At 38.2% G+C, this 64,828-nt stretch overlaps 2 protein-coding genes across 3 annotated transcripts; one reads left to right on the top strand and one right to left on the bottom strand.

Annotated features, from left to right (window-relative positions):
- Window positions 1-13,717: 13,717 nt before the first annotated feature.
- LOC111869126 (calpain-5) lies at window positions 13,718-48,363 on the bottom strand. Of its 2 annotated transcripts, none has more exons than XM_023860358.2 (14): window positions 48,207-48,363; window positions 45,515-45,706; window positions 43,503-43,634; window positions 42,827-43,032; window positions 41,662-41,854; window positions 33,056-33,177; window positions 31,596-31,673; window positions 30,573-30,713; window positions 26,896-27,094; window positions 23,886-24,008; window positions 22,705-22,910; window positions 21,561-21,676; window positions 20,167-20,303; window positions 13,718-15,486 (listed from the first exon to the last, which is right to left on the bottom strand). In XM_023860358.2, exons 2-14 carry the CDS (start codon window positions 45,686-45,688, stop codon window positions 15,316-15,318), a joined length of 1,998 nt encoding a protein of 665 aa, XP_023716126.1. In that variant the 5' UTR covers window positions 45,689-45,706; window positions 48,207-48,363; the 3' UTR covers window positions 13,718-15,315. The 2 variants fall into 2 exon arrangements, with proteins under 2 accessions (XP_023716126.1, XP_023716135.1); XM_023860367.2 differs by having other exon boundaries at window positions 30,573-30,710.
- Window positions 34,888-41,650, top strand: LOC111869136. Its single transcript, XM_023860380.2, has 3 exons — window positions 34,888-35,682; window positions 35,862-36,058; window positions 36,809-41,650. Exons 1-3 carry the CDS (start codon window positions 35,327-35,329, stop codon window positions 37,852-37,854), a joined length of 1,599 nt encoding a protein of 532 aa, XP_023716148.1. The 5' UTR covers window positions 34,888-35,326; the 3' UTR covers window positions 37,855-41,650.
- Window positions 48,364-64,828: the final 16,465 nt, after the last annotated feature.

Below are 64,828 nucleotides of genomic sequence, written 5' to 3'. Positions count from 1 at the left end.
CTTAGGCACATAATGTTTCTTTGCCATCTTCAATATGTGAGCATCAGACTGGACACTTCGTCCACACACGTGATCGCCTGGATATGCCACAGATATAACGAGGACACATAACAAGTCTGCACATACTAAAAATGAATAAAGCGAAATTTTCATACTAACTCCCATTCGCAAAACGAGATTCCAGGCGAGCATATACGAAGAAAACTCTTCCTATGAAGCCCAGTTCACTTGCTGCTGCTTTCAAGCGGGAAATGAACACATTGATTAAATAGTTCCATTACATAATAGTGTAGTGCTCTAATTCATATAACATTCAGTTCGTGAATTATATTTCTCGTGGGACGTCCATTTATAAGAGTTTAACTCTATCTAACAAAGCCAACTTAGTACGTGCTTGTCACCCCTTTCACCCGCATACGGAAAGGGATCCATCCTCATATACTGAGTAACCGCATATAGAATTTAGTGCGGTTTTTTTCTCTTCCCCCCCCCCTCCCCATAAATATAGATGGTGCCCCCCATCTGAGTACATTTCAGATCATTAAACCCAGCATGCTTCCGATGTTGACGGGGAATAGAAAACGGAATGGAAATTCGAAGAGTCCAAATTCCCGTAGCCTGTCTTCTAAAAAAGAAATTCTGCGAATAACTAGTCAAAGTCACATTGCGACTGACGGTCAGTCTGTCTGTCTGTCTTGGTGTCGGCCCAGCTATGGCTCATGACCAGATTTTTTTTTTTCCTTATATGAAATTTATGTCCTGTCCATTTGGGGCTCCCTCTCTGACGAGAGGTCGGGTCTGTCATTTGTCAGTCATAGTCTGTATTAGTAAAGCTGTTGTGAGTATATGCATGTATTTACAAATTTAATATTAAGGGAATAACTACTAGTAATTTCCTGCTTTCCTTGATACGACGTGGACTGCATAGAGAACGACGCGTCCAGGAGTTTTTATATTCTTGCGTTATGTATTCGTTGCCATGGCAAAGTTTTCATCGAGCCGTTGCCTAGCAACAAGACGGGATACACATATATGGACTCAGGTGCCATGAAACACTTGACAAGTGCCATAAAGATTGGTTAAGACAGACCCAGACAGCATGGAGATCGCATAAGCCTACTTCCATCTTTTCAAATTAAGGGAAGTAGGCTAAAAAGAAAACTTTCCTTACCCATGGCCGAAATTTCAGAATTACTGAGTTAAAGAATTAGGAACACGTCGATGGAAATGTTAAATGAAAATCACCGCAGAAGAAAAAGAATTACTGGAAGGATTACGGAAACTGTGCAGGCTGTGAATTTAACTCTTTGACAACAGAAGCCAAAGATTCAACATCGCTAACACCAAAGTTCGTTATGGAGTCCATCTTAAATCAGTTCCAGTCATCTCGCATCTTCTCACCCCTTCGTCTAATATTCGTCGTATGATTTTCTACCATCTCCTTCCCTGCCTTCCAGAAGACTGCTTTCTGCTTCTGTTTTCTTTTTTTTTTCATTTTCATCTTCCCCTGGCCTTCACGTATAGGTCTAATTCATTTTATATTCTACTCTTGACTCATTCTCGTGCTTCGAACTTGCCATCAACCATCAAAATTGTCTATGCATCTACTGTTTCCCCATCTGAACCACATATTCAGAAAAGTGTATTTATAATAATCTCTTTCATTACCTAGGTAGTCTGTCCTATAATACGGCATCTAGACAGCTATTCTAGGATTCAAACAAGACGGCGAGTGGTTGTTCATGTAGCATGCCTAAATGGGTTTGGAGGCGCTTCCAACAGCGTGGCTATTCGCATCTACTTGGTAACGTGTTGTAGGGACTGTCACGTGATGAGAGTTATACCAATCAGCGCCTGACGAAGTATTTCGGTATTCATACTCTTATTTCGCTGCGTCTACAACGTGTTATGGCTTTTATAAAAATCTGGATCTGTTTCAGATTCTTGTTTCGTTTTAAGTGATATTTAAGGGCGCATTTTTAGAAATGGAAAAACCAAGAACCGGGAGATGTCATGGAGTTAGTTTCCGGGCATTTAATCGCTTCGAGCGAGAGGCGGAATGAAGGGGCTTAAGACATGGTGCTCCTAAGTAGGGACATCAGGGATGAGGGCTATTGTTGATGTGGTTTCGGACGTCGGATGTTTGAAGTTGAATCGAAAATCCCTGTCTGTGAAACATTACTATTTAATTTGACGGAAAGACGTAAATTACAAGGTTCTGAGGAGGCTGCAGTAAGCCCAGATTAGCAACTTAGGCCTATATTTTAAGTAAACAAAAAAAGAAAGTAAAGCTATCCCTGTAACAGGCCTTGAAGACCCATAGGGTTGTGAGACGTTGAGGGTCCCACATTATCTAGACAATCGGCTCAAAGATGGCGGTAAGGTTGTCAGCCTTATGCGCCGGCCACGCTTTACTCCGCAGGGAAATTATTTAATTAATTCGTGGTATTCATTTCTGTCAGAAGCTGAGTCGACCCCAAGGCCTTAATGCGGCTGGAAGGATTAGGTCAATTGAAAAAAAATTAATGACCTCATCGGGACTTGAACTCGCGACCTTCCGGCTTGTAGCATACTGCCTCAACCAACTACGTTACCGCGTGCTCCCAGGCCTATATTCTAAGCCTACTGAATTTTATTCGGAAAACCTGAGAAGAGGTCTACCTAGACGATCGGTGAGAAGGGAGAACAATAAACTGGATTGTGAAGTTTTGACGACCGGAGGCGGACAGCATGCCCATTCGCTCAGCATCATGTTCAATGTCGAACTTATAACCCTCAGATTCTGCTATCACATTGTTACGCCTGGCTGGTTATAAGATCTCGAAATATCTCAAACTAATATCTCTCTAACATTTACCAAACGTCACGTTTGAATCTTGGGAATATACAGTATTAATAGAGCTATAAAGTAGTTCGTAGTTATGAAATACTCTTTTTCCTATTAATTTTCTCCGTTGGGTCCAACGTTTTCAAGAAATAAGCGCCATTGTCGACAAAACGCTTCAATATATCGTGGCCCCCCAAAAATAAAGCTTTACGTAGGTTGTATCTATACTGGGTACAGCTTTCCAGCAGTACAGATAATCTGCAGTAAATGAACACAAACGCTCTTGAGACATGTGAAACAATTTTAAAAAAAATTGCGTCCTCCAGTGAAGTAGGCCATACGCCTCACCGCTTTTGTTTATTTAATACTAAAGAGAAAATAAATTTTAATTTCGTCTGTGTCTCGTAGTTCACGAGATGACGCTATTGAAATTGCTTGTGAAGCACACTGTTGCCCATTTTGCCCGATGAGTAAAAATAAACACTCTTTCCGTTTCACTCTGCTTGCCCGACTTATATTTGAGGCACAATTATTTCGTAAACATTCACGAGCATCCTGTGCCTATTACGGGATATTAAACTACTTAGTTTTGCTTGGCACACGCTGGTAAATGCATTTTTTTTTCGCAATCTTTCGTCCCGACTTGCGACTTAGAAGATATGAAGTGCAGAATATCCTAAGAATTGCCAAGATATTCTAATACATGTAAATTTAATGGTATTTTCGACTCTCATGGGCTCTAATGAATGGTCCTTTATGTATGTATAAATAAGCGTTAAATTGAATGATACTGTACGCGCATGTTATGTTGGGCTGGACAGAAGCTCACTCGACGTACCGTCACAAATAAAACTGACAAAGAAGAATGTCGTCTTCTGGGATGTGGCTCCGTGTAGATTTCATGTGAACCGACGTTTCAGAGGGACATATAGCCTCCATCTTCAGGGTAGAGAAATCCGCGAGGGAGAAACCAGCGTGAGCAGGTGGCTGCAGTCTGCGCAGACTTTTCTTTTCTGCGCAGATTTTTCTACCCTGAAGATGGAAGCGATATGATCCTCTGAAACATCAGTTCACGCAAAATCTACACGGCGCCAAATCCCAGAAGACGGAATTCTTCGTAGGCACTGCCGTGAAAACCTCAAATATTACAAAACTGACTTTTTCTGGGCGTTCTCTTGTGAGAAAACACGCACCTCACAATCAGAAAGAAACCATACAGAAAATTATGTTTTATCATATCCCATTCAGTTGCTGAAAACTATCGGGGAAAATGGTCTAGTTTTCCCTTCAGTTTTGTTATACAATCTGCAATATTCTTTACTTCTTTTGGACTTCATCCACCGTCTGGTATTTTATGTACCAGACATTTTACAGACAAAAGACCACGACGTTTCGGAGACTGGATTTGTCTCCGTCTTCAGGTGGGTAGAGCAACAATAAACCTACTCAGTTGGACCCGTTACAAAAACTAGTCTTAATAACTAAACAAACCCCGGTATGTAGGGGGGGGGGAAACTATGAACAACCGACAACCGGTTCCACCACTGGGAGATAAGAATAAAATCACAGTAAAAGACATGACAGAAAATTTGTGCCAGGCATGCAAATGTCAACGATGTAAAAAACAGAAGTATAGATTAAATTCCAGGAATACAGTTAAAAACGAAAGTAAAACTTGGACAATGCATGCTTAATCTGTGTGAATAAAGAATCGTGCCACCAGGGCGACTTCTGGGAATCAGGCTAATCCCCGGAGCAAAACTTGCAGAAGTAGTGGAAGCCACTAATATTCATAAAAACTTACATTTTTTATTTGTTAACCTCTTCATTGATGAGGGAAATCCATATGGGAGAAATATCCAAACTCCGTTGGCTGATCGGATTGGATGAACATGCCATATGAGCTGATTCTTTGTACTTTCTGTATCTGCTGTTGCTTTCAATCTCCAAGATCCTAGCTTCATCCCAGCTTACCCTGTGACCTTCTTCATATGCATGCTGAGCCAACCTGGATTTCTCTAGAAGACCCTGCTTGAGATTGTGCCTGTGTTCACGGATTCGCACAGCCAGCGGTCTGCCTGTTTCACCAATGTAGCTTCTGCCACATTGACAGGGAATGCTATAGACGCACTGTGCCGTCTGTTGAGGATCCCTTTTTGGTCTCGTTCTCACGAGCGAAGATCGTAAATTGTGTCTAGCTTTGAAGACGGTCCTAATATTATACTGGTTCCCTATGCGCTTGAACTTCTCAGAGATGCCCTTGACATACGGGATATAAACCGTGCAAAGAAGCTTTTCCTCTTTTTTTTCTTTTGACGACTGCTACTCTTGGACCTGATAACCGAGTCAATAAAGCCTTCAACCAATCCGATCAGCCAACGGGTTTGGATATTTCTCCCATAAGGATTCCCCTCATCAATGAAGAGGTTAACAAATAAAAAATGTAAGTTTTTATGAATATTAGTGGCTTCCATTACTTCTGCAAGTTTTGCTCCGGGGATTAGTCTGATTCCCGGAAGTCGCCCTGGTGGCACGATTCTTTATTCACACAGATTAGGCATGCATTGTCCAAGTTTTTACTTTCGTTTTTAACTGAATTCATGGAATTGAATCTATACTTCTGTTTTTTTTACACTGTTGACATGTGCATACCTGGCACAAATTTTCTATCATGTCTTTTACTGTGATTTTATTCTTATCTCCCAGTGACGGAACCGGTTGTCGGTTGTTCATAGGTTGTTTTCTACAAACCAAGGTTTGTGTAGTTATTAAGACTAGTTCTTTGTAACGGACCCAACTGAGTAGGTTTATTCTTCTCTATCCACCTGAAGCCGGAGACAGATCCAGTCTCCGAAACGTCGTGGTCTTTTGTCTTTTACATACCAGACGATGGATGAGGTCCAAAAGAAGTACAGTACTCGTATACACCGTCAGAATCCTTTCAAGTCTATCTGCAATACTCTTGTTTCGTATCTTACAAACAGCCAACTGCTCCAATTTCGATACACGGGACTTCACTTTAATGTTTATAAAATGCTTCAACTTGCTTCAAACTTCGCTTCTTTGACCTGAAACTTAGTACTATTCCTATTTAGTGCCCTGGGAACCGTCTGAAAAAAGAAAACTCCAGTGTCTCTTTTAAATCGATCTGCACTTTGACATCATAGGTTATCTTCATGGTCTTAGAAATCGTTTGGTAAATGCTTCTAATCGCTGTAGGATTTGAGGTTCTGACAGTGGTGGTTATCTTCTGCAATGTAACGCCGTGTAGTCAGTTGAAAGTCAACCCACGCTTACCACCTGCTTTCACGCTGTTTTTTTTTCCTAGATTTATTCTTAAATATTAGAGATGGAGACAATGTTCCTCCGAAACATCGGTTAAATTTCAACAGGCTACACGGTCTTATATTACAGAAGAAAGTATCCTCCAGTTATCTGTTCAAAATTCGTTGTTTCCACCTATGATTTTTTGCATTTGTCCTTTTGTCATGAGAGGAGCCGGGATAGCGACTGGCTATGGGCTGGACGACCGAGGGGTCAGAGTTCGAGTCTCGATAGGATCAAGAATTTTTACTTCTCTAATCTTCCAGACTGGCGCTGGGGTCCACCCAACCTCCTACACAATGATTACCGGGGACTCTTTCCCGGTGGTAAAGCGGCCAGAGCGTGAAGCTGACCACTCATCTCAAACTAGTGCCAATGGATATATACACGTACATCCACTCCCTTATGCGTCTTCATGGCGTAGTGCTTAATTAGTTAAGCACAGGGACAGCTTTACCTTTACCTATTGTCATGGGAATAGCTTTGAAAATGCTGTAATTCTTCTTATAAATTCATTACACTGAACTGCGCTTTGGTATCATTTATGTTCAATATCTTGGAAACTGTCTCTTGAACGTTTCAGTTCCTGTTCGACTTTCGTTACATAGACCTGCACTTTCGTATTATTGTATTCTAGCCGCATCTCGACCTGAGCCGTGACCTGTAATTGTTGTCACGCAGTTACACTGTTCTAAAGGAAGACAGCAATGGCATTATTCAGAATAGCGCCTTGCAAATTTGAGACGAAGCATTCGAAAGTTACAGGGCGGTGTCCGTCATTAGCTCTTAATTTCCACCTCCCGAACTTCTTTTTATGCGCAGTGACAATCATGATTATGACTCCGATAAACTATGTTAATATAATAATAATATATAACAGTAAGAAGGCAGTTCACTACAGCCTGTCGAGGATACAATGCGTTCTCTGAAAGAATTATGGGTACCAATGTGATTAAAGTGAAAAAGGAAATTCCTTTCTGCGCCGTTCTTGGTATGGAATGCGGGACCTGAGGTGTCGAAATTCTCCTTTCGACTGCCGTATGCTCCACCTAAGAAATTTCTGTTGGGAGTCTACTCCAGAAGATGTCGGTTGGGTTTAATTTTGGCTTGGCTTGCTGCCTGCTTCATGCAAGATTCTTGCTTGGCTTACTCTTCGAACCTGAAGATCGAGGTTACTTCTTCCGAAACGTCAGTCGACTTTCAACGACTACAGTGTTACATTTCAGAAGATAGAAATATTTGAATAATTTTAGTTTGTAATGTATATTCAAAGCCAGTTTAGATATGTTTAAGGCTGAAATATTCAACCATATGCAGCAAAATAATGAAACTGGATACAAACCGAAGACAGTACTATCACAGTCAATAAGTTCGTGGAATGGCCGCAAAGCGTCGTTGCAGTGCACTACAGTGGACCACATTCCACGAACTTAACGACTCTACCTCGTAATAACTGGAGGATGGACGAAATTATACGGGAAGCGTCATAATTTGTGTGCTTTGTCAAATATTATTAGGGAAGCCAAATCAAAGATGTGAGGATGATACTGATGGTACATGAGGAACACTTGGGGAAGATGAGAAATATATACATATATAACATTTTAGTTGGAGAGCCTGGAGTAAAGAGACCAATTGGAAGACAAAAGTATCCATGATATAATAGTATTCACATTTATCTTAAAATTATGTATGTATGAATGTGAACTGGGTTCAAATGGCTCAGGACTGGTCTCAGTGGTGGGCCTTTGTGAAGACAGTAACATTTGGGCAATACAACGTAGACAGCATCATGACCAACTGAGTAACCATCAGCTTCTCAAGAATGGCATGTAGTTCTACATGTAAAGAGTAGTGATAGTTCACTTAAATGCATAATCTTGTCAAGATGTCATTTATAATTGTTTCCAAACAACATACAGTCACAGGTTGCAGCTACTCAGTGACATCAAAATGTCTATACAAGAAGAGCTTTCTCAAGAGCAAAATGACATTTCAGAAACAAGACGTATATATTTCTGCCTGCCAGGCTTGAACTGAGCAGCTTGAAACGTTACCTGATTTAACACTGCTTGTCCTCTCCCTCAAGCCATGTGGTTACAATATGTACCAGGAAAGGACTGTACTGAAATAACATGCTTCAAATTATGTGATGAGAAATAGGGTTCCATATGGATACCTTCTGAACAACAGAGAATTACTTGGATATCACTGATATACATGAAAGAATTTAAGATTTGCTCCTTCTCATGATGTCAGTGTAAGACAAGTGTAGCCAGTGCCTGAGGTGGAATGAAAATAGAACCGGGATGCCATCCCGCCGCATCCCACCCCACCTCAAGCCCTGGGTATTGTACATTGCATTTACTGCCAAAGAAGTAACAGGATGCTTTTAAGCCATTTAGAAAAGAACCGGGATGCCATCCCGCCGCATCCCGCCCCACCTCAAGCCCTGAATATAGCCAAATTAGTGATTACACCTTCAGCCCTCATGTGGAGCTTGCATGTATCATTTGCAGCCCATACAGTTTATTTAATGTCATCTTCACATGTTTTCATGTATTTTCTGTATTATTCTTATGTTGTTCGACTTTCAAGTAATCACAAATGGTCACAATCACTAAGCATACCAGTGATACAAGCAGAAATGTAATCCACATTTATATCATCAGGCCTATAAAAAAGGCATTTTTGTTTTCCTGCATCTTCACATTTCAAGTAAAAATGTGTCACTTATAGGAGTACACCAGTAACACTACATAATCAATTCAGGAACTATAATTGTTTATATTTGTGATAAACCGTGTACATATTCCAATATATGTATATATAATCACATTCATTACAAAACTTATTAAAAAAAAATAGGAGATAACATTTTCATTCTAAATTATAAAGGGACTACACTACACTTTACTGAGTCTATTATAACAAAGCCATTTAAATAGTGCTGGGAAGCCAGTCAAATTGTTTGGTCTAATAGAGATATGCATTAAAGCTTGTGTACTCTACCGAAGGACCCTAATATATTCCAAGACAAGAAGAAAACTTTACTCTCTTTGTGTCACTTTGTTACCTCTAAAACTCTTTTCCCAGAACATCCAACCACATTTAACAAGCTGATCAAGCTGTTGGTAATCAAATATTCCAGGGTATACTAAAATTAATAAATTGCACTGTACAAAATGCAATATAACACAGAATACTCATATTCACCAATGACACAACAGTTTGTGTTCTTTCTAAGGTTACTGAATTAAACTAAATGTTCTTTGGTATGCAAATTATTTGATGATAGGTGGTAAAGATGTAAAGTTTAATAATGTCTAAACTGTGTCATATATATATCACCCATGAAGCTGAGCCATTCTTGAGAAGCTGCCAATTGTGCAGCAATTGTCCCCAGGTGAGGACAGAAACAGATCCAGTTTCCGAAACGCAGTGTTTTTCTTAGTTATCTTAAAAACCAGGAGATGGATAAAGTCTGAAAACCCAATATCTTGACATCGGTTGTCCAGTGATTGAGGCTAGCTCTTTCTAAGGGACCCAACAGAATAGGTGTTTTCCCTCACGTGAGGACGGAAACAGATCCAGTATCCGAAACGTCGTGTTTTTCTTAGTTATCTTAAAAACCAGGATGATGGATGAAGTCCCAAAACCCAATATCTCTGTATATTACACAGTTTAGACATTATTAAACTCACTTATAATAATATATATATTAGATAAGTATTGTGTGCGTGTTTAACATTTAAAACCTATGGAAGAGTATGTTAATTTAAACCAACTGGAATCACATTCCAATGAGCAGATCACAAGTCTATAATTGGATTATTTCACCTGTCACTGTTATATAATGAATGGGCTCAAGTTCAAGTTCATAACAAAACGAGACACAATTAATTTTAATAAAAAGTAAAAATTAAGCACAGCTTTGCTTTTAAACAATATTGAAAAATACAAGTACATTTATATCACCCCGTTCTTCTGGGTTATGACACAGCACAGTTATGTGGTAAGTGGGTACCTACTAGGCCTTAACAATTAATTCTCAATGAATAATATTATATTTTTTCATATGTTGGTTGAAATATGAGAACCAACTCATTTCAGATGAAGTTACTCAGACAGGGTTTAAGGCTTGACCTAGACTGCTGCTTCTGCAAGTTAACAAACCAGAGGATGCCACAAACAAAAACTGGATGTAATACTTTCTTATGAGGCACTCTTCGTACAAACAATGCCTAGACAGAATGAGCACTGCATTAGCAATTGTGTGAAATTATAGAAGGAAGTGAGTTCTCACACTGGAAGCATATCCTTATTACTGGAAGGCAAGTTCACGGCCAAATTTCTTCACCGTTGGCTACTTTTAATCAGCAGTCTCCTTGTGGGAACTGATTCACACACATAATCTTGGGTCAAAAATGAATCCTCACTATTTCTCCCACAGTGAATGAACCAACCACCAATCCTGGCCTCTGTCCTGCAAAGACGAGACCTTTGTCCAATCAAAGAGTAGTTTATGCCAAATCAGAGAGATCACAGCTTAGCTGTAAACAGTGTCGTCGTGGGATTGCTGCTCACCTCTATAGCAGTCAACTTTTATATGGAATCTCTGCCTTATAACTGGCATCATGGACTGGTGTATAAAAAGTTGACAGACTTGTACAGATTACATGGATGATACATTTGTCATATGGAAACATGGAATGAAAGAGATACAGAATTTCCTTCAACATTTTAATAACATTCACCCATCATCAACTTCACTATGGAAGTAGAACAAAATAAGGCACTTTCTTAAGTGTCCTGGTGAGCAGCAGATCAGGCAATTAACCGGGATGTACTGTATTGAGGAAACGCACACAGATGGACGTAAACTTTCATGCCAGGTCTGAACAGCATTATATCATGGAAGCGGCTACACTAATCACTCACATTCGACAAACCAAGTCGATACACAATGATTGTCATATTGTAAAAATGAACCACCTGAAGAACTTTAGGCATAACAGATACAGCAATCATACTGTCGTGCATGCCCTTGTTGCAAAACAAAGGTCTCAAACACACAAGAAGTTGGCAAGCACAACAATGATACCATATCAGCAATGTGTCAAACAAAATGAGCAAGGTTCTTGCCAAATACAATTCACACTGCTTTGGAGACAAATATCTCAGATCTATAAAGGACAAGACAGGCCAAATGTTTCAGATACATGTTGCACTGAAAGTGCAGCAAGATGCATGTTGGAGAGACAGGCAGAGACCACAATGACCAGATGTAAGGGACACATGTGATATTATAGGCCTGGGCCAGCCAGAGAAGTCTATTGTGGCAAAGGACACATTTGACACAGGCCAAAATACTGACTTTAGCAACAACTCCACACTAGATAAAGAAACAGGACATGGACCACTTGATAAAAGTGGTATCAACAACAGACTTCAGACCAGAAACATATGATGGATGGAGTTTTTAGTCTCAGTTGGTCCTAATGCCCAGTAACTGACATGATCAAGCAATACAGAGAAGAACAAGCTCTGGACAAGACAAGAGAAGCAAAACACTTATGGCTCTGCCCTTTAGCTCCCTCCCACACCACTTTCTCATGCACTCAGTACTGATCACGAGCTATAAGTGATATATAGATGTGACAGCCTGGATTCACAGTCATATCAGATCCTGAGGAGGGGGACTGAGATGGCCTCTCAAACTTTAGTCACTTTTAACAAAATGACATGGCTGACAGCCCAAGAAGATTTTGCTAATTAAACTGTTGTTGGATCTGAGGCTCTCACAGTGTTGACTATGAAGTCTGATAGAAATTCAATGTTTCAGGGGAATGTTTGTGAACTTCTACAAGACTATTCAGCATCACACCCCACAGCATATGCCTGATGAAATATTCATCACAGTTAACACATATCCCTACTTCATCCCTTGCAGAAATGTCACAACTCTCTGTAAGTCTCTGTCTTTGACTGATCTGTTCACCTTAAAAATAGAAAACCTAGTGATATGAATTGTTCTGCAGAAGACATAACTTGACATATACCGTATTCAAACCCACAGCATTAATAGTGACTATGTCAGATTTTCACCCTATCACAAAACTTAAGTGTAAAATCTGTTAACAAGGAAGATCATTTAAAAGGGTTCTCTCCTGCATCCTCTGAAAAAATAATTATGCACTAAAGCAATTAAAATATTTTTATCTAGACTTAACTACAAAATGTTACCACACGTGGGAAATAAACAATCATACATTCACTAAAACAAGGTCTTTTACGTGACATTGTAACTCTTGATACCACATGTATAAGCTTAGTTGTGACATATAATGTGGTTTCTGGCCTTCTAAAAGAATGCAAAGTAAACATTTCCTAATATCCTAAACAATCACTTTTCCAAAAATATTGTTCTATAAGCATCTTACCTACCCTCCTCAAATGTTATAAAAGGTTATCATCTCCATTCAGCGTGACTGATAAATGTTTCTTTTTCTTTCCCTTTTTTAATCTAAGACCATCTGCAGAAGGACATTTCAAAACAAATGGAAACTACTATTACAATGTGATTGGTCAATATCAACACATACATACATACAATATCATTACAATGTCATGTCAACAATGAAAGATTAAAAAAAGATAGAAACAAATTATTAATCACACTGGATGGAGTTTATAACCTTTTATAATACTGCTAGTGAGACGGTTCAGGATGAACCAAATCAAACTCCTCAAATGTATCAACCATTTAAGTGTAATCAATACATCTTGAGATCTACAAACATCTATATACTATATTCAGGATTTCTATGAAGTAAGACATCAAAAACACTGGCCAGGACAGGATATCTCATTGGCTTTCTATTGGAAGATGGCTCAGGAAATACCTCTGAGTGAGGTCCATGCCATTATGATCATTACTCAGAATCAAATTTGGCAAGCTGTGAAACTTGTGAAAGCTGCCATGTGATTATGAACTACGCATGTTACATGCCTGACTCTGATCCTCATTTATATTTGCTTCTGCTCCTGGCATGTCCTAAACAGACTACAGGCTAGTGCACATGTGCCAGCTGTCCTATAGATCGAAGAAAAAAATAAATGCACAATGTTTGTAATCTATTCTACTCTACACAGTAACCACACTGCCTGATAACCAAAATGTAATTAAGAGACTAGATATACATAGAAAAATACAGTATTACTGAAAAGACAAATATCAGTATAGACTTAAATGTAATACCTGATAGTAAAGATCAGTTTCTGTCACAGGCAAAGTAACTGAAATAGGCAGTATCTTCAAGCCCTGATATGTGGAAATAAAGTAAAGGTATCCCTGTAACATGCCGTGGAGGCCCATAGGGTTGTGAGATGTTGAGGCTCTCACATTTTCTAGACAATCGGCTCACAGGTGGCGGTGAGGTTGTCAGCCTTATGCGTGGGCCGCCCTTTACCCCCAGGAATATTCCTGGTACATTTCTGTTAGAGGCTGAGTCGACCCCAAGGCCATAGTGCAGCTGGAAGAATTAGGTAAATTGAAAAAAAAAAATCCACCTCATTTGGATTCGATCCCATGACCTTCCAGCTTGTAGCATAGTGCCTCAACGAACTATGCTACTGAGTGCCCTGATATGTGGAAATAACATATATAAAATAAGATAACATAATATAAAACTCCCTTCGAGGAACAATAAACTCTATGTTCATCCATACCATATATTTACTGTATCTCATTCATATCAGCATTCATCATCCTATGTGGAACATAACCATACTCCTTTCGTACATCATGCAAGTATTTCCATATTGCAATACAAGCATAACTTGTCACTTTGTACATTCTACACTGTTAACCCTTTCATAACATATATCATCACTGCTCAGCACTCAACCTGAATAAAAAGATCACAGTTTCTTTATTGGTGTATTTAAAAGTTCTGTATCAACTGTGTACATTATGGAGCATCAAAGACAGGATAATTATAAATGATATGTAACTGTGCTTAATACTTTCCATGTAAAAACAGACAATCCCTATACATCATATAATTTCCACAGGTTTAAACTGTCAACAGCCAGCAGGAGAATGGCCCTGTCACAGTGACCACATTCAGAACAGAGCTGGGTAAGCTATATTGAGATACTTCATTTACAGTATGACAATATCCAACATAGAGATGTTACGTTATTTGAACATGATAATCAAATATCAACATACTCATGTACTGAAGTGGGAAATAGTCACTGTATAGATCAAGTTTTGTTATGGCCACAGTTCCTGAGTTTGCTCAAAGGCTGTACAGGAAGCATATGCCAAGCATACATGGGTTTTAAACGTAGGATCAGGATACTGAATATGCAACTGTAATATATTCATAACTAAATAGTTTGAGTTTCTACACACTTTATCTTTTCAGTCATAATGCAAATATTTGTGCTTTTGCTAATAGCTCCTAATGCATTATGTGAAATTATCTGTCACCAAATTTAGCCATGTGCAATTACTATAACATAACCTTTGGGAGTGTACAACCCTCTTTTTTTATAAAATACATTTATAATTATAAAAAATAGCGCCACTGATATGATTATAATTAATTAATTATCATTAATATTGGTTGTGGAGAAATGAAACCACTCATTGTCATTGCCTGAGTTGACCATGATGCTAGAAAGTACTGCCTAATATTCTTGTGCTTTCTGGAGTTTCAGATCTCTTGGAAGTGCAAATCATTATCATGGAAGCACAAAGAAAAACTATTCCTCGACTATTATGCTTGTGATACAAATGTGCAGAAAATGTACCTCATGGGCATGACTGACATTTGCTCTGTGCAATGCTGACACCATGGACCTTATGTATATGCATGTAATAGTCAAAGATGAGCCAGCAATGTGAACAGAATTTCAAAGGAAGAAACGTTCACTATTAACATTTGTAGAATTACTACAGAAACACTTAAACAATATTTTTTTTTTAATTTCTGGGATGTAGGACTTCATTATATTCATGTCTACCTGTTCTCTTCTATAATAAGTGTATTTCATAAGAATTTCTGTCACCTTTACTTCTTAGCCTACTTTCCTAAAGTAGGCTTATGTGATCTTCTATTATCACATTTATATATTTATATCTTATCCAACAATTACACTGTTAAGAAGTTATCATCAGTGAGTACATAAAGCTCCAGAGATCCTTCTGTGCAATCATCTAATGTCAAATTGATCCGGAGAAGTGTTGGTTCGTGGTTAAGTGGTGCAGGGATTCCAACCTGTCCAAGGAAGGTGTCTCTAAGCAATGTCTGATGACTGTAAACCTGTAGCAAAAGCAGGACTTAATGAATGGTGGATGCAACAATGAAAATAAACTTTTTACAAAATATCTGTCATAAATGTTTGAAGAATGCTAAAATCATGTGAAAATTATGTGCAATATTTTACATTTAAGTTCTTTGTTCTTGCTGGTTTATCATTACTCTAGTCAGCACTGTCTTCTGGAATGTCTGTGGGTCTCATGATAATGATGCCAAACATAAGAGCACAAGCAGTGTTTCAATAAAAAATATCTAATATGTTATAATGTAATATGTACATATTATCTGGCTAATAAAGAAGGGCACAAAATAACAACTTATTCATTACTTTCCCACCTTCCCATATAAAAGTGTGGTTACTTTAACTAGTACACAATTCAGTTCCATAAACATCTAAATTTATCAAAGAGTGAGAGTGTTGCCTTGATACCTGCTTATGTTTAATTTAACACTTTGCGGACCGGTGGCATATTTTTATGCCCAGCACTTTTAAACATGGCGGGCCGGTGGCATATTATTATGATTTTAGGACACATTATGTTGAAACACACTACACCTTGCACTAGTGCCAGGCAGACGCATGACTGGTGCGTGATAGACCTCTTGAATGTTTGCTTTGTAGTCAGTAACATGACCCCACTGTTTTCCTTTCCCACTCCAAAAGAAAATGCCTTTGTTCATCTTCCAGCTGCATGCACCAGGCGGGAAGTTACTAGTGCAAAATGGATCAAGGTCAGAAGAGGTTGAGGTCCAAGCGTTTTCTTGAAGAACAAGAAATATCTGACTTGTTTTCCGATGAGCTATCTGATGTCCCTTGTGAGTCTGCTAGTGACAGCGACTCACAATCTGATAGAGTGTGTGGCAGGGGCGAACAAAAAACTGTGGCCACAAACAGTGAAAGTGACAGTAGCTCCAACAAAAGTGTGGGTAGCAACATTGCGGGGACAGACACATGGGGAAAAGTAGACAAAATGCCTCCTTTGGGACAGTTTACTGGAAATCCAGGGGTGAAGCAAATTCCATCGGATCCAGCACAAGTGTCTGAAGTAGCAAACTGTTTTTTGGAGATAGTTTCTTTGATATGCTATGTCAGGAAACTAACAGATACTATCCCCAGCACCATGAACATTATGACAGAAGTTATAAGGTGTTGAAATGGGTAGATGTCACTTCAGCAGAAATGATAAAATTTTTTGCAATAATCTTTCTAATGGGCCACACAAGGAGGGATAATCTGAAAGAGTATTGGTCACCAGATCCATTTTTAGAAATTCCAATTTTCAGCAAACTAATGAGCCATAAGAGAAAAGTACGTATTTGTGGAACAATTAGGGTGAACAGAGGCCTTCCTCCAGATCTGAAGGAGGAATGTAAATCCCTGAAACATGGTGAAACTACATTCAGGAGGAAGGGGGGATATTCTTCTTCAGTCCTGGAGGGATACTCGTGTTGTGATTATGATTTCCACAATTCACAATTCGAGCATGGATGATGTTCAAAGGAGACATGGACAGGTAAAGAAGCCTGTTTGTATTTCCGAGTATAATATGTTCATGAAGGGAGTTGACAGAGCCAATCAGTACTTGGCCTATTATTCTCTTCATTGGAAAACAGTAAAGTGGACAAAGAAAGTTGCCTTGTGGCTTATAAATTGTGCCATTTTCAATTCATTTTTGGTTTCCAAAAATCTAAACCCTCATTCAAAATTGAAATACAAGGCATTTCTGCAGAATGTGGCACAGGCCAGACGGTGGCAGTAGACATAGACTTATTGCGACCGGGTCCATCAACTCCCACCCCACACAGGCCTCATGTGGACCCCCCTGGGCGACTCTCGGGTGATATGCGGAAACATACCCTCGTGAAAATTGTGAAGAGTGAACATGCCAAGGGGAAGCAGCCATCTAGGCGATGCTGTATTTGCGCAGTACACAACAAAAGGAGTATGACTGTCTATATGTGCAAGTTCTGTGTAATGCCACTTCACAAAGGGGAATGTTTCCCGAAATATCACACTCTCAAGCACTTCTAGGAGCATTGGTAAGTGTTCTCCAAAAATTTTAGTTCATAAAATTAATTAGGAGATTTTATATTAATTTTTAAAGTGAACAGTGCACAAGTTAGGGCAGTAGGTTTAAAAATGCCGGTCCCCAGGGTGATTTAAATATTTAAATCGCTGGTCCGCGAAGTGTTAACAAAACAATCATTCTTATGGCACTTTGCTAGCTAAACTCAAGCACTGCAGACTGCTAACATTACAGCCTCAAGTCAAGCACACACTTCAAATGACGTTGGGGATCCTATGACTATGTCCTCTACAGGAACATACTGATTAATGCAGTGAAAGTAACTAACCGTAACTTGCTGGAAAACTGCATGAATCTTAAGAAATTCTCAAAATTTGCAGTTTTAAAATAAAAATACCTATGATATAACATTTAATTTGATCTTCAAGTGTTCAAAAGACAAAGTATCACCAAGCTTGTAATCAGCACATATTTCCCAGGCCAATAAAGACATATATGTTGAAGGCACAAGTAAAAGACTACCTATGATATAACATTTAATTTGATCTTCAAGTGTTCAAAAGACAAAGTATCACCAAGCTTGTAATCAGCACATATTTCCCAGGCCAATAAAGACATATATGTTGAAGGCACAAGTAAAAGACAATGTTAATTTGTCTATCTGAATGCCAAGAACTTCTTCCTGGGGGTCTGAACGTTAGACTGTAAAGCAAATACTCTATCTGATAGTTAGACATCTAAGGGGTACAATTTAGACTGCTTCCAGAAGTGGTGTGGTAGCTAATATAAATGTTTAAGAGCAAAAGGGAACTACAGTTAACTGAAATACAAGTGTGGCTTATGATTCTTTTTATTGCTAGTGGGGTGGGACTAAGTCCCTTGTACTGAGGCCACTTCTGGCCTATTGTACCAGCCCCAGATGATAGGTGAGGGTGACTGTGGAGCAATTGGTGGAATGAAGATTGGCAGGGGAAACCGAAGTACTCAGAGAAAACCTGCCCCAACACCACTTTGACCACCACAAATCCCACTTGACCAGACCCGGGATCGAACCCAGGCCCCCACGGTGGGAAGCCAGTGACTAACCGCTTGAGCTATGGCGTGGTGACTTGTGATGAACACTTCATTATAGTGAAAACATCATCAGCACCAATAAGTTCATTAACATCACATACACTTAAAAATCTCACATAAAATAGGACTTCTTTCCAACATTTTCATAGTGATGAACGGTTCCTAACTAACAAAAACTTGTTCCATAACATTCTGCATCAACTGCATTCACAGTTTTGCCTCCCAAGCTGTTTACAGCAGCCATTCCATGATGAGAGCCTCTCTCTTTTTGAGGCGAAGCAAGGCTGTGTTTCAGAATTCAAGTACAAAATGTATGAATACAGAATTCATTTGACCCTGAGATATAAATGCTTAGTGTGTGTGTGTGTGTGTGTGTGTGTGTGTGTGTGTGTGTGCAGAGCCACCTTAAAGGGAACTAAAAATAAACCATTGGCCAACTCCTCGCTGTTACATGGTGACAGAGGAGGACAATGGTTATTAGGATCATATTTAGCACAACTGTATGGCCAAGGGGTCCAGTACTCATCAAGTTTTAGCTAATGAAACCTGTCCACAGTGTGACATCACATAAACTTCTCCTCAGTCCAACAGTTTGTGTCACTGTAAACTGTGCCATGAGGACAGCAAATGGGAATTGAAATGTTCCCATGATTCTTCTGTATGATGTCAAGTTAGAGTTTTAAATGGCAGGTGACCCTGCTTGTGTTTAGAACTGGATAGTGACATAATGTATTACTTACTTACTTACTCACTCATGGAGCTGAGCCCTTCTTGTGGAGCCACCAATTCTGCAGCTACTCAAGAATTTCCCAGCATTTTATGGAACCCGAAGGTTCATTACCATGTTCATAAGAGCCCTCCACTGGTCCCTATCCTGAGCCAGATCTATCCAATCCATACCATCCCATTATATCTCTCTAAGATCCATTCTAACATTGTCCACCCACCTATGCCTTGGTCTTCCCTGTGGTCTCTTTCCTTCTGGTTTTCCCACCAATATCCTATACGCATTCCTCGTTTCCCCCATTCATGCTACATGACATGCCCACCTCATCCTCCTTGGCTTGATCATTCTAATTATACTCGGAGAAGAGTACAAGTTATGAAGTTCCTCATTATGCTGTTTTCTCCAACCTCCTGTCATTTCTTCTCTCTTCAGTCCAAATATTTTCCTCAACACCCTGTTCTCAAACACTCTCAGTCTATGTTCCTCCCTTAATGTTAGAGACCAAGTTTCACACCCATACAGAACCACAGGCAAAATTATAGTTTTCTATATTCTAATTTTTATGTTTCTGGACAGCAGACAAGAAGACAAAAGGTTCTGGACTGAATGGTAGCAAGCATTACCAGAGTTCAATCTCCTCTTAATTTCCTCCTGAATCAGGTTTCAATCTGTTATCATTGTTCCCAAACACATACATATATTATAATTTTTGTCCACAATCAACGACAGCCTACTGACAACAAGGTTCAACATTTCCAGAGACCAATACTGCTATAAAAGAATAATTTTACCAACAGTGCCTCTCAAGCAGAAATAGGAGCAAATGTAAATAATAATACCATACTTGCAACTTACCTTAATTGTCAGTGGTTTGGAAGGTGAAGACCGGTAAAACACGAAGGATGAATTCCATAGAGGATTTTCAGTATTCCTCACAACTGGTGTCTTAGCTTTCTTACCTTCACAAGTAATGACGCAATATGGATTGCATCCTGAAAAGATTTAGATTCAGAAATCTGCTTACATCATAATAAAGACATAATGTGGTGTACCATATTTCCTCATATGGTTTCTCTCCCTTTCTAATCAATTCTTTCAACTACAGAAAAGGAAGCAGGGAAATACATGATGCATGATGCAGATGTAACAGAACGGTCTAATGAACAAAAAAACAAGCTGTGCAATAACACACCTGGAGAGAAATATATAGTTCTAAACAAGTGGATGACACCCCTTGTGAGGTGGAATAGAATTTCGTCAAAGTAATGAAAATTTTAATGGATTTTATTACATCATATTATATTAAGTGGACTACAGTGTGTGATTTTAGCACATATTAATGCAGTGTAGCATTTTTAATATATTGACATGTTGGGTATATGTCACACAAGACAAGTAACTTCAAGCCTTCTTTGATATAGCGAATTTATTGAACACTCGCTCTTACAATCACACAATTTACAATCTCAACATTACTGCCATTGGCAGTATCACAAATACTCGGGCAAAAGATAGACACCAACTGACTGGTTACTCTCTCTCTAGTAACTCACTCACTAGTAACTAGCTAAATACTCACTACACTGTAACTGGCTAATCACTCACTACTCACTAACTAGTGAATAGTATTCGCTGCTCCTTATTTAGCCTCGGCACAGACAGTTATGTGATAGGTACTCCTGTTGCCCGACGCCGTGTTTACAGGTTGCCTAGCAACACTGTCGAGAGTTGTTTACTGTTCTGTAGCAACCGCAGCATCCCTTGGTAACGTCACCGCGGGAGGGGGTGGGGTGTTGACTGGCCTGTTACCGTAGCAGTGACAACGCTCCGAAGGTGTTACATCACCGCTGGTGAGGGAGGGGGTGTCTGCATAGCCCAAATATGTCACAATATTAAGACACCTGAAGATGGCCATCTAGGGCCAAAACATGTTGTGTTACAAGTGTAAGTGGAGGAAAAGGAACAACTTGTTACATTATTGAAGGACTATGTTATTCACAGATGTCTTAATATGGCTTGCAACAGGATGCTTAAATACAGAACTACATCTCCAGCCAAGAGTGGTTCAAACAAATGTCTTTTGATAAATCTGGCAAAGGAAAATACAAATGCATAATAAATGTATCTTATCAATGCATGAACATTGATCCTGTTGCAGTGGATAAGGTCATAGGTAAAAATATTCTGGTTCCAACATATGAAACCCAGTGTCATTAGAATATATATACTACAGAGCTTCAAATACTTACCCCCAGTGTTTCTTTTCAGATTTTCTCCAGACTTAATGTTGATGACAGTGACCCAAAGAGCATTGTGCCCAATGCAAGCAAAGATATTCCTCCGAGGTTCATCACGTTTGACAACTCTACGAGGAAAAACAACAAGGAACATGAATAAGAACCATTGATGTCTGTCATTACAATTAGCCAATTTTTCTTATTTTATAAAGACAAACAGACTTCCGATATCACATATGTATATCCATAAGAACTTCTGATTTAATGGATGGATCTTTATGAAACTTGGTATGAATGTCATGCCATTAAAGGCTATTCCATATTTATACTTTCAATTTCCTACTGTCACCAAATCCAGATGGAAGCCATAAATGAGCAAAATTATAATTCTGCATATTCTAATTTTTATGGTTTTAGAGAGCAGACAAGAAGACAAAAGGTCCTGGACTGAATGGTACTAAGCATTACACAAATTCCATCTCTTCTTAAGATCCCCCTGAATCAAATTTCTATTTGTTACTGTCATGTTCACATATTTGAACTGTGCCACATTTTAAAGATCTATTAGCATGATTTTTATCAACGAATACATTACTTTTTTTTACATTACACTGCATTGCATTCCATGGATTCAAAGTTAGTCAAAATGGCTGTAGGATGTAGAATATGTCATATAAATACTAAACATATGTACAGTCCCAATGGAGTTCTCACACAAGAGAAACCAAGAATACATAGTGACTACACACAAGGCTATTTAAAGATACATAAGTTATTTTTTAGATAATATGTATTCATCAACAGAATAGAATGAATGTGTATTTAAGTATCGTTTCAGTGCTACTTTAAATCATGTCTTTTCGTTCATAAGACATTTGAGATCAGATGACAGGTTATTAAAAATTTTTNCCGAAGTTTGGCACATTCCTCCTGGGACACCCTGTATATATATATTCACAAGGAAAAGTTAGGATCTACAGTCTCTTAAATAGATCTCTACAGTAATTATGGCATTTGACACCCATCATGATTCTAACAATTTTCTTTTGCAATGTAAATACCTTTTTACTGGCAGATGAATTACCCCAGAAAATTATTCCATATTTCATTAAAGAGTGAAAGTAATGAAAATAATCTAAAGGAAGTTCTTTCTTGCCTTAAATTGATATCTGAGTCTGAAAACATGCGAACCATATGACCTCCAGTTTCTTCAGCTTTGTATGTTGAAGGGATGATGATGTACCGTCCTCTGCATAAATAACCACGATAATACAGTTCACGTCTGCGTATGTGGTCAACTGCAATGACTGTTGGCAGGTAATGCCACTGCTTATGTAACCGATACTTTCTGTTTTCCTCTACCTGACAAGAAAAAGTAATTACATTTTATATACGGTATATTCTTTACATGGAACTGTATAGAATGAGCATGCCTTGAAGGGTGTGTCTAACCAACTGTCCATGTTTCACTTCTGTAAACACCAAACAGATTTTATTGAATTTGGTAATGGTCGGATGATGGGTCTGCAGTGAAAGTTCTTGAAAGAATTTATGTTTAGTCCATTTCAGTCAAACACAATCCCCACTTTACACCCAGCTCAAATCAAACTTTTTGAGCTTCTTAGAAACAATTCATTGTATAAAGAATTTGTATACACCACAAAATACAGATCTCACTGAGATGTGAAAGTCTTATTCGGAACATTTAATAAAATATAAGGACTAAATAAGTTCTCATTCATGCACTGTAACATGTAGTGTGATTAGCTTTGCCCCAATACATTTGCATCTGTAATAAGTAAACCTCAAAATGAAAGAGATATGCATAATCACAAAGAAGGCACTTGGAAAATATGTAGACTCAATGGAGTATATATTTCAACTCTTTTTCTCTATGAGAAGGAAAATAGGCAATTTATCAACAAAATAATAATTTATTGCATATAAATATACTACCCATTGCAAAACCTAGTATATGATCTTATCGCCTCATTCATTAACATATAAATAGGACATTCCTGAACAAAGCATAACTTTCCTGATCTTAGACATTATATAGTGAAACAACTATTATATAAGCTTGTAATTTTAGAGTATTCATGCATACATAATTACTTACACTTAACACTAACATACCAACCAGTTATCATCTAGAAATATTAACTACTGATATCTATCAAACAAATAAATGAACGACTAGTTTTCATATCTCACATGGCACAAAAGTCACTTCCCTGCACTGAGCTGGCAAGTGCAAGAGCCTGCCCCCCCCATTAAAGTTATATGTGATCATGCAACAATGCAGAAACAAACAATTCAGTGTGTCCTGTATCTCACTTTTATGACTATGAAGCCTATGAGATGACGCTGCAGCCCAACTGTTCCAGGAGGCCCAACAGAAGAATCCTGCAACATCTGTATCACAATTTCTTCCTCCTTCTTCTTGATGTCAAACATGTACTGCAACATCACAAGACAGAACAAAGCAGCATCCTGAATAGGTCATATTTTTAAACAATATGAACACTGTAACAATAAGTAAGGACACAGTATATGTCAGTATCTCTTGTGGTGCTCAGCTCTGGTAAGTTGAAGACATTACATGATGAAGAAACTGAAAGTCACTCTGAGACTGTTTACTGCTTGTTTTAAAACATAGAATTTCTATGTCTGAAAACAAAGGGCTCAGAAAGATATCTGGGTCTAAGCAATATTAAGAAAATGTGAACTGAAAAGGAACAAGATAAATGTGTTAACTTATATATACTCCACTAGACACTTCACGCACACATATTTCAACAAACCTAACAAGTTCCTAAGGTATTCTAAATTCAGTCATAGTACTGCCCCCTTAACTGAAACATAGGTACCTTGCAACATTTGTAAATAACCAAATCTCTTATCCATTCTTTCTCTAATATTTGCCAAATGTTAAATATTTTATTAACTGTTACCCTATTCCATGCTGATGATACCCAGTAATTTCACTTTATGAATGATACTAGAAATATAAATAAAATTATGCACATACCAGACACAGGATATATTATTTTTAAAGTTAGTGCCACTGTTTTCCTTTTCTGTTTTAAAAATAATGGATTCTTTCCATTCTTACTCTTCCCTAATCAAAGCAAAGGCAATATGAATATGTAGGGCTCTCTTCCTGCCACTTCATACACCAGTACAAAATTCATGTATACCACAAACTTGTTAACAGGCACACATCTGCCAGTGTAGTGCGTGTTCAATCTTAAGGGGAAAGCTAAGCATGAGCATGAACACCAGGTTTATGTATCTCTGACTGCAGTGTCCTGCATCCCGCTTACAGCAATTTGACTGGAATTAAACTAAAATATGCAGTTCATGATATTTCAATTTTTCACTAACAATTTCAATTTAATTTAAGCTGGATACCCAAGAATCTTGTTCTGAGCCTGCAATTAGTAACTGAAAACATCCACTGGTGATGCTGGGTCACACGGTAAAATAATTAGTAAATAGTGAATCGGAACAGACATGAAAAATTGGTCTTAACCTAATTTGGGGTACTATCCCAGCACATTCCAGAATGGACTGAGGAAAAACACAAACACATGTGTTAGCAGCCAGTCTCTGGGGCTAAGAATTGAACCCAGGACCTGCTGCATAAAAACAGGAGTGCTATCCACTCAGTGTCTCCATGTTAAGTGGGTCCTTTGTCACCACAGCATGACACAACTCTGGACTATGGACAGAGAATACAGCCTCCAGATAAAGAGGGTAGCATTGAATATACTGAATAAGCAGTCATGGACAGCCTCAGGCCTGGCAGGCTCTTGTGGAAAGAGTACGGAACCTGCTTATACCATAACAGGTGGGAAATTTTGTGATTAGCTGAGGGACTGTTAGCTTCTCAAGGACTCTGCTCCATCATGCTACTTAGTAAAGGTACCTATGTTTTTTGTACAACTGTAAGGAACTTCCTCTTTGAAGAGTCTTATCGAACATCAAAGACATATTTCAGAGAGTAATTAATGGTAGCTCTTATGAACATGTCCACATTCAAGGTCACTCAAAGACTAGTACCACCAGTTCAGGAAAACCTGGGGTTCATAGTGCAAGCTGGGTGTATAAGGAAAGTCTCCCCTGTCTTACAATCTGTTAATAGCAAGAGAGGATATCACAACAGAACAGAGCTTTCTTTGGGACCATAACATATATGCAGAGAAACCTTAAAATTGAGAATCCTTAAATCAGGACTCCACATTATCCATACTGTTGTGACTTAATGTCATACTGTCATTGATTACCTACAACTACTAACACACTGAAGACCATCATCACCATTCAACACAACTTCCTGTCATGTCCTCATTGTCACAACACATCCTAATGGATGCAAGGCTTCTAGAAACTTTTAAATTATTGTCCACAATGTATGTATGCCCTTTCATTTATAGGCTGACCTCATTAGGTATCATGGACTTTCAACAGTTCCACTAGAAGGCATGTAAGTACAAAAATATTGCAATCACACCATAGCCAAGGCATATTTTTCTGAGATGGAGGAATATAAAAAAGCACTGGCTGGATAATAAGGAATTGGTTTCAGGCAGTACTTCTGATTTGGATATAAATAAATCTAACAGATAAATCAATTCAATTCTTTATTTATCTATGTGTTTACTCAACAGCCTAAGGTCAGTTATAAAGTATGAGGAAAAGAAAGAAACAAAAGAAACATATATGCACAAACAAAAAACAAAACAAGGCACTTAAACATCACTTAAACAATAACAAAAATTCAAAAAGTGTAATCATATTTCAAGGATATACATTCATACTGAATACAATCAAAATTTTAATAAGTAAGAAAGTATGATCATAACACATCATTAAGAGAATCAGTTTTGGTACCAAATAGATCAATGTTGCTGTAAATAACATGCCCAGCTCAAGTGCACCTAGCAGAAGGGCAATTATTTCTTAAAAGCAGATACCGAACATCGTAAAGTCACACAAAGCAGGATCTCCAAGACCAACAGTTTCCAAAAGAGGACAGGCTTAGTGTCAGTAGCCACCCATCTTGGACCCCACCCTCTGGGGGGATAGTCAAAAGCAGGAGGTGGGATGAGCAACCCAGTATCCACTCATAATTGTGTTACAGTAGCTGACAAATGTAATGTACATTCATTCACTGACTCACACTTACTGTACAATAAATAAACCCGGTACACATTCTGTTGCACTACCAACTGATAAGAAGCAGTCTGTAAGCAATTATAACTCATCATTTGGCAGCACAGTTATAATTCCTAAATAAATATAGGATTAGCAGGAAATAAGGCAACAGGAAATATTTATGTACCTGTGGGTTCCTGAGATAGGTATTTATAAAGGTGGGACCACCACCGCTTCTATCTTGTGAGGTTCCTTTTGCGCCTACACTCCATTCCCCTTTCACAACCATCTCATACCAAGTTCGTGAGATGGCAAACACGTTGGTATTAAACAGTCTACAGATGATAAGCTCATTGAAGTTACTCACAAAGTCTTCCAAGGGCATCCTGAGACAATAAATTCCAAGAATAAGAGACTACTTTCAAAAGAGAGTCTCTAAATTTCTTTGTTACATTCATGATACCAGACACAAAGAAAATATTAAGGTGTGTGGTGTGAGGGAGGGGTGAAAATGAAATGATAAAAAATCAAAATATGAAGACTTGCATTCAATGCTCCTCTCTTGGTTATTCAGCTCTGTGCAGTGACAAGTTCTACATGCACAACTGGGGAGGATGGATAAGCAGTAATATTCTAGCAGACTCATACTCAAGAGACACCTAGTACACATCTTGGTTATGTTACTGAAACTTTTCAACTGACTTTCTCCTGGTTTTTGTTAATCTTTCTATATGAATGCCATGGTACTACCTCAGGGGGGGGGGCACATGGTAGCGACTCAGACTCTAACAGAAAGGAGTACCAGGAATTAATTAAATAATTTTCCTGGGGAGTAAAGCGTGGCCGACACATAAGGCTGACAACCTTACCGCCATCTGTGAGCTGACTGTCTAGAAAATGTGGGAGCCTCGACATCTCACAACCCTATGGGCCTTCACAGCCTGGTACAGGGAGAGCGCTTTACTTTTACTTTTATGGTACTACCTCATACAGACCGTGTCCATCTCCTACCAAATATTTAACCACTCAACATTCATTATCATCCGTCTATCTCATTTTATGTTATATACCAACTGCAACTAAAACAGCCATTAAAAGCCTAATAACCACTCAATCAATAAATCTACATGAGTCAATACACTTTTAATCTGGCAAACAAGAATGCGCTCTACATCCAATGACAGTGTCTGCTTTATGGCAGTGCTCATATGTGTCTCGACTTTTGGTGACACAAACAAGACTTATACCAGATGGAAGATGAATGACCAAGAATACACTGAGCGCCAGCTTCATCCACATTCTTCCAATTTATGAAATCATGCTCCTCCACATCACATAAAGCTGTACAGTAAACATAAGCCCACAGAGAAAGGTTATCATTTGCTGTCTCATAACTAAATCTTTCTTCACTGAAGAAAGAAGGGCGGCATGTAGCATTCAAAAAAAGACATTCACTTATAATTTAGTCTGAACATTCTGTATATCTAACAACAAAAATGGAAGTGACGATTTTTGTAATGTAAATACTGCTTCCGAGTTTCTAAGGAAAACATCGATGCACTTTTTATGCAACAGCACATGACCTTTTCCTCATTTCATTAAAAGCCATAAAAAAGAGCAACACAGAAATGATTTACTAATAGAGAGAGTACCAGAGATGATAAAATTTCTAACAATTCATGCAAGTATCTCCAATAATGTATATATGTTTAAGAAACAAGACAAATAGAATATGACCATAGTGACTACTAAAAAACTATGTACTTTCTATAAGAAACACACAATTACAATACACCTTCAACCAACAAACTACCAAAGTACAAGTACTCCTCAACTTACATGAGAGCTGTCTCTCCACAAAAAAAAAATGCAGACAGTAAAACTATAAACTGAACATAACCTGCCCATAATAATCAATGGAAATGTCTGAAAGCTAACGGAAACTTATCAGAATGTTCATGCTGTTACTGAAACTGTCTGTCTTGTGCAGTACAGTACAACCTATTTTTATTTTAATGGTATTTACATCATTTCACTGTGAATACATTATTCATAATTATTTATTTTAAAAAAATAATCCTGCATGTTGGCTGAAAAGTGGAACTGCATAACGTCCTTGAAAAATATGCGGAAAACTTGAAAGATGAATCAAAATCACTTGCTTAGTTCTCCCAAGACACACTCTAAACACACAAAATACACATTACACACACATTCTCCCGCTTTCTCCCCCCCCATGTTATGAAATGCATCATTAAAATAATATGTTTTCAACACTGTTAAAAAGCTTTTACATATCAGGAAGAGTGTATATTGATAATAAAGAAATAATAAAAATTAACACACACCAATATCACAAAGATGACCAGCTAGTTAATGGATCAGTGCGTGATCTGATGGATGAGTCAAGAGTTACATGGGATATGGATGAAAATGATAATGAAGCATGTGACTACAAAAGTAGAGAGCGAACTCAACTGACTCTAAGAATCAGGAACATTACGTTTTGCATTTATGGCTATTGAAGTTGATGGTCAAATTTCATCAAAGGTATTTAATAATCTGTTTGCCATTACTTCTTTACAAAAATTTTCTATAGTTACTACCCAGCCTCTGACTTCTCTTGCAACAGTAAAGGACAGCACAGGCTTCTCAGCTGGTTCAAATTTCCCTGTCACCCTTTGTATTCCTCCTCCACTGCCTCCCACACAGCAGTCTGCATGATTGGCCAGCAAGCAATTTGCAATTAAGTAAGCACCATTAAATGAAATTGGTCTGATTAGCTGGCCACATTAAAATGAGATCATATTTTCAAACTTGCGTAACATGAGGAATACCTGTACCAATAGCTACCACAAGCTGATCACACTAGTTACATGCTTGTAATAATGCCATATAAAATATAATGACATTCAATACTGGAATGGGTTTTACCATGCATAAATTGTTAATAGCGTGAATAGTTTTACATTTTCATAAATGTCAATATGAACCATGATCAAACCAGTCACATGTGCTCTCTTCCCAAGTTCACACATTTTGCATTTTAATTAAACTCTGACATTTTGACATACGTGAAGAAGAACACAAGGCAAAAATAACAACACATACAATCAGTGAAAGTGTAATATGATGTGCTATGAAGAACAGAAACTATAGTACAATACCATCACTGCAAATGCACAGATATCTAAATGTATAAGGCACACTCAGTGGTGTATATTAGCAATAATAACCAAGTGTTGAATAATTACCATAACTGTGCGTTAATGATGTAACTGACCAATGCCACTTGATGTTTAATTTTGGCACTGAAGCATGCTGCGAGTAAATAATAAGGGGTGTGTACATGGATTGAATACAGATAATACACAGCTAGTCTTACTGCCTTGTCATATTGGTGTAGCTCGTTACCTTAAAGTGTAATGCGCGACAGGAATAATATTNCATATACACAGTGCCAAATCCCAGAAGACTGCTTTCTTCATATTACTATTTATTTAGGTAACAAACACTTACATGATCCTTATGGATCACCAACCATAAACATTTTTGTGAACATCATCATACACTGAGTAGCCTGGTGAAACTAAAAATTCTTTAAAATCCAGTTCTCTTTCTGCCTTTCACAAGGCTACTTTACCGTAATAGTAAGCATTTTGGTATTTTCATGTTCTGAGTTACTCTACAATGCCTCTGCCTATCCAATTCAAACTTTTTGAAAATTCAAAGATCTAAAACCTGTATAAGAAAAATACTAAAACCCAGAAGGTGGAACAGAATTAAAAATAATTTCATACGAAGTCCAGCACTTTCCTGACAACATACCAAAGTTACGAAATTAAACAATATAAGGCAATTTACCAAAATTCTCCATCATGATCCAAGGTCAGTCCCAGTCTCTCTCTCTCTGTATCTTTGATTCTGGACCACTCTCGATTTTTGGAACAAAGACGAGTGAGCTGAGAAGTGGAATATGCATAGCCATTCTGCTCAACATTACTGCTGTAAATAGAAAGAATAAACATCCATGCTGGAAAAGAAAGGTTTTAGAACCATATAGTAGTCTCCTGGGGGGCACGCAGTAGTGTAGTTGGTTGAGGCACTATACTACAAACCTGAAGACCGTGGGTTCGATTCACGATAATATCACTGGATTTTTCAATTAACCTAACTTTTAGCGTCAAACTTTGTCTGTGAGGTTGACTCACTCTCAAACAGAAATGTATACTAGGAATCTTCATGGGGGGTAAAGGGCAGCCCGCATGTAAGGCTGACAAACTCACCACCATCTGTGAGCTGTCTAGAAAATATGGGATCCTTGGTATCTCACAACCCTATGGCCCTTCACAGTCTGTTACAGGGATAGCTTTACCTTTACCAGTAGTCTCCTGATGATAACATATTAGTGGTTCAAGACAGAATGCCTTATGCATCAATTATAGAGGCACACACTATAAAATTTGAGTAGCTCTGTAAAGCCTGACAAAACTATTTCAATATCAGTATTTTACAATTACCTTATTTAGAATTAGAAACAAATAATTAGGAAGACCTGATGCAAGCATTACTCAAGTAAGAAATCCAAGAACTTCAAATTTCATCTCAAATACAACATAGTTTACTTACTTCTAGATATTGTTGAACAATGAAGTTTTGTCATTAAGACTCATCATTATATAAACATCACTGGATGATGTTTACTAATGACACACAAAAAGTATACATGACTCCATGTTATCAATTGTAAAAATCAGTCACTGTAGCTGAAATAATTCTAAGCACCATTATACAAAGCTCAGAAAACTACAACAATTTCTGCCATCTTGTTCAGAACTATGTTTATATGAGGAAGGATTAGTGCTAAGAATTCTGGAGTCCACAGACCTTCTGGATTCAGTACCGGACATGCGACCATCACCACGAGGATCTCGAAGTCTAACCATGGGAAAAGATTCCCTGCCCCTGAAACAAATTTAATCTCTCAAGATACCACACAATTTAAAAAACTGTGGTCATTTCGTATTATCTTTGAGAAGCAAAGATGTTAATATCTCAGTGCAGCAGAATATGTATTTGAAGCCTCACACTTAACAATTTTAGCATTTCATATTCATCCTTGAGACTCTTTTAATATTGGCACTAGCTAAACACTGCCTTCATGGAGCACAATAGTCACTCTGCCAGCAGATGTCTTCATCATATCCTATTTCTCAGATTCATTTTTATCCTACCAACTATACCTACATCTCCCATGTCATCACTTCCCTTCAGGCTTCCTGATGAAAATTCCTGCAGCATTTATCATCTACCATGCATACTACATGCTCCATCCATATCCTTATCCCTGACATGATCCTAATATTTGGTGAAGTGTATACAAATTACAAAGTTACTCATTATGCAGATTTCACCAGCTTTTTATTTCTCACTACCTCCATCTACCAATTCCAATAAAGCAGAGTTCTTCATGAGAAACTATTTGTAGTTCAAATAGGTTGATTCACAATAGCCTGTTATAGGTCCCTAAGTACAAGTAAAGTAAAACTATCCTTGTAACAGGTCATGAAGGCCCATAGGTTTGTGAGAAGTTGAGGGTCCCACATTATCTAGACCATCGGCTCAAAGATGGCGGTAAGGTTGTCAGCCTTACATGCCAGACGTGCTTTACTCCGCAGGAAAATTGTTTAATTAATTCCTGGTACTCATTTCTGTTAGAGGCTGAGTCGACCCCAGGGCCATATTGCAGCTGGAAGGATTAGGTCAATTGAAAAAAATCCAATGACCTCATCGGGACTTGAACCCGCGACCTTCCAGCTTGTAGCATAGCCCCTCAACCAAATACGCTACCGTGAGGTCCCTATCCTGAGATAAATGAATCCTGTCCAAATAACAAACCATTTCTCTCAGAACGATTTCAATATTATTCTCTTGTTTATACCTATATCTCCTAAGTGGTCTCTTCCCTTCAGGATTTCCACCAAATTTTTGCATGCTTTTCTATTCCATCCCATATGCTACATGTTTCATTCAATTAATCGTTCCTCATTTGATAATCCTAATAATATATGGCGAAGAATATAAATTATGAAGCTCCTCAACACAGAGTTATCTCCAAGCCTGTTCTCAAACAACCTTGACTTATCTCTCTCCAATTATTGTGAGAAACTGAGACACCACTTTCACACACCTGTACAAAGCAACAGAAATGATATCTGTAAATAACCAATCAATATAATTATGAAGTTCAACGAACTGGCAACAATAAAAAAAAATTGTTACCAATAACATGCACATTTTCTTTTTCAACCTAAAGGTATGTAAATTAGTAGTATACTAAAACTTACCGAAACAGTTTTCGTAATGAAGTCTCCCCCATTTTAACCTTCTTCACAAATGTTATGGCATAAGCATGACCTTGGCTTAATCCCATTTCATTCCTTTTTCCCATCTGACTAGGGCTCGATATCTATGTAACATAAAAGAGTTCTGATAATCCACTGATTTTTGGCAACAGAAAATCCTACAGTGGCCAAACTGTACATCCAAATTTCCAACATAAATACAAACAAAAGGAAATAGGTACACTCTGTATTCAAATACGGGGTACGCGGTAGCATAGTTGGTTGAAGCACTATGCTACAAGCCAGAAGGTTGCAGGATCAAATCCCGATGAGGTCACTGGATTCTTTTCAATTGTCCATGATGTGTATTTGTACCAACCGTCTTACAGTGCACACAATTTCACCTTTTTCTTCACTACGTTTCGGCACTAATGTGCCATCTTCAGGTGTGGTTTTATTTACGTCAAACCATTGCATTGTATGCCATCATGTCTCCTTTATAAAATGATTAAAATGTACATATGTCATGTATAATAATAAAGTTTATATATTAAAACTTTTAAAGATTTATCATCTATACGTCACACTTCAAATTTCGTGAATTACATCAATCCTCTCCTATGGGAGTACTCTTCCTATATTCTTGTGTGTATTGTGTCCTGTGTTGTGTCCTTCCCTTCAATTGACCTAATCCTTCCAACCGCACTATGGCCCTGGGGTTGACTCAGCCTCTTAACAGAAATGAGTACCAGGAATTAACTACGTAATTTTCCTGGGGAGTAGAGCACAGCCGGCGCATAAGGCTGACAACCTTACCGCATTCTTTGAGCCGATTGTCTAGATAATGTGGGACCCTCAACGTCTCACAACCCTATGGGCCTTCACGGCCTGTTACAGGGATAGCTTTACTTTTTATATTCAAATACACAAAATTTCCAAATGTGTTCTTTGCAATTTATGTCTCTGTACACAGAGTATCGGTGCTACTGAGCACACAAATAAACTGTTGAAAAACCCAATCAGGAACAAATTGACAGATTATCTTGCCTATTTCATTACAAGTTTAGATTAAAGTATGGCTACTACTACTCCATAATGGGTGGATTCCTCTCCTCCTTCCCACAGGGCAAAAAGCCCCAACCTACTCATCACCCATGTCTAGGCTCATCTTCCCTCTAAGATACATACTTCTCATGCCTGCTTCTTCTTTCACAACCCCACAAAAATCTACTTCTGACTTAAAGGTGATCTCCATGCCACTCTCCACATACAAGTTAAGAAACGTTATTCCTGGCAAGCAAGGGTGACTGTTTAAGAACATCAGTTGCTGATGGGGCTTTTGGTGCACTCCTAAGGCCCCTCAAAGGGCCATGTGGTCTGCACAACTTTCCCAGTCTACCGACCCTAATGGCCAACATAAGGCACCAATCCCCACTCTATCTCTCCACACCACACAAACTGCTTTTCAAAACAGAATGCCATATATACACCGAAACACATCAATCTACATGTTTTGACCCTGAAGCTGGAGGCAGCACGTACCTCCCACAAGTCAGCAATATCATCTACATGGTGCAATAACCCAAGAATAGAATAACATTAATAATTAACCACTGTAAAAACCTAAAATCAGTAACAATTTTCTTCTGTTTTTACATACTGTATTTTCCCAAATTTAATACTACCCCTTCCCCTCCAAATATATTGTGCACTCGAATTTTGAAATGTTAAATTACAGAAAAAGCTCTTTATATATAAGATGTCCAAAAAGTTATTGAATATATTCAATATATATAGACCTAGCAACCTATTAATACAATATATACATTTGGGGAATCTTTCACTATTAGTGCAACAGAGAACAAAATAAATCAGTTTCATTTTATATTTTCAGTGACAGCTTTTAGTAATGCACCTAAGAGAACTGAACATGTCTGAATATAATCTACACCTAATTTTATGGGATTTACATGAATATACGAGTATTGCAATACAGTGCGTATACTGATACTGCTTCACCAGTTGAATGCAGTTCCTTTATCTGTTAGGTGGTGGCCATTGCTACAATACATCAATAAACTTGAAAGACCTTGTCAGCTTATCAACTTCACATAGATAGCCATTATCAATGCTTCTGAGAATCCAGATAAGTGAAGGTTCAGTTTGTGAACATCACCAGTATGGCAAGAACAATACTGTGGAAATTAAGTTGCTTACACATGGATTGTAATTACAGCCACATACATAACATGGCAAAGACAATTTAAAACTGCTATGGAAAGTAAAAAGTCAGTTTTGGATACAAAACCACAAGAGATATTGGGATACATTTTGACAGCTGAACAACAGATCTGGGTGTACTTTTTAGTGGCAACAGGATTCAAATGTGCAATATATGTGTTTGACTTAGCATCTGGAATTGCAGTCGTGAATGAACATTACAAGGCAGGTGACAATGTCTGGGGAACACTTACTCTGTTGCTTATGTATTTCCCATCTTTTGTCTTTTTTATTATTATTATATCAAGACCAGACTTGTGGGATGAGCAAGATGGAATTCCTGGTACTGCAAAGTGGTTTGGTTACCGCACTGTACAATTCCTTGTTTACCCCATCTGGGTTATGCACAGGTAATATGCCTCTGATAATATATTTTATCTCTGAATAAATTTAACAGACACAAGTATTCATATAATATTTTCCATAATGACAATTCGTATTGGTGCATACTTCCATGGAACTAACATTATTACATACAGGTAACGACCACAAGGAACCTCTGATTACTGATTTCACTTTCATTTCCCAGATATGCTAAACAGTTATTCTGGTCAATTGACGCTCTCTTACATGATGAGAAAGAGCGTGAGGAAGCCCTTCTGACAGCTAACCGGCCAAGCCAGACAGAATTGTATTTGTTCTTACAACCATTCCTACAATCAATTCCACAAGCTTTCCTTCAAGTCTACATCATGCTTGCTCACTATCAACTAGATAAACACATAAGTAAGTACAGTTCTACATGCTTGATTGGTAATTTGTGCCAACTGGAAAAATATTAATATAGACAACATGATGTAGACCCTCAGGCCATGAGGAGTTTACCACTCACGAGACCAGGCAGCAATGTGGATCCATATTCTATTTATGGTTTATTTAATGATATTGTAAGTACCTGAGACAATACTACATTTAACGGTAGAATTAATAGTGAATAATGCATTGGAAAGTACAAGTATGTGGATGGGAGGTCATGACCTATCCTGGTATCTGGAGAAACTGAGAAAAATCACAAGAAAATGTCAGCCAGAATAGCCAGTCCCTTGACAGAAATTTGAAGCCAGAACCTCCCAAATATGAAACAAGAGTGCTAACCAATCGACCATAACATTTATTTAGTATTTCCATTTTTTAAACTAATGGAATTCATACGTAACTAATGCCCATAGCACTATACTTTAATTTGGTCATTGTGTATGCCTGTAAAAATCAAATTTTGGCAGAATAAAATTCTGATCCAAGTTACCAACTGCTAAGAACATCATGTTTTATACTTCGATGACTGGCTGTCTGATACTTCCAATCATTACTCATACACTGTGTTACTCAAACAAGTGAAGTGTTTGTTAAATGTCTTGGAACATAAAATAACAGTTACTTATTTTGCATAGCAGTTCACTAATCCAGTAGTCAGTGAAAACATGCTTGATTCTGTATGTTAGGAGTACTAATTATTCTGTTTTTTCCCTCTATCAGGCCAGATGCAAATTTTCTGTGTAACATCCTCTCTTATGCTAGTGACACACAAAACAGTGTCCTTCTTATGGTTTGAAAGCCAGAAAATTTTACAAAGGAAAGAGCCGTGGAATTTGAAAACACCCTTAATACTACAAACCTCTCAAACATCAAATGAAAAAATAACCTTAAATATGTCAAAGACCAAGGCTGAAGAGAGTGAGTTAGCAACACCATTCCTTCAGCCTCGTAGATTTCCAACCACGGCATCTGATCACCGCATGACCAGTTCCATGCATGATGATGAGGAAAACACTCACAACGAGCCTACAGACACTGAAAATGGAACGCTACTGCCAGAACATTCAACTCCACCTAAACGCATAACAAATCCAGAGGAAATAGAAGTAAAAAGAATGAGTACTCAACCATCACTTCCTGAGGACCCTGCTCCTTCTCGGCCAGATTCAACAAATATTAGCTTGCCTAGACGTAAAATCAGAAAAAAAAAACTATATGGGATGGATGAGGAAGATGCCCTTGCAAAGATTGTAGCTTTCCTTTGGTGGTTCTTTTTTCTCTTTTCCCGCATACTGTCTTTAGCATCTTGTGCAAATTTTCAGCCTTATGTAATGCTTGGAATACTTGTGATACATTACATCATCATTACGAGTCACTTGCTACACCAAACAGGTTTGTGCAGCATTTACAAAGTATTTACCCAATTATGCTTGGGTTATGTGTTCACTTTCTGTTTCATTGAATTCAGATATAAACTTAAAAATGTGACAGTGTTTTACATATGCTACTTTTTATTAATGATAGTGGAGATCCTTATCATGTCTCTTTCATGGTTTTTATCTTCTGAGCAGGACAGTTTCTGGCATAGATTTGTATTTACCATTATATTTGGTAGCTGTGCTATTAGTTTCCTGTCAATGGCTTTGTATTTAACTATTCTGAAACCAAAAGTGAAAACAGTGTATGTTGAAGAAACCTCACACCCACAATCAACAACAGATTCTACAGGAAGATGCTGCAGATGTATACCCACAATTCATTCATAATAATCAACACTATCAATGGCTATATCACTACATTAATTGGTAGTAATCCAATACCACTAAATGAACAGAAAGCACTCAATAAAAACATAAAGACCATCACTTTGAAGAGCACTTACATTATAGTAGTATGTACTTACCTCTATCTTACATTACAATGATTCATAAATGATTTATTGAAGACTGGCACTGTATAGGTAGCTCCTACCAACATTTTATGAAGGCTACGTGACATAAGATTTCATTCTTAATAAGATTTAAACATAAAGATAAATGTGATGTAAGGATTGCATGCTATAAAAATGCTTCCAGCATCATCATTTTTAAATACCTGCATCCAGCAACTCCAATGTGGCAGCTTAAGTTTTGGATTGTGTCCAATCCCAGAGCAATAGTACATGGAAACATAGCAACTTCCTGCGGCAACTTGAATTTAGGGATGGTAGAATTTACAACTTTTATTCCGCATTTGTTAAATGAAAAGAATGTATGTAGTAACATACAACAGCCCACAGAATTATACCTGTGGAATACTGAGACACAGGCAACCTAGCAGAAGATGAGAGGATTCGTTCTGAAACAAGCGGGGTCTGAGGTTCATTATGCACCTGCTCTTTGTTAATGTCTCGACCTTCAACTGGCAGTAAACATGTTACACAACAATTTAAAGTTCTGAGGAAGCTAATCTACTTTAAACTGAGGCAGCAGAGTGGCAGGGGTGGGGGCAACTAAATATTTTGCCACCTGAAATAGCATTTAGGCTTGCCCAGCCCTTGAATAACCAATACTGAAACTACTCGATGTAGGTTGATAAAGAGCTTTGAAAAAATTTAAGCTTCTATTAATATCAGTTCTCTTTAAGTAATGGCCATCCATGTACCCAATATAATGACACTTAATAAACTACTACTGCCAGGAACCTGTAATTTACAAAATATTAATAGAAACAAATCTATAATACTTTGTGTTTAAATGTAGCAACACAGTGATTTGTGAAGCTTCAAGGTTATATTTAGACCAACACCATCTACATGTTGAAGATGACATCACTGTTGAATCATAGTGTTAATAGTAATATACCAAACGTGTGTAGCTAGTTTTTGTTCTGTATGCCATTAAGTGTGATACATTAAATACTGTATACATAACAAAATATGATTTCATAATTACCTGTAATAAATATGCCAAAATTTGAGAATTCTTTCCTTCTGAAAGGACACAAATTATATGAAATTTTGAATTATGATCCTGCAAACTATACACCAACTAGCAGTGTTCATCTGAATCATCCAAGTAAAACTTTCTGCAGTTACATAAGTGGGTTCAATAGAATTTCAGTATTTTTTTCCTTATTTCTTTACTTATTTTTTAATTACTTAATTTCTTTCTCCATTTCTTTCTGTTCTTTGTTCTTTTTGCCTTTAATCTCCTACCCAAATTTGTACATTAAATATCTTGAAAGTCAGGTTTTTTCTGGCTTATGACACAAATGTTCTTTCTCTGATACCCTACAGGAAATGCAGTAGTGAAAAACATAATAACATGTCAATATTTATAACATAAAGTGTAGTACCATTGCTATGCAACAATCATAAGACAGTACATGTACTGCTTGGTAATGGCTCTGCAAACACATTCCCACAGAAACGATATTCAGTCTAGCACTAAGCAACCGCCCATGACAACAACAGAAGATTGTTGGAGGCAATGGTTTCTGTTGGGTCCACCCTGAGGTTATATAAGGACAATAACCCAGCTGCAGTCAGTTGTCAGCGGTTCAGTTTAGTGAAGTGACTTTAACTGTTTCTTGCATCCTGTTGTGTATTTAATCAATATTAGAGTCAATTTTACCGGTAAAATTGACTCTAATATGGATTAGTGAAGTGAAATAGTTGACTGGTGAGTGAAAGAGCTCAGGAGTGGAGTGGTAACCAGACGGTAACAGTGCAACCACAGAAGCTGAAGAATCTCCATTCCTAACATTTGTTAGCAGGAAACGTCTAGTGAAAACACAGCAGAGGAATAGCCATTGCTAAGAGCTGTTACCAAGTAACAACTAATGAAAGCAGTCTTAGAAAGCTCAGTATGGAGTGATCTGTTGATTTGTAATATGGAAATAAAACAATAGTATTAATTTGTAGTTACAACCTGTAAGTGGTCTATGAATCTATTCACCAATCCACATTCCATCTATAGTTACACATACCCATGACAATAGCAACTATTTTCTGCTAAATATTGTTTTACTTTTCCATTTCTGCATCAAACTATTTTTGTTTTAAATGCATAATTTTATGCTGCTTCTCACTGTATATGCTCAGGTCAATGAAATTTTCTGATATAGGCAAATTTCAGTCTAAGACAGGTTCAATTTTAGACATTTTTACTGTATTATCATTATTGACAGATATGTTCCTAAATGGCCTCTTACCAGATGTACAGCCTAGTAGAAAAAAATACATGTGAAGAGATGGATTTACAATAACAACAAATTAAAAACACTCAACTTATATTGATGGACAACACAAACACAGAATAAATGCATAAACACACCAAACATCCATGTCTTGACCTGGGATTTGAAAAAGTGATTCCAGTGTCCAAGTGAGCGAAAAGAGTTCATGCCTTAGACTGCGTGGCTACTGTGACCAGCATCTATAAACTTATCACCACATGACAATCATATGGTAAGCACTGTATCTATGCGCTTTAACTGAATGCACTTCCATGGTGTGCATTACAAAGTTTATTTCTTAAAAAAAGTGTCCATCTCCTATTCATCACAACACTTTACATTACTTTACATTCATGCACATAATTTTGGCTTCATCAGATGTCTTCAGTTCCAGAAACATTACAAATGGCTGACCATGCCAAAATAACTCTGCAAGTGAAGTAATGAAAAGTGTAGATGGACAAATGCAAAAAAATAAATTGAAACATCCCTTTCCTGCAGTCAGAAAAGGGAAGTAAAGAAATACAGGTGGAAAGGGCATACTTGATTACCAACAGCATTCTTCAAGCCTTGTTAACATTACTAAAAAATGGGAATAATTGAATCTAAATTAGTGAATCATCCATACAGAATTTTAATATCTACAGAGGTTTATGAGATACATAAACAAATTTTATTTAGTCTTACACAAACTAGGCTTCATTATGAATATATATGGCTGAAAATCAGAATTTCCTACCAATTTTGGTAGAAGTCTCTCATACTGAATTTCAATAAAGTCTGTAAACTGATTAAAGGGGTATATGAAAAAGTATATTTATGGCCATTTGCAAACCAGGCTTTATTATGGATAAATACGGATGAAAACTGGAACTTCCTCTTACCTTTTGGTACACATCTTCCACACCAAATTTTAACAATATCTGGGAAACAATTTGTGGGAGACACGGAAAATTCCTTTTTTGGCCTTATACAAACCAGGCTTTATTACTGATTAATACAATTTAAAATTAATTTCCTGATAAGTTTTAGCCAAGGTCTCCTGCTTCAAATTTTAATAAAATCTGTCCAAAAAAGGGGGTAGATACCAGGTCATGTTTTCCATTTTATGAAGAAAGCCTCAAAAAGAATTAAACACAAAACCTTAGGAGTGGACAAAGAATAACGAAGATGACACAATCTTGATGATGGTTATGATGATGATGATGATCATCATCATCATCATCATCTCATAAATTATAGTGTATGGCCTTCACTAATAGGCACAAATATGTTTACTGAGATCAAGCATTTTTCTAGACTGCATATTAATTTTCTTTCCTTGTGTGTCTTAAAACATAAAGTATATGACTTACAGTGATAACTGAACACATGACAGAATGGTCTTTGAATTCTTCCAAGAGCTTCTCAAATAATATGGAATGTTTATCTTCTTGTTCGTTGTAATCATTTGCCTTGAGATCCAGAGTTTCACTGACACCACCTGTGAAATCCACCAAAGCATCTGCAAGATGGCCATCTGCAAGCGCTTCATATGAACCATGCAGCCTGAAGACAAGATGGGAACACAGTAAGTCAAAGGCCCACACACAATAGATCAACAAATGGTCGCAGTGCATGGGGAAACCCACCCCTTCTGAATAATAATAGTAAGTCAGAGGCCCTCCCAATTCCTCTATATTTTATATTATTATTACGAAGCACATTTCCACTAGTGCTCTAAGTGGTATACAGTAAAGGTTACATAAAGAGTATCACTATGCCATTTAATACTGCTTTCTGTAGTGAGAAGAGTGAGTTCTGCCATGAATCAAAAACTAATGGTTCAGCATCCTCAATATCATACTTTTAAACATGTTCTCTGGGCTTGAACCACATAAAAAACCTCAGAAATTATACAAAACAACGCAAGTTTAATAACACAAGACATTACAGTATTCACACATATGTTACATCAAGGTACTGAAAAATTCGGAGACTTGTGATTAGTTGTGGTGACGTTCAGAGTTTCACATTCTTTGATAAAACTGCTGACTCTCTGCTACACATCTCATGTCTTGACCATGTTTACATGTTCTTCACATACATCATGAACAAACTATAGGAAGAATGCTTTCGTAACAAATGCATAATGTCTTCTCCTGACTCCGAGTAAAAATTTATAATCTGATTACATTTCATTGTAGCAATGCTTCAAATAGTACAGGTGTTATTGCACTTAATACCTCAGTTGCTGTCATTCATTTCTTTCCTATGAATACATTATCAGAATTTTATGAAATGCACACACAATTCATATGTTGCTTTATTATTTCATTACACATGTTGAACTAATATGCCAGAACAAGAGCCAGATATGTTGTTACTATGATAACTGCCTCTCTTCATCCACTATCCAATTTGTTCATTAAGCTGTGATTTCATGGTCAAATGTGCAGATGCATTAACATAACCTGATAGCTCACACAGTGTGTAGTTAAGGCAAGTGGCAACAAAAATACATAGACATTTCCTACATACTTGGCATAGGCTTTTTCAACAAGGGGAATCCAAAATTCATTTTGTACAGAGGACTGTGTAAAGAGCAGTTCATTATCACAGGTTGGGAGCAGATCATCAACCACTACATCCACCCACTGGCCAAACCTCCAAAATCTGAAGTGGAAAATGCCAGCATAATTGTTGTTTTCTGGATCCCATTCTTGCTGTCTGTATTCAGGAATTACCTGTAACAGCAAGCCTAAATATGAATTTAAAAGTAACAGTTAGTAACAAACAAGAAACATTCTATATAGAACTTGAACACAGGCGAATTTGAATGATGGCACAAACAAACCCTGAAATAACTCTGTTTGTTCTTCTGTGTTTATGTGAGAGAGAGAGAAACTGAGAAAAACCAAGAGAACCTCAGACAGGATAGCTGGCCTCCTGGCTGTGATATGAACTTGGGACTTGGTAAATATGAAAGAGCAGTGCTACCAGTAGCATAATGTTCACACCAGGTTTTTTTTTTTTTTTCAAAAATCGCATCTACTGATTAGAGTGGTCATGCAGGACAGACAAATAGACATGAGAGTGCCACACCTTTGCTAACACAAGGTAGTAGTAAATAAAACCCATTTCCATAAATCATTTACCAGTTTTAAGACATTACAAGTACAGGAGGAAAATGTGATTAATATGTGTATTTACTAACTTTATGATACAGTTCACCAACTGTAGCTAACACCGACAAGGCAGACACAATCCAGTTACTGCTCATGCGTCCTGCAATCACAGATTTAGAGCTGACTTGCTCAGCATACAGGCAAGGAAATGAACATATTTCCTGGTAACAGAACATAGAGCGCAATTAAATATTCAGCTTTCATCAGTATATTCTTCTTACTTACTTACTTACTCACTCATGGAGCTGAGCCCTTCTGGAGGAGCCACCAATTCTGCAGCTACTCAAGAATTTCCCAGCATTTTATGGAACACAAAGGTTCATCAGCCTGTTCACAAGAGCCCTCCACTGGTCCCTATCCTGAGCCAGATCTATCCAATACATACCATCCAATCCTATCTCTCTAAGATCCATTTTAATATCGTCCACCCACCTACACCTTGGTCTTCCCTGCGGTCTCTTTCCTTCTGGCTTTCCCACCAATATCCTATACGCATTCGTTTCCCCCATTCGTGTTACATGACCTGCCCACTTCATCCTCCTTTACTTGATCATACTAATTATACTTGGAGAAGAGTACAAGTTATGAAGCTCCTCATTATGCAGTTGTCTTCAACCTCCTGTCACTTCAGTATGTTCTTTTTATGGAAAAATAATTAATTATTGTACATTTGTAAAATTAATTATTCAAAGTCAGACTTAACAAAATAACAAAATGTACTGCCTGACGGCTTGTGTCTTAGCTTATTGAACAACAGCACTTCAAATGCAGAAGTCATATGTCAAAGAAAGGGATGGGTTAAGAGTAATGGATGGTGGATAGGTACAGATTTTGAAGGAGATAGTCATGTCATATTTAAAGGTGCTATCCCAGCATTCGCCTATGGAAAATCACATTTACTATCACAAGAGAAGATAGCCTGGCTCAGATCTGAATTGCATTTCTCTACAATACAGGTATTCCTCACTTCATAAAGCTAATCATTCTACGAAACTGTTCATAAGATCAGAACTCACAAATAAAAAAATATACCCGATACTTTAAGTGTAAACGCTGCAAACTTGTTCATTAATCCCAGGAAAATCCTCCAATATATTTATATAGTTGATGTTTTAATAACAAATAAACATTAAAATAAGGACATTATTAAGTGTTTATGATATTTACTGTTGCAAACAGAACTGTTAATATTGTATTCACTATTATCTTTCATTATTGTGCAAAGAAGTCTCTCAGTTGCATATCTTTGTGGATAGAAAACAAATATAAACTACATGTCGGTAGGGTAGCAATAACAATAAACAATATTAATCTTCTGAGAGGTCTACTGGCTACATGTGCGCTAGGAACTGAATGACTGTGCAACAATTATAATAAATGCAATGCAAAAGTATTACAGAGAAAAACACATTTCTAACTTTCTTTTCAACCACCACCTCCCCAAGTGTTATGTGTTTCTCCGACTTCATAAAATAACTTTTTATGAACATAAGTTGTCCGTTGTAGTGAAAATGAACTTTGTTAAGTGAAAAATATGTACAAATTAACAAGATTCGTTGTAGCAAAAATTCGTAAAATGAGAATTAATGAAATGAGGGATATTTGTAAGAGAAAATATGTACTTACTGCCTCCATCTTCTGTTCTAAATAATGCATACAGCAGCCCCCCCTCACAAATACTGGTAACCAGACACCAAAGTACATGGTATCATAACACAGAAGACCACAAACTCAAAGAGTTCACTCAAATTGTAATTCCTCAAATGTGCATACCTGTAAACTGCAATGATTACAGAGGGGCAAATTCTTAACTATTCCATAAATATTACAATTTTTTAAATAATTAAACAAGTTCAACCATCTATGTTAAACCACAAAAGACTATGATCATTCTGTAAATTATAAATTTTTGCACCTAAAGTTAAAGGAGAACCAGGATTTCTGAAGGTCACATCAAATAGGTCATTACAATACTAATGACCTATTCTACTCTAGCAATTCGCTACTATTTTAAATGGTAGCCTTAAAAAAGAGTACTTACCCCCGGCCGATTCCACTTTATACTTCCAGCGTCTGAGCTCCCTATGCTAGAAGAGGTTGGAGGAAAGTGAGGATCACCATATAGAGCATTTAACACATCGTGGTAATGCTTGTGTAACTTTTCATAGTTTTGATTCTTAAATTTTACTGGCTTCTTATAGAAATTCTTTCTCATTTTAGAACTTCTGACAATCTGGAATAAAAAATTATTATATTTATTAATGGCTGTATTAGTATGGCTTACAAAGCAGCCTGGTGTAACAATAACAGTCCAGACTTGTATTCTGAAAAAACCTCTTGTGAAATTACTGGATACCTTCACTAAAGATGGAGGTGAAGGACTAACAATCAGGAGTAATTTCAACAAATATGCCTACTCCCTGAAACTGATTAGACACTCGGATAGGTCTTGAGATTATCTCCAGTGTTTTGTTTACAACATATACATGGCTTCAGAGTATATTATATCAATTAAAGGAGCCAAATTTATGTCTTTTAGGTGGAAGAAAGAAGCCAGAAGTAAAATCCACATTAAAATATAAAACTGGAACAAATTATTGTTTTAATTATCCATTGACATTGAGATGATTACACTAAGCCATTAAAATGAAGATTTGAGAGTTCAAATCCATAAAATATTTACTACATCAACATAACATAAAAGGCATAAGGTAAAGGTATCCCTGTAACAGGATGTGGAGGCCCATAGGGTTGTGAGATGTTGAGGCTCCCACATTTTCTAGACAATCGGCTTACAGATGGCAGTAAGCCTGTCAGCCTTACATGCCAGCTGCCCTTTGTCCCCAGGAAGATTACTAGCACTCATTTCTGTTTGAGGCTGAGTTGATCCCAGGGCCATAGTGTGCCTGGAAGGATTAGGTAATATGCAATTACCTCATTTGGGATCAAATCTGTGACCTTCCAGCTTGTAACATAGTGCCTCAACCAAATACACTACCGCCTGCACCCCAACATAACATATTAATATGAAATACAGTATGAACCATGAGGAGTGACGAGCAGATAAATTCATTCCATAATCCCAATAATCATAATATGGAACAAGTCAAGTTACAAAACATAACATTCAGAAAATGTCTGTAAAAACGAAGAACCACAATAAACCTCATCACATACATAATTACACCTAGTGCTTCTTTTTTCTAAAAACATGTTTGCCAGTACTCTCATGTTCAGTTTCAGCCTCAAGGTCTCAAAACATAAAATGCACCTGCCTATGTGAGATGCTCAACGTTTGACAAATCTACTGACATGCTTCGTTTGCCATATGCATACTAGTTTGAACTGGCTGAAAAACAAGCTGATTATACCACTAAAAATTAATTAGCAATTACACCCAATATTTTGACATAACTACAGTTACACTACACCTGAAATGTATTTTGTTATCAAATTAACACACCAGTGCCAAATATTATTACTACACACATAGTTCACTATCCCTATACGGTATAAGATTATACATCAGCCTTATATATTTCTATTATTTAATCTGACACATGATTACTTTCTCTTAACCATTTCTTAGTAATGTACCTTCATCAACTGCAAATGAAGTAACTCTGACAGGATCCTAAAGCTGTACAGTGTCAGCCGAATGGAAAAAATATGCTTTGGAAGACTTCGAAAAGAGATGAAAATGCGCTGTTTTTTTCTTAAACCTACAACATGCCAACTAGAGTTAATAATGGTGGGGAGGATGGAAGCTTCTACTATTCAGCACACACTGTCATTCTTGAACTTGCAGATGCAGCAGCCTTTGTGTGATGAGTCATACAGAATGGAGATCCAATTGCACTTCCACAATGTTATATTCATTTTTATTCAGTTAACAATTATGTTACAGGTTTAAGCACAAGGGGACAAACAGACGGTTGCTTCAGATGTATTACTAAAGCATCTGCCTGCAAGGAATTAGGAAAAATAATGAAAAACACAAGACACAAGGATTGAAATTCAACCCTATTCATCCTATCACAATATACTCGTATGATGCAATTCTGTAAACACACTGGAGGAAGTCATCAATTCGTTTGTGGAATGTGATACCATTGACCTATAAGTGAAGGCACAGTGTAGTGTCATAGCAGCCAGGACTCCCCTAACATTCTTATAAGCCCAGACATAACTACAGGCTGGGGCTTTGGACAGTGTGAGTATTTTGGTAGACAAATCAGACTGGGGCCCACAATAAGATGAAGAGTTAATAAATATGGAAATTCTAATATTTAAACGTACGTCTACATTATTCAGATAATTATTTTAAATAATCATTAACAAAACATTAAAAGTTTATTCTGCATTTTTTAACAAAATTAACTTCAACAACAAAAAATATAACTTTAAAGACGGATATTATTTCGTCCTGCAGAAAACTGTACTTCAGGGACCACAAAAAAAACGAAAAGCTTTATGCGGTCCCTGTGTTACAACAGGAGCGAGATTTCATTATCTTTATAGTAGACCTAGAAATCAGTTGAAAATATATTCTTTAACCTCTCACGTGCGCATGCTACATGTAAATAATCATATTTTCCATAACATCACTCCGTCGTAATCTGCAGCACTCCGATAAAATTTGACATTTAGGAATGTATAGGTCAGAGTTATAAATAGACAGAGTGTAAAACCGACAATAACACTGAACAACAATAATGTATTCTCTAACATACCAATAATGCGAAACATCACTTCTGAAACGTGTCTCTTCTACATTTCCATTTCCCTCCGTTCAGTTTGAACACCTACATACTTAATACAATTAACACAAAGGGAATATCTCCCTGCCTGCTATACACACGCTGCGTACACTCCGGTGTCTCCGGTGTATTATTCAATGCAACTGCCTGGCAAATGGACGCGATGTATACAGTGCTACCACCTATCAACTACGGAAGAATAACATATGTCTATGACGGCGTCGCTAGAACTGCCGGTAATAAGGCCGAGTGCACAACAAGGAAACTAACCTCAACGCAACGCGATTTCCGACAATTGTTATCTGCCTCAGTAGGGCACATGTTACTGCATGGATTAGCACAAATTGAGGAAACGGCAACGCAACTCTCGGAAAGACTGAGAAACTCAACTTACAGGCAACGGGGCATGTCAGTCTTCTCACAATTGCGTTGCCATGCGGTTTCCTAGTATCAGCTGTTCTGAAACAGCTTCAATGATTCATTTGTTTCTTATGACAGCACGAAAGGTTGGTGATACGGAAACATTTCTCGGAAATTGCGGTTGCGTTGCGGTTGCCAGTTTCCTTGGTGTGCCCTCGCCCTTAGTGGAATCACTGCCAGCAGAGGAGACACGAGGTAGTTTAAAGGAAAGTAAATGTTTGGAGTGTCTTCAAACCTGCAGAATCATGTGTAAGGTAAAGGTAAAATTATCCCTGTGCTTAGCTGATTAAGCAGTGTGCCATACGCGGTAGCGTAGTTGGTTGAAACACTATGCTACAGCCCGGAAGGTCGCGGGTTCAAGTCCTTATGAGGTCATTGGATATTTTTCAATTTACCTAATCCTTCCTGCCACTCTATGGCCCTGGGGTAGGCCACTGAGGCATCCAGAGTCAAAAGCATTTCACATACAAAAACACAGGAAATATTGCAGGGGTATAATTTGAAACTGGAATCCAATTCTGTGTATAGAGCCAGGATAGCGCAGTCGGTATAGCAACTGGCTAAGGGCTGGACAACCAAGGAATAGGAGTTTGAGTCCCGGCGGGGGCAAGAATTTTAACTTCTCTGTCTCGTGCAGACCGGCTCTTTGGTCCACCCAGACTCCTATCCAAGGGGTACCGGGGGCTCTTTCCCCGGGGGGAAAGCGGCCAGGGCGTGAAGCTGACCGCTCACCTCCAACTAGTGCCGAGTTCAAGGAAACGTGGATCTATACATCCACTCTCCCATACATATTAATTGCTTAGTGCTTAATTACTTCAGCACAGCGACAACTTTACCTTTTTATACTCAATTCTGCGTTTGCCTTAACGATCTGGCTTCACCATGGCGCAGGATGTTACGGGAGTGGGCCTGTCATGTAAATGGAAGGCCATTGAGTCACCATCACTGCACATGTGACATGTTTCATGCAAGAATTAATTTAATACTGCTGAACTTGTAGAGTGTAATGGAGGGATTTGGCTATGAATGAGGATCCTTCAGGTTCTATAAAGAGAGAACTTCTTGAACAACTGAATACTCAAAAGCAATTGCGAAGCACTACTAATAGTATATTTACCAAGAAACAGTTAAAGTTAGCATTTATCCTGTTTGGCCAAAGAACGATGCATTCCCTTTAATTTCAAATTACTATTAGCCATGTGGTCTGAAAAACCTACTTCAAAAGAAGCATATGATTTCACGTCAGTGGCATATACTGTTACAGTATTCTTTGTTTCGGCATATTTTGGGCATTCTCTATAACAATTTCCATCTGTACACCGGTGAAAATTAACATTTGACATTCTTTATATGTGCCCCAGAATGTGGTGTAATAAGAACTGAATGATGATCACACAATTTTGGTGCGTTCAGACCTACCTATTAGTTTCATCACGCCCATCTGTTTGTCTGTACGTATCAGTGCTCACACTGCCTTGCCTACGTTAATCAAACTGAGTTTCACAGACCTACATAAAATTTTATCAAGATTTTAATTCATTCAGGCGTTTCTTCATTTTTGAGGATCTTGTTACTTAAAGTAAAAGAAAAGTAAAGTAAAGCTATCCCTGTAACAGGCCGTGAAGGCCCATAGGGTTGTGAGACGTTGAGGGTCCCACATTATCTAGACAATCGGCTCAAAGATGGCGGTAAGGTTGTCAGCCTTATGCGCCGGCCGTGCTTTACTCCCCAGGAAAATTATTTAATTAATTTCTGGTACTCATTTCTGTTAGATGATGAGTGAACCCCAGTGCCATAGTGCGGCTGGAAGGGTTAGGTCAATTGAAAGAAAATTCAATGACCTCATCGGGACTTGAACCCCTGACCTTCCGGCTTGTAGCATAGTGCCTCAACCACTATATAAATTATAATTTACATGTAACTGCGGTTCTTTGACAGATTTTGATTAGATTTGATCCGCAGTCTTATGTTATACGAGTGTGACTACGTACGGTTGCGTCCACTTAAGTTGATTTTAAGCCCCTCATTACTGAAAGACTTGAATATATACCAAGTATTCAAACGAGAAACTAAATTACTCCATAATGGTCACAAGGATGAAAAAACTATACACGCAATATATTATATAACATTTGCAAAACACACGGTCATTTCGAGAAAATCACAAGCATTAAAACGATAAACAGTATTTAATTAGTACCATCAAAATTCTCGTCCCAAGTCTTGTTATCTTCCTGAATTTAATAATCTGTTAAATTTACAGCCATGGACGATGCCAGCAGCAGAGAAGAAAAAGTAAGCATTTGCAGCTTCCCCCCACCCGTGACTTTTTAAAAAGTCAAGACTGATGACAGGAAACTGCCAGTATACTAGCATCTTTAAGTTAGCAAAAACATTCTTAAAGGGTAAAAACATGCTTGTGAGCAAATTGTTTGCCTGCCCCCTCCCCTTAGAAAATATTTGGAGGGGGGGTATATTTACAGCGGACTAACGTCACGCATAAGTAAAATAACATGTTTAAGGTCGGCCTGATAAAAATGTTTATCTAGTCACTTGACGACCCTGCTTTGTAAAATAAAAATTGCGAAATCCAAAGGAACCATAGCAGGATGCAATCTGGCAGAATCGTCTAAGGCAAGCTACAGTCCAAAAACGACTGTTTCACCAACATGAATATCAGGAAACGACGATAACAAGCGGAAATTATGATAGAGAAATGCCATCAGGCCGTTCCTATTGGAGATGTTCAAATTGTCGGCCATTAGTGCCCAAACAGAGGAAGTGCAGGTGCATTAATCACAGACACGCTCTATGTACACGTGTAATGTGTTTACGTCCATACTGAATTGAACTGAGCTGAATATAGACTGGCAGTTGTGTACCTAAAAATGATTTGAATTACCAAATTTGTTAAAAATAAATAAAAATAGAAAGACCGGCAGACGACGAAGAAACTAACAGGCATGTAGGCATTGTCAAGGAAGATTACGAATAACTGTAACAATGTTTTCAGTTTCGGAGATGCATCGTTCTTTGTTTCACCCGCTCGCCACGTTGAGGCACAGGATATGAGCGGGGACCTGAAACAGACAAAACAAACAAAAAAGAACTTCAGTATGAACACCAGGAAAAGGATATTGCATTAAAAGAATGAACACACAAGCTTACCTCTGCTGTTGGTACTCTTGCCGTCTCTTCTGTAATACGTCTTCTTTTAAATACAAAATTCTTCGGACAATATTCTGTACGTTTTAATATCTTCGATCGTGGAAGCGTACAATTGAGTGTACCATTTGTTTACTGAAATTGTCCCCGTTAAATGGACAACACAATTAAACTGAAAGATAAATGTACGCCGTTTGGTGCAGAAATAAAAACAAACGACATAACGAAGTAGAACTTTCCGTTTTCATTCAAGTCTTGAGCACTCGCCGTAAAAAAGAAAAGCAACATATCGACGACTTCTCTCGAAAAATCAACTCACATTTATCGTCTTCGAAAAAGGCCCCTTTTAACACAAAACGAAAACACAAGAACACGGTCAAATGGGAGACGTTCCGGCGCATGGAAAGAATTCGTCATTTAAAATGAAATCTTATCCTGTGTAGCACAGCCTAGCGGCTATTTACAGAACTGACCAACGTTAGTGTATTCAATTTAAACAGAATACAACATATTTTTTTTCTAAACAGAAGTTGCTTTTTATGGCAGTTAAGTTTTGTCGCAAAACACAAACTCCGACAAAAATCGGCGATTTTTACTGACACGTGAAATATAATCGTCAAAAATTCACGTTTGTTTTTTCGAGAAGTAACAATGTAAAACCCTTATATTATCGCCTCACATGATGCGTTTCATTGTGATGACAAACGTTGTCTTCTCCGTTGATGAAGCTGCGGCAATTTTGACTTACCTTGTGCACTTCTCCATGATGACAATTGATGTCTTCTTTTATGCAGAAGCTGGAGCGCATTTTGTTGACTCACCTTATGCGTTTCCTCATTTTAACATTTTATAGATTAAATACACAGCACAATACATACACACAAACATAACATATCATCAATTGAATACGCAGCACAATACACATCAATATTATATGTCATCAAATTGAATATGCACACAAAGAAATATATGTCATCATAAATTTTAATGACTGTTTTATATGTACCTGGTGCTTACAGATCCAGTTGCTTATCTTTCAACATTGAATTGAAAGAGGGATGAAGGCAAAATGAAGTTTTGCTTTATTGGATCTTTGTCCCTCCAATGCGAGTTATTCACAGAGAGAGATTGTCAAAGTTCTTTTTATCCCTCTCTCTCTCTCGCATTGATTTCATTGTTGTGCCGACCGAACCCTGTCAAGTTGCACCCTGTGGCATAAAAAAAGACACACACAGAAATACTGAAAACTAAACCCTCCTAAACCGACACAAAACCTAACTTCACGCAGCCTAACCAGAAATCCTACCATGGGCACCTAACGGGGTGGGCGGGAGGACAAACAACTTACAAACTAATAAAAAAATATAATTTCCACAGAGTGTCCAACTCGACCTTAACCTAAGCCCTGAGTCATGGCGGCTACCGCAGCGAATCCAGAGTTCCCTTGGCACGGTACTATGTTATCGTGACCAGCCTGGGGCCGGACTGGACCATGATAAGACAGTGTCGTGCTAGGGCGTACCTGATTTACTGCGAGTACCCATCCCCATCCTCCTGCGGATGGGCCCTCAACTGCTAAAGGTTCCGAAACGGCTATGTTTTGGTTTCAACTTTACGGTTTGAGCGTTGCTCCTCCTGCCGTGGTTCCTGGCTCGAAGTCTGCACCTGGTGGACGATGTCTCCATTGGAAGTATCACAACACTATCACAAACACTCAGAGAGCCGTTGTAATCACACACACAACAACTGTATTCACTCACAAAAACACACGGCGAACACTGTATCACACGAAAAGGCACTCGCGAACCACACACTACCAACCTGAATACCACAAACACAGTTTACCTGATAATTATGAATTTGGCTACAGAACTTCGTCTCGTTAGATATCTGGTAACGCAAGTAAATGTGTTTAGATAATTTCTGTTATGTATGCCTCAAATATGACAGGTTTATAATCCGGAATTGAAGATAAGAGCTGTATTTTCTGATTGGGCCCTAGATTTCCGGGGTCATGTCGGAATGTTGCTAGGTGAATCACTGCGCCTCTTCATTACCCATTTAACTTAAACATAACAAAACAGAGAAAAATATTTTTATGGGAAAGTGTATCACTCTTATTTCCTATCGCCATAATATACACTATATCCAGATTTGGATATCCGGAAACATAATGGCCTATCGATGAAAAGTTGTATCCTAAATGTACAACTATTAAGAACTTAGTTTACAGCTGACGTAGGACGAAATTTCAAACTGGCAGCAATTTCTGAGGAAAACCAGGAGAATTTCAGAGCCTTAGATGGAGGCTCTGTTCATTGGCATAGGAAGAATGCTCATATTGGCAATTCTAAGGAAAATCATGGGGCTTTCAGGGCCATAGATAGATGATCTGTTCACTGGCATATGAAGATTGTTCATTTGGAAATTCTCAAGAAAATCACGAGAATCTCAAAGCCTTAGATGGAGGCTCTGTTCACTGGCATATGACGAATGCTCATATTGGCAATTCTGAGGAAAATCCTGCGATTTCAGGGCCTTAAATAGAGGCTCTGTTCACCGGCATATGAAGAATGTTCATATGGGCAATACTGAGGAAAATCACTAGAATCTCAGAGCCTTAGATGGAGGTAGTGTTCACTGACATATGAAGAATGATCATATTGGCAATTCTGAGGAAAATCACGGGAATCTCTGGGCCACAGATGCAGGTACTATTCACTGACATATGAAGAATGATCATATTGGCAATTCTGAAGAAAATCAAGAGAATCTCAGAGACTTACATGGAGGCTCTGTTCACTGACATATGAAGAATGCTCATACTGGCAATTCTGAGGAAAATCACCACAATTTCAGAGCTTTAGATGGAGGCTCTGTTCACTGGCATATGAAGAATGCTCACATTGGCAATTATGAGGAAAATCACGAGAATTTCAGGGCCTCAGATGGATGTAGTGTTCACTGACATATGAAGAATGATCTTATTGGAAATTCTGAGGAAAATCACGGGAATCTCAGGGCCTTATATGCAGGTAGTATTCACTGGAATATGAAGAATTCACATATTGGCAACTCTGAAGAAAACCACGAGAATCTCAGAGACTTAGATGGAGGCTCTGTTCACTGGCATATGAAGAATGCTCATATTGGCAATTCTGAGGAAAATCATCAGAATTTCAGAGCTTTAAATAGAGGCTCTGTTCACTTGCATATGAAGAATGTTCATATTGGCAATTCTGAGGAAAATCACGACAATTTCAGAGCCTTATATGGAAGTAGTGTTCACTGACATATGAAGAATGATCATATAGTCAATTCTGAGGAAAATCACCAGAATCTCAGGGCCATAGATGGAGGTAGTATTCACTGGCATATGAAGAATTCACATATTGGCAATTCTGAAGAAAATCACGAGAATTTTGGGGCCTTAGATGGAGGCTCTGTATATGAAGAATGCTCATATTGGCAATTAAGAGGAAAATCACGGGAATCTCAGGGCCTTACATGGAGGCTCTGTTCACTGGCATATGAAGAATATTCATATTGGCAATTATGAGGAAAATCACGAGAATTTCAGGGCCTTAGATGGAGGTAATCTTCACTGACATATGAAGAATGATCATATTGGAAATTCTGAAGAAAATCACGGGAATCTCAGGGCCATAGATGGAGGTAGTATTCACTGGCATATGAAGAATTCACGTATTGGCAATTCTGAAGAAAATCACGAGAATTTCGGGGCCTTAGATGGAGGTACTGTTCACTGACATATGAAGAATTCATATATTGGCAATTATGAGGAAAATCAAGGGAATCTCAGGGCCTTAGATGGAGGCTCTTTTCACTGGCATATGAAGAATGATCATATAGGCAATTCTGAGGAAAATCACTGGAATCTCAGAGCCTTAGATAGAGGTAGTGTTCACTGTCGTATGAAGAATGCTCATATTGAAAATTCTGAGGAAAATCACGGGACTCTCAGGGCATTAGATGGAGGTAGTTTTCACTGGCATATGAAGAATGCTAATATTGGTAATTCTGAGGAAAATCACGGGAATCTCAGGGCCTTAGATGGAGGTGTGTTCACTTGCATATGAAGAATTCTCATATTGGCATTTCTGATGAAAATCACGGGAATCTCAGGGCTTTAGATGGAGGTAGTATTCAGTGGCATATGAAGAATACACATATTGGCAATACTGAGAAAAATCACGAGAATCTCAGAGCCATACATGGAGGCTCTGTTCACTGGCACATAAAGAATGCTCATATTGGCAATTATGAAGAAAATCATGAGAATCTCAGGAGCTTAGAAGGAGGCTCTGTTCACTGGTATATGAATAATGCTCATATGGGCAATTTTGAGGAAAATCACGAGAATCTCAGAGCCATACATGGAGGCTCTGTTCACTGGCACATAAAGAATGCTCATATTGGCATTTCTGAGGAAAATCACGGGAATTTCAGGGCCTTAGATGGAGGTAGTGTTCACTGACATATGAAGAATGCTAATATTGGAAATTCTGAGGAAAATCACGGGAATTTCAGGGCCTTAGATGGAGGTGTGTTCACTTGCATATGAAGAATGCTCATATTGGCATTTCTGAGGAAAATCACGGGAATCTCAGGGCTTTAGATGGTGGTAGTATTCACTGGAATATGAAGAATAAAATTATTGGCAGTTCTGAGGAAAATCACGTGAATCTCAGGGCCTTAGATGGAGGTAGTGTTCACAGACATATGAAGAATGATCATATTGGCAATTCTGAGGATAATCACGGGAATCTCTGGGCCATAGATGGAGGTACTCTTCTCTGGCATATGAAGAATTCACATATTGGCAATTCTGAAGAAAATCACGAGAATCTCAGAGACTTAGATGGAGGCTCTGTTCACTGGCATATGAAGAATGCTCATATTGGCAATTATGAGTAAAATCACGAGAATCTCAGCGGCTTAGAAGGAAGCTCTGTTCACTGGCATATGAAGAATGCTCATATTGGCAATTATGAAAAAATCACGAGAATTTCAGGGCCTTAGATTGAGGTGTGTTCACTTGCATATGAAGAATGCTCAAATTGGCATTTCTGAGGAAAATCACGGGAATCTCAAAGCCATACATAGAGGCTCTGTTCACTGGCATATAAAGAATGCTCATATTGGCAATTATGAAGAAAATCACGAGAATCTCAGGAGCTTAGAAGGAGGCTCTGTTCACCGGCATATGAAGAATGCTCATATGGGCAATACTGAGGAAAATCACTAGAATCGCAGAGCCTTAGATGGATGTAGTGTTCACTGACATATGAAGAATGATCATATATGCAATTCTGAGGAAAATCCTGCGAATTTCAGAGCCTTATATAGAGGCTCTGTTCACCGGCATATGAAGAATGATCATATTGGCAATACTGAGGAAAATCACTAGAAATTCACAGCCATACATGGAGGCTCTGTTCACTGGCATATGAAGAATGCTCATATTGGCAATTTTGAGGAAAATCACGAGAAACTCAGAGCCTTAGATGGAGGCTCAGTTCAATGGCATAAGAAGAATTCTCATATTGGCAATTCAGAGGAAAATACGAGAATTTTAGGGCATTAAATACAGGCTCTATTCACCGGCAAATGAAGAATGCTCATATTGGCAATACTGAGGAAAATCACGAGAACCTCTACGCCATACATGGAGGCTCTGTTCACTGACATATGAAGAATAAACATGTTTGCAGTTCTGAGGAAAATCACGGGAATCTCAGGGCTTTAGATGGAGGTAGTATTCACTGGAATATGAAGAATAAAATTATTGGCAGTTCTGAGGAAAATCACGGGAATCTCAGGGCCTTATTTGGAGGTAGTGTTCACTAACATATGAACAATGATCATATAGGCAATTCTGAGGAAAATCACCAGAACTCCACAGCTTTAGATGGAGGCTCTGTTCACTGACATATGAAGAATGGTCATATTGGCAATTATGAGGAAAATCACGGGAATCTCAGGGTCATAGATTGAGGCTCTGTTTACTGACATATGAAGAATTCTCATACTGGCAATTCTGAGTAAAATCACGAGAATTTCGGGGCCTTAGTTGGAGGTACTGTTCACTGACATATAAGGAATGTTCATATTGGCAATTCGGAGGGAAATCAGGGGAATCTCAGAGCCTTAGATGGAGGTAGTATTCACTGGCATAAGAAGAATAAACATATTGGCAATTCTGAGGAAAATAACGAGAATCTCAGAGGCTTAGATAGGGGCTTTGTTCACTGGCATATGTATCATGCTTATGCTGGCAATTCCGAGGAAAATCACGAGAATCTAATGGCCTTAGATGGAGGTAGTGTTCACTGACATATGAAGAATGATCATATTGCCAATTCTGAGGAAAACCACGGGAATCTCACGTTCTTAGATGGAGGTAGTGTTCACTGACATATGAAGAATGCTAATATTGGCAAATCTGAGGAAAGTCACGGGAATTTCAGGGCCTTAGATAGAGGAGTGTTCCCTTGCATAAGAAGAATGCTCATATTGGCATTTCTGAGGAAAATCACTGGAATTTCTGTGCTTTAGATGGAGGTAGTATTCAGTTACATATGAAGAATACACATATTGGCAATAATGAAGAAAATCACGAGAATCTCAGAGCCATACATAGAGGCTCTGTTCACTGGCATATGAAAAATGATCATATTGGCAGTTATGAAGAAAATCACGAGAATCTCAGGAGCTTAGAAGGAGGATCTGTTCACTGGCATATGAAGAATGCTCATATGGGAAATTTTGAGAAAAATCACGAGAATCTCAGAGCCTTAGATGGAGGTAGTGTTCACTGACATATGAAGAATTATCATATTGGCAATTCTGAGGAAAATCACTGGAATCTCAGGGCCTTAGATGGAGGTAGTATGCACTGGCATATGAAGAATTCACATATTGGCAATGCTGAAGAAAATCACGAGAATCTCAGAGCCTTAGATGGAGGTAGTATGCACTGGCATATGAAGAATTCACATATTGGCAATGCTGAAGAAAATCACGAGAATCTCAGAGCCTTAGATGGAGGTAGTATGCACTGGCATATGAAGAATTCACATATTGGCAATGCTGAAGAAAATCACGAGAATCTCAGAGCCTTAGATGGAGGTAGTATGCACTGGCATATGAAGAATTCACATATTGGCAATGCTGAAGAAAATCACGAGAATCTCAGAGCCTTAGATGGAGGTAGTATGCACTGGCATATGAAGAATTCACATATTGGCAATGCTGAAGAAAATCACGAGAATCTCAGAGCCTTAGATGGAGGTAGTATGCACTGGCATATGAAGAATTCACATATTGGCAATGCTGAAGAAAATCACGAGAATCTCAGAGCCTTAGATGGAGGTAGTATGCACTGGCATATGAAGAATTCACATATTGGCAATGCTGAAGAAAATCACGAGAATCTCAGAGCCTTAGATGGAGGTAGTATGCACTGGCATATGAAGAATTCACATATTGGCAATGCTGAAGAAAATCACGAGAATCTCAGAGCCTTAGATGGAGGTAGTATGCACTGGCATATGAAGAATTCACATATTGGCAATGCTGAAGAAAATCACGAGAATCTCAGAGCCTTAGATGGAGGTAGTATGCACTGGCATATGAAGAATTCACATATTGGCAATGCTGAAGAAAATCACGAGAATCTCAGAGCCTTAGATGGAGGTAGTATGCACTGGCATATGAAGAATTCACATATTGGCAATGCTGAAGAAAATCACGAGAATCTCAGAGCCTTAGATGGAGGTAGTATGCACTGGCATATGAAGAATTCACATATTGGCAATGCTGAAGAAAATCACGAGAATCTCAGAGCCTTAGATGGAGGTAGTATGCACTGGCATATGAAGAATTCACATATTGGCAATGCTGAAGAAAATCACGAGAATCTCAGAGCCTTAGATGGAGGTAGTATGCACTGGCATATGAAGAATTCACATATTGGCAATGCTGAAGAAAATCACGAGAATCTCAGAGCCTTAGATGGAGGTAGTATGCACTGGCATATGAAGAATTCACATATTGGCAATGCTGAAGAAAATCACGAGAATCTCAGAGCCTTAGATGGAGGTAGTATGCACTGGCATATGAAGAATTCACATATTGGCAATGCTGAAGAAAATCACGAGAATCTCAGAGCCTTAGATGGAGGTAGTATGCACTGGCATATGAAGAATTCACATATTGGCAATGCTGAAGAAAATCACGAGAATCTCAGAGCCTTAGATGGAGGTAGTATGCACTGGCATATGAAGAATTCACATATTGGCAATGCTGAAGAAAATCACGAGAATCTCAGAGCCTTAGATGGAGGTAGTATGCACTGGCATATGAAGAATTCACATATTGGCAATGCTGAAGAAAATCACGAGAATCTCAGAGCCTTAGATGGAGGTAGTATGCACTGGCATATGAAGAATTCACATATTGGCAATGCTGAAGAAAATCACGAGAATCTCAGAGCCTTAGATGGAGGTAGTATGCACTGGCATATGAAGAATTCACATATTGGCAATGCTGAAGAAAATCACGAGAATCTCAGAGCCTTAGATGGAGGTAGTATGCACTGGCATATGAAGAATTCACATATTGGCAATGCTGAAGAAAATCACGAGAATCTCAGAGCCTTAGATGGAGGTAGTATGCACTGGCATATGAAGAATTCACATATTGGCAATGCTGAAGAAAATCACGAGAATCTCAGAGCCTTAGATGGAGGTAGTATGCACTGGCATATGAAGAATTCACATATTGGCAATGCTGAAGAAAATCACGAGAATCTCAGAGCCTTAGATGGAGGTAGTATGCACTGGCATATGAAGAATTCACATATTGGCAATGCTGAAGAAAATCACGAGAATCTCAGAGCCTTAGATGGAGGTAGTATGCACTGGCATATGAAGAATTCACATATTGGCAATGCTGAAGAAAATCACGAGAATCTCAGAGCCTTAGATGGAGGTAGTATGCACTGGCATATGAAGAATTCACATATTGGCAATGCTGAAGAAAATCACGAGAATCTCAGAGCCTTAGATGGAGGTAGTATGCACTGGCATATGAAGAATTCACATATTGGCAATGCTGAAGAAAATCACGAGAATCTCAGAGCCTTAGATGGAGGTAGTATGCACTGGCATATGAAGAATTCACATATTGGCAATGCTGAAGAAAATCACGAGAATCTCAGAGCCTTAGATGGAGGTAGTATGCACTGGCATATGAAGAATTCACATATTGGCAATGCTGAAGAAAATCACGAGAATCTCAGAGCCTTAGATGGAGGTAGTATGCACTGGCATATGAAGAATTCACATATTGGCAATGCTGAAGAAAATCACGAGAATCTCAGAGCCTTAGATGGAGGTAGTATGCACTGGCATATGAAGAATTCACATATTGGCAATGCTGAAGAAAATCACGAGAATCTCAGAGCCTTAGATGGAGGTAGTATGCACTGGCATATGAAGAATTCACATATTGGCAATGCTGAAGAAAATCACGAGAATCTCAGAGCCTTAGATGGAGGTAGTATGCACTGGCATATGAAGAATTCACATATTGGCAATGCTGAAGAAAATCACGAGAATCTCAGAGCCTTAGATGGAGGTAGTATGCACTGGCATATGAAGAATTCACATATTGGCAATGCTGAAGAAAATCACGAGAATCTCAGAGCCTTAGATGGAGGTAGTATGCACTGGCATATGAAGAATTCACATATTGGCAATGCTGAAGAAAATCACGAGAATCTCAGAGCCTTAGATGGAGGTAGTATGCACTGGCATATGAAGAATTCACATATTGGCAATGCTGAAGAAAATCACGAGAATCTCAGAGCCTTAGATGGAGGTAGTATGCACTGGCATATGAAGAATTCACATATTGGCAATGCTGAAGAAAATCACGAGAATCTCAGAGCCTTAGATGGAGGTAGTATGCACTGGCATATGAAGAATTCACATATTGGCAATGCTGAAGAAAATCACGAGAATCTCAGAGCCTTAGATGGAGGCTCTGTTCACTGGCATATGAAGAAAGCTTATATTGGCAATTCTGAGGAAAATCACGAGAATATCATGGCCTTAAAGAGAGCATGTGTTCACTGACATATGAAGAAAGCTTATATTGGCAATTCTGAGGAAAATCACGAGAATATCATGGCCTTAAAGAGAGCATGTGTTCACTGACATATGAAGAAAGCTTATATTGGCAATTCTGAGGAAAATCACGAGAATATCATGGCCTTAGAGAGAGCCTGTGTTCACTGGTATGTGATGAAAACTTATATTGACAATTCTGATGAAAATCACGATAATATCAGGGCCTGTGTTCGCTGGCATACGAAGAAAACTTATATTGGCAATTTTTCTGAGGAATATCACGAGAATCTCAAGTCCTTAGATGGATTCTGTGTTCAATGGCATCTCTACATCTGTCCGTCTGTCCGTCTCACCTAACAAAATCGGTACATTCTGTTAATATTATCGAACATTTTTGTATTGCTAATGCTTCTGTAAGTACGAAACTGCCTAGGATCTTTTGTTAATTCGCGGATACCAACTGAAATGAGAGATGAAGTTTAACGCAGTTTCAATGAACGAAGTCACTAATGTTTGAGACTAAAATTTATGACAGGTAGCTAGAGATTAATGCTTATTTCCAACACCAGTCTGCTTGTATCGGTTCTCACGGTCTCTTCGCTCTCGGATTTCTTATTTTTCCTTCTACCCCGAAGTTGGAGGCGATACGTTCCTCCGAGACGTCGGTTAAGACCACATCTACACGGTGCCACATCCCAGAAGACTGCTTTCTTCATAGTCACCGCCTTTTAAACCTCAAATCTAAAATTACTGTTTTTCAAAATTTCCAGAGCGACAGCAAAGAAGCTTTGATAATTCTCCTCGTACCAATAATGAACCGCTTGTCACAGTCGAAGGAACAGTGATGTAATAAATTCTGATTGCTTATCAGCAGAGAAGTATCAGATACTTTAATGTATCCGGAGCATCTTACGTTTAGTTATCGCCTGCTAATTTTAAACGGGAACTGAAAGTTTTTGTTTCTAGAAGTAAACCACCCAATGGCAGTGGGCACATATGAACGTACAAATCGTGCAGTTTATGACAGTGGTTGCCGGCCATGCATAAGCAGAAAGAAATACAACTACAATGTTAGAGAAGGGTTAGTAATTAGTGCATTAGTTAGATAGTTGGTAATTTGTACGATCACGTGTGGTAGTTGCCATAAAATAATTTCTGTATCTAACTATGACGTCACTAGTATTGCTGTAGGAACTGTAGGAAGGAAGTTAACAGCCTAACAGCAGAATGAATGAACAAACGCCACTTCACATCGTTAAATAGTTTTGAATAATTTAAAAAAGCTTTAAACCATGTCGTAATATTTGTAGTACATTCGCATAATTTAGAGAACTAAGAAATATTAATATATTTTAAATGTTACTGGAAACATAATAAAACAAAAATTTACGCAGAACGACTTGCCTCTGCATATTCTCAAAATTCTGACAAATTTTTAGCGTAACCGGTATTTAAGGTAGGCGTATTTTACTGTCCGTCTGTCGATGGTAAATTGTCAGGGGCACTATCCATGAACTAATCTGACGAATATTTACACTGAGCTGCCTGATTACACCAATTGTTTTGAAACACTCTGTGTCACCAGGACTGATGATTTACTAGGAGATCTGTATGGAGTTTACTTTGTTGAATTTTTCACGACATAGTATCAACTGCATAAGTTCATTGGCGTCAGGTTGAGTTCAATGTGGTTCCGCTTGCCGGGAAAACCAATCGGCAGTAAACGATCGTTAGGGGCGTCACACAGGAACAGTGAACACTCTTATATTAGCCAGTATTTAGCTGTCCTGTGAAGGGTAGAAGTACCTGAGTGTACGCGTCCTGAGCTATATTTACTTACGTCCTGGATATGATAAACAGAACTGTAAAAGCTGAATAAGTTTCAGGAGAATTCAAATTAATATGGGTAACGCAATACAGCAGTGCCAAAAGAACGATGAATACGACAAGTGGGAACCCATCAATGTATTCTGCAATGGGTTTCAGATGAATGGTGTCAAGTTACGCGATTTCGATCTGAATACAGAGAAAAGAATTGTACACAGATTCTTAGTGGTAGACCCTGGAGTAAAGATACCATTAAAAAACCTGGACCTACATAGAAAGATAATATTAAAATGATTCTCAGAGAAACTGGATGTGAGAATGTGAGCTGGATTCGTCTGGCTCAGAATAGGGACCGGTGGCGGCGGGCTCTTGTGAACACAGCAAAGAACTTTTCCGTTGCATTGAATGGTGGGAATTTCGAGAGTAGCTGAGCAACTGCTGGATTCTCAGGAAAGACTAAGCTCTGTGGAGATGTCTAATTAGTTAGCTAGACATTATTAGCAATAACATAACACAATTCTTAAACTATAGTTGAAATAGCCAGGGATATGTTGAAGGCAGAGACCACTAGGAAAACCTAGAAGTAGATGGGAAGATAATATTAAAATGATTCGCAAAGAAACTGGATGTGAGAATGTGGGCTGGGTTCGTCTGGCTCAGAATAGGGACCGGTGGCGGGCTCTTGTGAACACAGTAAAGAACTTTTCCGTTACATTGAATGGTGGGAATTTCGAGGGTAGCTGAGCAACTGCTGGATTCTCAGGAAAGACTAAGCTCTGTGGAGATGTTTAATTAGTTAGCTAGACATTATTAGCAATAACATAACACAATTCTTAAACTATAGTTGAAATAGCCAGGGATATGTTGAAGGCAGAGACCACTAGGAAAACCTAGAAGTAGATGGGAAGATAATATTAAAATGATTCGCAAAGAAACTGGATGTGAGAATGTGGGCTGGGTTCGTCTGGCTCAGAATAGGGACCGGTGGCGGGCTCTTGTGAACACAGTAAAGAACTTTTCCGTTAC

The sequence above is a fragment of the Cryptotermes secundus genome, unplaced genomic scaffold (genome assembly GCF_002891405.2).
Source record: "Cryptotermes secundus unplaced genomic scaffold, Csec_1.0 scaffold404, whole genome shotgun sequence".
NCBI lineage: Eukaryota > Metazoa > Arthropoda > Insecta > Blattodea > Kalotermitidae > Cryptotermes > Cryptotermes secundus.
Note: the sequence above shows the minus strand (reverse complement) of the source record. Positions and strands in the feature narration are given on the sequence as shown.

Coding starts and splice junctions, on each gene's coding strand:
- LOC111869136 (XM_023860380.2), top strand. CDS start 35,327: ATGGAAAGTAAAAAGTCAGTTTTGGATACAAAACCACAAGAGATATTG. Junction 35,683..35,861: donor CCCATCTGGGTTATGCACAG/GTAATATGCCTC, acceptor TTCATTTCCCAG/ATATGCTAAACAGTTATTCT. Junction 36,059..36,808: donor TCAACTAGATAAACACATAA/GTAAGTACAGTT, acceptor TCCCTCTATCAG/GCCAGATGCAAATTTTCTGT.
- LOC111869126 (XM_023860358.2), bottom strand. CDS start 45,688: ATGAGAAAGAATTTCTATAAGAAGCCAGTAAAATTTAAGAATCAAAAC. Junction 43,033..43,502: donor TTGGTGAACTGTATCATAAA/GTTAGTAAATAC, acceptor TTGCTGTTACAG/GTAATTCCTGAATACAGACA. Junction 22,911..23,885: donor TAGGCTTCATAGTCATAAAA/GTGAGATACAGG, acceptor TTTTCTTGTCAG/GTAGAGGAAAACAGAAAGTA.